General features: G+C 36.3%; 2 protein-coding genes across 2 annotated transcripts in view; both read left to right on the top strand.

Moving 5' to 3' along the window:
• LOC149797701 (adhesion G protein-coupled receptor L1-like) overlaps positions 1-2,523 on the top strand; it is a 56,608-nt gene extending 54,085 nt beyond the window's left edge. The window contains exons 26-27 of the mRNA XM_089962624.1: positions 801-932; positions 1,544-2,523. Coding sequence (XP_089818750.1) covers positions 801-932; positions 1,544-1,945 — 534 coding nt within the window. The 3' untranslated portion in view covers positions 1,946-2,523. The remainder of the gene's footprint in view (positions 1-800; positions 933-1,543) is intronic.
• A 17,633-nt stretch (positions 2,524-20,156) lies between these two features.
• Positions 20,157-52,709, top strand: LOC149797700 (heat shock 70 kDa protein 12A-like). Its single transcript, XM_089960466.1, has 6 exons — positions 20,157-20,270; positions 34,835-35,024; positions 41,199-41,504; positions 48,045-48,269; positions 49,008-49,164; positions 51,459-52,709. The coding sequence occupies exons 2-6, from the start codon at positions 34,956-34,958 to the stop codon at positions 52,529-52,531; spliced, it is 1,830 nt and encodes a 609-aa protein (XP_089816592.1). The 5' UTR covers positions 20,157-20,270; positions 34,835-34,955; the 3' UTR covers positions 52,532-52,709.
• The last annotated feature ends 19,380 nt before the right edge of the window (positions 52,710-72,089 follow it).

Genomic DNA, 72,089 nt, shown 5'->3' with positions numbered 1-72,089 from the left:
GATCACAAATTGCCTTCAGCCAGAATATGTTCCTATTTTTATTATTATTTTAAAGCAGAAGTATTTGGATTGTGTGTATCTACTTACAATATCACTTTTACACGGCCCAGGTAAATGCATTTTTACTTGTCCATTAAATTAATCTTTAAAGTGACGAAAACTGACAGATGTGTTGAACATATTTTGCCTTCAACCAGAATAGGTTCTTACTTTCTGTTATTTAAAAGAAGAAACATTTGGATGGTCTGTAGCTAACTCCGTTTTTTGATCATTATTCACTCACAATATCAATCTTGCTAGATTAATGTAAAATTCCCTGTTAAATATCCATCTCATTAATCTTTCAAAGATATTGTAATTCCAATACAGTTTGTCTGTAATGGATTGTCATTGGATGTGAGAAACAACTCCTTTAAAAACAGGTGTTCATTTACGTAGTAAACTTTCAGAAGCAGAATAGCTTTTTTTTACCTGTCCCAAAAGTGACTGTAAATACTAGCTCTCTAGAATATTTGTGTTTTCATCTGTCCCAAAAGTGACTGTAAAGAATAGCTGTCTAGAATATTTGTGTTTTGAATCGTCACAAAATTGACTGTAAGAGACTAGCTCTCTAGAATATTTGTGTTTTGATCTGTCCCAAAAGTGATTGCAAAGACTAGCTCTCTAGAACAGTTGTGTTTTGATCTGTCCTAAAAGTGACGTTCAAAACCTGTGCAGGTATCGTTTAAAGGAGGTGTACGTTTAGTTTTATTGAATGCAAACGTGTTGTAATATGAAATCCTTACCCATTATAAACTCAGGTTAAGAATGCGTACGATCGTCGAAGAAAACATTTGCGACACATAAAGCCAACACAATCTACCCTCAGCAAGAGCAACGAGAAAATAAGCTCGGATTTTGAATCATCTGGTTATTCCACAAGCAAGGAATCGGTAGGAACCATTTCTTTGAATAGTCTGTATGTTGCAACAGAGCAAGAGATTGGGTGGAAATTTCTCTTCCAGTAGAAAAACGTGTCCTTAAATATGCAGAGGGTTTATCTGGAAATACCGAATTGTATGGATGTGATGGGGGCTTTCCGATACAACTTCTAATTTGTCAGATTTATCTTAATGTAATACAATAAAAATTAATATGAGACAAATATGTTTTTCTTAAATTAAACATGAGTATTTTTGTTACTGCATAGAGCAAAACTAGAAACACTGCTACGAAAATTGATCGAATATGATTTATTTTGTTACTTCAGTGATTGATTGGAATAAAACAATGACACGGTTTGAAAAGACTTGTAAATACAAAGCAATTACATGCACAGGTACATATTACATTTCCACCAGTGTAATATCCGCTTTTGATATATAATTATTTTCTTGATTTAAAACAAAATAGTATTTTTCTGCCATTTCATTCAAATATATTATTGTGAAAATAAGTATATGTTTTACTAGAATATTTCAGAGGCAACTTAAAGAATTATATGGTGACTAACTAATTTAGACTTCTGATCACTATATATAAGATGACACATTATATTTTCTAGTTTGATTCTGTATCGACGGATACTCCGAATTTGGACAGAAAACGCTCCCTTGGAAAACGACACGAGCAAATCCCAGTTACTGGACAGGGATATAATATCAGTTGGATATCCGTTAATGGCCGCCCTGAAGTCACTCGTAAACCAACGGCTTGTCTCAGCAAGAACCTATTTCTCAAGAATTCCCGATTACGCCGTATAAGGAACAGTTCAGACATAATCCGAACACCAGTTGATGCATATGAAACGAAATCTAGGCTAGATGGTCACGTGATCAGTTATAACACCACACCTTTGAGCAAGAGAAGTGACAGAAGAAGCTTTCATGCACCTTCGTTTCGTGCGGCTAACATTGGTCATGGAGCAAAGGATGCTGTGTATGGCTCAGATCGATATTTTAATTAGGATGTCATATCCGCCCAAACCCGGAATTAAAAATAGCAATATTAAATTAATCTTGATCATGGATTGTGCTTCATAGGTATTATAAATGTTATGAAATACATATAAATAATTTATATACCGTTTTTGGTCTGTCATAATTAAAATCTATTCGTAAAATTATTACATTCAAGTAATGATCGGTTTATTGACATATACAATCACAGTCAAGTTTAATTTTAAAAAAAATATTTCACCACCTATCGATTACTACCTGGATGTACATGTTTCACAAAGGTTAGCTCTCTTGGCAATAATAATGACGGATAAAAACAGTAAATTTGCCTTTGAACTAAGAAATGATTCGTGCTCATATTTTTAAAAAGCATTTAGTTAAACGAACCAGCATTAAGATGATACTATTCAGATGGCACATTGTAAAATATCCTCAAAATTGTGCCCTTGTGAAATAAAGGTCAACAGTTAAATGCTTGAATGAACCCAAAAGAAAGGGAAATAAACTTTTATAAATTTTCCCCCAAACCACAACTATTATAGTTGGTCGGTCATCGATTATATTTGGAAAGATAATTCTCATCCTGTGTCTGATTTATTTATTTATTTATTTATTTATTTATTTATTTATTTATTTATTTATTGTTGCGCTGACGTTAGTAAAAGAACGAGATATAACGGTCACTTTTATAACGGTAGTTGGAGAGGTCCCCATGGCACACCTTTGTAATCAGTTTTGTAAAGATCTCGGTGTATTTTTTTATGTTTGTTTCATGTGAGCGTGGGCTTCACATGCAGCAACAAAGATATATTTGCTCAGACTATTTGAAACAGCAACATAAATAATATATTCATTTATACCCTTTTTTAAAGAAATATATTCTTTAAATCATTTATTAGTAAACAACTATTGCTAATAATTCTAATGTTTACTTCAGTTAATGAACTCTAACGTCCATGTAGCTATCTGTTCTACATAACATGTATGTATGTATGTATGTATGTATGTATGTATGTATGTATGTATGTATGACAGACATTAAAGTTGACTCAGCGATATGCATTGAGCTGTATTTTTTCTGCTAACATTATTGTAAGAAGCAAAGACATGATTTTGTATAAAAAAGAATAAATTTTCATTATTATTATTATTATTATTATTGCAAAGGCCAATACATGATTCGTTCTACATGTACGATAATATTGAGACAATTACTGTCTGATATTGTTGCAGCCCTTCCCATGAGAGTTCGGCATATAAATTCCAAAAGAGTTACTTCAGATCTAAGGACGAGAGGGATCAGTTAAAAATTAGAATCCGTCATCACAAACGAAATTACTCGAACCTCATTTGCATATTAAAAGTAGTTACAATGTTTCATAGGCCTAATGCACATACGTAATGAGTATATATATATATATATATATATATATATATATATATATATATATATATATATATATATATATATATCTTCTTTGATGCATTATATATGCAGCTTTAAAAATCACTTTTTGCTTCAACACAATTCATCACAGCGTCATAAATGTATGTACCTTTTGATCAGAAATTATAAAGGTGTAGCTCATTTGTGGCCTCACTAAATATTCAGAAGCCTTAAATATAGCATCTGCTTTTGTTTCATAAATGCCGTTTCATGATAATAGGGGTATCTGTCCGTCTGTTTGTTAATGTATTAATGAAAATGTTGATATAAATACCCGGATATAAATGAAGAAATGAATATATGTGTGTAAATATCTGAAAATCAATATTTGAAAAACAGTTCATATTAGTTTAATGTTTTCCGCTTCATATCACATTGCCCTGTTAACCCAGTTTTAGAGTGATTGCATTTATTAACAGGTAAAATTAAGTCTCACTCTTTCTTAAGTTGATCGAGTGCAAAAATACGTATATCGTATGGTTTTGTGTATTGTGGCATCATTTTTTTAGTTCTATAACTTTTATTCACTGTAGTAGTTTTAACATTTGGTTTCTGTTTATTGACGTTTGATATATGACAGGACTGTTGTTTTTCACTTATTTTAGTTTGACATCTCACTCCAACGAAAATGTAATTTACTGATCTGATAAAACAAATGTATAAAATAGTGACAACTTTAATCACTTTGTGGTGTGACAGAAGTCGTTAGTGCGTCAGATCGTCTTATTACATTTTAGGATTCAAATCTCAGCAGTTAACGGATTTCACGTTTTAATATTATTTTAGTTTAATCTCAAAACCTATATGATAATATTCTTTCTCCATATATAATTTCACTTTCTTTAGTATGTAGGTATGGCCCTTGCCGCTCTGTCTGGAGTATATTTGTAACTATCTATATTTACTTATATATGCCTTGATTTCTGTCAGATGAATCCGGTGTGACTAATATTTAAACGAACATAAGTTATTGGGTCCCTACGCCAGTAGTTTAGCTCATATCTGTTATACTTCCTATGGGTTGTATTCTTAGTCGAGAGGGCATGTGGGTGGCTGCGTGCAGGCATTGCGATTGGTGATATAACTCACTAACGATTATGGGTAGGTGTGTGTGTGTGCGTGTGTGTGTGTGTGTGTGTGTGTGTGTGATTTGGATTTTGACGTATTTTTTATTTTAAAAAATCAGTCAAATCGCTACGATGTCTGCAGTGTGGCAATTTATAGTTATTTCTAGCACTGGGGTATCATGCCATAGACATGTAGCATCATGTCCCACCTAGTCACATTTTCCTGACACCAGACGGACCAGTCCTAACACTAACTTCTTAATGCTGAGCGCCAAGCGAGACGGCTGATAGTACCATTTGTATACGTCTTTGGTGACACTCGACCGGGGTTCAAACCCGCGACCTCCTGCATCGTAGGCGGACAGCTCTAACCACTTGGGCTACCGGCGCGGTATTCTAATTAGGGGACTAATTGCAAATTCTCTAACTTGTAGCATCATAATATTATATATGTATGTCTGTCTCTGCCTGTCTGATAGGGGATATGCGCTTAGTCGGGAGGTTAATGGAGCTATTGCATGCAAGCAAAACAATGGGTACCGTACCCTGTCGACCCGGTTCGATTCTCAATGGGTGACAAATTAAAAATTAAAAATTCGCTATTTTTTTGCATGATAATATTCTGTCTATATATACAGACGGACAGATACCCCTATATATATATATATATATATATATATATATATATATATATATATATATATATATATATATATATATATATATATATATATATATATAATGATATGCCAGTCTCAGTATATCTATAGTATCACCTTTAAATTGTTTAATCATTAGTGTTTACAATATTTGTGCATGTACCTTTTTTCGATGCATTAAACTGTCCTGAGACGAAATCGTAGATCGGCATTCAGTTCATCGATTGTGATGATTTTTGTACCGTGTCACTACGTAGAGGTGATTAAATACTACATAGAATTTATCACAGAGGGACGATATTTTATCTTGCCTTGTTTTTTTTTTTTCATAAGTATGTTCTTCGCCTATCACTATCGCTGCCTCCCAGAACGTGCCTCATTTTGTTTTGTAACGAAACCATTGTTACCAGCACACTTTGTTACTGAATGCGACGCGGTAGCGTCCCCTCCCCTCCCCTGCCACCTATGTGTATTATACCCGAATGAAAGAACCTTGGTGTCTCCATTAAATATGCTTGTATAGACATCTGAGGTTCTTTTAGGGAGCAAAGAGTATAAATTATGCCCAGTCAATCCAGATTTCAGACGGACAGTTGTTGTTGCATCAGTCGTCTGTTCCTCTTAAATACAAATTTCGACCGTGAATCAAAATTCGGAACTGTAAAACAAATTGATCGTTATTTTTTAAATTTGACAGCTGTGACGATTTTTTTTTTTTTTTGCCTTTTGAAATTTAACAACTATGAGAAATTTTGATCCGATAAGATCCATTCTTGAAAATGCTGTTTCATAGCTGAAATAATAAATCATAATTCCAGACTTTGAGTTTCTCCAAATTTGTATTTGTCATACTTGTACAAATAATAATAACAAATAATAGTGACAAATATAATTATTGAATAAATGTCTGCTCTATTTCTTTAGCACCACTGATACATCTGGTTTGACACGATATCAGTATGTATTAGTCTGCCAAATTTTAGATTCCCATATTTTAATTGTTCAGATTTTCAAAGCTCTAAAAACCTAGGGTTTGGAGTTTTTATATAAGTAAACAGTATACGTGTCTTCATAAGTAATCAGAGTCGAGTTGATTGAACTCTGATAATACGAACATTAATATTCATTTACCAAATTTAATTTAGAAAATATGAATTTAATACAGATTTTGCTAACCTATTTTTAATTCCCTCATTATACGTTTAATTAGAAAATCTGTTTTAATGAATTTATGGTGTACTGCGAAAGCCTTCCTGTATGAGATTTGTATTGTTGTAATGAATGAAATTAATAGCATTTTATGTAGATGAAATTGTGAATATATAAAAAGGGGAAAAAGAAGAAAGAACATACTAAAAAGCAAAACATAATTAATTCTTTATTTATCTATAACATCATAAATAACATAAATTTCTTCTTTCTTCTATGATATCTTCTGGCTTTATATACAGTGCTGTCGGGCATATCTGCACACCTAAGGTTTTCGCCACAAATATTGAAGCAAAACGCATACTGAATTCAACCGATTGACGAAATAAAATACTGCAATGCTTACCCTTTGAAAAGAGTCAATTTTCACCAGCATATTCTGTTAATATTAATTTTGGACACACCGGATACCACCCCTGTGTTTCCGTGACATAGCTTTGAAAAGATATAAAGTTTGTTAATTGGGCGATGGAAATGAAATACATTATTTTGGACTGTTTCTGTGAACAATTACGGTCGAGCAATTAGGTCAGGTTCATAGCTGGTTTTACAAAATTCAACTTTAGCAATGCCACCAAATGGCAAGCGATAGTAAGCAAACTAAACTGATCGTGTAAAAAGAATCAGCAAAGTTCAACTTTTTATATAAAAAAGTAATCTATTATGCTGAAGAGAACCCAACAATGAATAGGATGTAATGTGTTTACAACGTATCGTTTATGGGAATAAAAATTACTGAAGAATTTATAAACAGACTATACGCCGGGGAATTTCTAGACAATACCGTTCTGGCGTCAAATGCGCATTGTGGATAGCAGACGATTTTGTACGTGTGCCACAACTTCTTGTAAAATTGGAAACTTGGATTAAAATGTAGTATTGTTTTAAGGTATACATTTCCATCATTTATATAATGTATTTATTTGTATGTTTCTAAAAGATGCATATTAAATAGGATTTTGTGGGTTACAAGTTCAAGGTCATGGAGTGGGTCTTCATGTTGACATTTAAAAATCACATTTTTATATACAATTAGAGTAGAAATGTAGGATATTTTTGTACACTTTGTGAATATCACTTCCTTAATAAAAGAACAATCGTTCATTCTTGACACAAACTGGATATTCGACCAAAAACAACACATGATTCAATGTTTACAGAAATGTCGTATCGCTGCGCAGAATTACCCGACACGCAGAATTGGCAGACATGGTATTTAATTCACATCACTTACATCTAGTACTCCATTCAGTTTTTGTAACAAAGTGACTGGTACTATATGCATGACATTTGACCAGACTAGGTGTTTAGTTTCTGTATAAGGAACAAGATGATCGTTCGTATCCCGACATTGATTTGAAACTGAATGTTCTCTATTCAGGCCTTAAGCACTAATGATTTTTAGTTTTATAACACAAATAAAGATGAACACATTTGAAATGAACTTGCTTGTAAAATAAATCGGGATAGAACATCGTAAACTACCTCTCGATTATGGTGACCCCTTTATCCGAATAATAATATATTAGTGTGCACAGCAAACACTGGTGCGAAAATCATAGAAAATTCAAATTTTCAGTTCACATAATGAAGCTATTTATAAAGCGCATTTGCTTCCAAAGTTATCGCGGAAATACAAGAAACAATGCAGACCATAAATTATATTATTATATGTGGATGCTAGCAGTTAAGTAAAGGCTGTACAAAGTGATTAGAGTCAGTTTTCAAATTCTTCTCTAGATATTACTGTCAGTTTTATACTCTAACTCAGTTTCTGCAAAATAGCAGCATACACAGTCCCTTGAACCAAGATAAATACCTTCAATTTGGTGTATTGAATTTATTTATGCGTCACTAGCATTGACCTAGTACTTGCCAAGCTCAAACTGAGGATGATATTGGTTTACTAGGATTATGTCAGCCATTGGATTAAGCTTGGGTTCCATTGGTAAGACATTTTGTGTTCCATTAAGTTTCAAATGCACAAAATGCAAAGTAAGGTATTTATTCCGCTGAAGACATTACATAGTTCATACAATCTTGGCAAATCGTTGAATTTGAGGAGCAGCTTTTTAAAGCCATTGCAGTATTAAAACAAGTTGTTATACCATCCAAAATTCCTTGAATCTCTATATAAGGACATAAAACGGGTTTGAACTGAACAGATCTATTTAAATTTTCAGCTCCCAAGGTTTGTGAATTACATATTTTTCAGATATAAAGATTAAATAAAATGGTATAAAGATGGGTGGAAAAAATACATATAAACACCGTTAGTTACCAGATTGAATAGCTTCCATTTTTTTCATAGCTCAGTTACTTATTTTTCTTCTACTTATTCTAGGATTAGCAATAATTTTTATATCTTTTTATTTTGATGACAGCTGATACTAATATATACATGCTGAAGTAAGCAAGAAACTCCGAATGAACACGTGAATGTAAATGTACCAAGATCAATTTACAAGCACCAGCAGAAACATCGGTCGGTTACTATCGATATACCTATGACAATAATTCCGATTGGTACACCTTCGATGGTTGTATATGTCATGGTTGCAACTCCAGTCACACCAAGACCAACATTTGATGCCATAGCAAGACCACAAATAGCAGCTACGATCAAACACACGCGCGTTTGCATTTAACGATAAACGCGGTTCTCTTGGTGATATCAGCTCGCAGCTGTTGGTCCTTTTCGATTATTTTTGACGTCGGTAAGATTGATGGTCCAGCATCTAGTTATTCTATTAATAATACAATCGCTTAGTAAAACTGCAGTTCCAGATTGCATAAGCGATAGTATACTTATTATATTAATAATACAACTGCTTAGTTAAACTGTGGTTCCAGATTGCATAAGTGATAATATAGTTATTATATTAACAATACAACTGCTTAGTTAAACTGCGCCTCCAGATTGCATGTACTCATACAAATACAACCATTTTCTCGTTAACATGTCAATGTTTGAGACGCTAACATCTTGGAGACCGTATCGACGACTGATTACAAAGTTCTCACCAACTTGTCCAGGGACGAATTCAGAAATTGTAATAAATCAAATGAACTGCAGTCGACGAAACAGCACGTATTTTCCAATGTTTTGGGGATCACGCTTATCAGAGAGTTTGATGCCGTGGCTACTGCTTGCATTATTAACTAACCATAGTAAGGACTGGTGTCTCAATTTTGTCATCACACCTAATTACTGTACGACAGAAACCGCATAGGATTTGTTCAGCGACTTGCATTGTGTGACTGACATTGGAAATATTCGCGTCCTTAAATGCGAATTTGGACGTATTTGTGTCTGCCACTGAAACGCTAATACTTTGTTTCACTAATACCACGGCAGTAAACAAAATGGACAGAATGCTCAATAAGTTTTATAGCAAGCTCACTGTTGTTAGATTTTCCATGTCGATATTTTCCTGTATCATAAATAACTTCCCCGGTTATCACTGTGATAATAAGTGACGTTTTCAGTGACAATTCTAGCGCAGTAGAGTCTTGAATTTTAGCACCCCTTTCTTCTAACAGTGCTTTTTCACTTGGATATCTTCGCACGTTGTTGATTTGTCAAACCAAACCTCGTCGTGAATTTGTGAATTGATCGCTCACACGCACTGCCACACAGTTAATTTCATCTGGTGTAATCGGGGCCGGTAAATTATTTTTTTTTTATCAGATTAACTCCAAAAATCAAAGTTGGACCCGGATATTCAGTATTCATCCTTAGTATAAAATTTGGCAACTTCATGATCACTGTGTATCTTACCAGACGCTGCATTACTATAACTGAGTTGTGAATCTGAACGTGGAAATGGAACTTTTATTCCAGTAAGCTCAAGGGGCCCCAAGTGACCAAGTGGTTTAAAGCGCTCTCCGTCACGGATCACTGCCATCTCACCTGTCTGCGTCGGTTCGAGTCTTGGATTCGGCCAATGTGGGCATGTGAGAAAGCTTGCCAGTAGCATCTCGAGGGTCGGTGGTTCTTTCCGGTGATTTCTCAGGTTCTTCCTCCACCATTAATATTGACCGCCATGTATAGCCTATCGTGTGCTGCAAAATGGCGTTAAACCCTACAACAACAACAACAACAAGTAAGCTCAAAATACTTGTTATGTGCCCAATGAGCCCTGAAATTACGACTTGATATTGTCATGATGTACATACATAGACGTTGATGTCTCGTTGATATAAGGTAGTTATCTAGGTTTCAAATTTGAATAACTTGAATTCTATACATTTATAACAGGACACACTAGTATTATACGATCTATATCTTTTAGAATATAGAGATGAAACAATGCAAGTATTTAGATTTATGATGTTTGACGTTACATATTTAATCGAAAGCTATTACCAATACAACTATAAAATACTGGTTTTAGCTTTCTTATTACCTATGTAGTGCAATATGTTGTTATGTACTAGTATCACACATGCGATAAACGTCTTTCATGTGACATGCACAATACTAGTATCACACACATGTAATAAATGTCTTTCATACGACATGCACAATACTAGTATCACACATGTCTTTGATCTGACATGTACAACACTAGTATCGTACACACAATAAATGTGTTTCATACAACATGTACAACTCTAGTATCACACACATGATAAATGTCGACACAATATGTACATTACTAGTATCACACATGCGATAAACGTCTTTCATATGACATGCACAATACTAGTATCATATATGCAATAAATGACTTTGATCTGACATGTACAACACTAGTATCATACATACAATAAATGTCTTTCATACAAGATGTACAATTATATGCTCATTTTTCCCCCGGTAACTTTACATTGTCAGAATCGTTCAATATTACCCGATACTAAGCTCACGCGACAATACACATATAGCATTCACGTGCATAAAGGAACTACATTCTATTGTAAACAACCAATGGACGCAGACGCCAGTACAAATCATGTACACTCGCGTAGGAGGCTCTTTACGTTGTGCTTGTTTAAATTTGTTTCTGAATGAACTAAAACATGTTTCGTGGACTGCAAAAAACCCAAGTTGTTTTGGCACATTCCGCGTTGATACCATGTTACGGATTTAGGCTAACAACATTATATAACAGACGGAAGATAAGGTCCTTACAAATAACATACAAGTGACAAGGCATATACTCTCTTCTTTAGCTGGTGATATGAATGGCAAAATAAAATATACTTACACTTTCACATCCTGACTTTCCTCAAAATGTATTTTCTTAATTCTGCAAGTCCGAATTACATGAGCCATGTCACAGGTTTTCAAACTGGATTACACATTTCGAAATTCTGCTGTAATTTCGATAAGTGCAACTGCATCCTCCTTACTGCACTCAAAATAAAATAAGCATTAAATTCCATAGCGGCTTTTTGATAATTGCATTTGAAAGACTTCATATTTTTCCCACATTATGATTTGAAACATTCAATGACAGAAACAGAAACACATTTGCAGATATAAACACGCTTTTCCCGCGCCACTTCAATCCGATGTATTTCATGTATAATTTGCACAGATAAATCCAGTCCAAAATCACAAACTTTCGTCGAATCGAAACAAAATACCAAAATATATTCATTCCAGATCAAATGGAAAAGTTGTTGCAATGCGCATTCATTCACAGTATGACTGCAAATTTCAATTTTAACTAGACACGCTATTTTCTTTCGAAAGTTATGTCGAGCGCGCGACTAAGTTCAAATTTATCTGGGCGGAGTTATGTGCGCATTAATAATGATGTCATTGTGTAATGACAAATCTGCGCTTGTGTATTTAGTTTGGAATACGGCATTCATTCATTTACGTTGTTTCTTGTAGTGTATTTTGTTTATATATTTAAACCTTAGGTAGAATAAAAAATGAGCATATAAAAAAGGTTACTGCATTTGTATGGGAAAATATGAACTCGTTTTGTCGGAAGGATATACTGCACTCCCAAGGTCGTGCAGTATTCCATCCCAAAACTCGTTCATATTTTCCCATACAAATGCAGTAACCTATAAATATCTCTAAAAGTAACGTAGTTGTTTTATATGTGTTTTCATAATAGTTTGTGAAATAAATTAATTGGTGGAAGGTAGCCATAAAAATCCAATAAATATGTTCTGCTTCATTCTAAGTAGTATCATTGTGGGCGTTTCGGACAGGCTCTATGATATAGCCAAAGCCATGGATAATCACATGCAAGTGTACAATTAAAGAAAGTGTGCCTGAACCCGTTGAGAGCACTCTAGTATGCGAACAAGAGAATGAACTCCGTACTCAGATCAATGCACTGTCAAATATGCCTAATACTGTAATTATTGATCGTAACTGTACTGCATAAAATATATTTTATAGAGTGTGAGTATATTTCAGGGTTAATGTTTTATTTGAAGAATGTATAGTATATTCAACGATGGAATCGGTTTCCTGAACAGTGGAGCATGTGTAACTTTATAGAAACGATTAAATCACTGTTTCACTTAAATATATCATAATTTATAAAGAATTCCTATTGTGCTTTACAACATGCACAACCTGTGTGAGTACTTCGCCTATTTTATTCCGAAAGCAGTAGAAACTGCGTCAAATAAATCACCAAGGTAGTCTCAAACATGTCGGTAAATTCAAGTTTTAGCTCAGCCACATGCAATTCATGGATTCATTATAGTTTCTGAGTTCCCCTTTCGACAAACAGGTGAGCAACCTCTCAGCAGGTGGTAATACTTGTTTTACATTCAGTCGTCATTACGGCGGTGCTGTTGATGATGGAACGTTTACCTTGCTCACTCGTAAAGGTATACATCAGAGTATGGAACAAGTTTACCTAAACACAATTGCCACCGATCGAGACATTGCGTTCGTTGTTGTCTCGTGAAGGACGTTTCATCAATGACTTGGATTTATTCACAATATGTTTGTTGAAGAAGGGTTTTCAATGGCAAGCCACCCAAAACACAACAATCCGCTTGTGGATGGATACGATCCAGTGTCCCTCCCCCAAAATTACAACATGTACTTGCTTACCCAAAACTTCTACATTTGGGCGATGGTACATCTCGTACTTCTTGGAGGATTTCAGTGGATTGATCTCAAATCTGTGGATATACAAAAACAGATATGGGTGCGATCATAACAGTGAAATTGTGTACGTTTATGAAGCTAACCTGCAGTATCAACATGAACTTCACCACACCCGTAACTACTATTCATTATCACGAGAAGAAATGGCTGTACCCAAGTTGAAGGTTTTTTTGTATCAATGCCAAATCATTGGTGAATTGGGTCGCTCCTATGCAGAATGCACCAAGCTTGTTCGGAACCTGTGAATTAACAACAACTACGTAGTACTTTTGTAGTGATATCTGTGATTTGATGTTTGCGTATAACGAACAAATCGGGTGTTCAGGTTCTGCCAGAGTAAATGTATAGCGCCCTACATACAAATGAATACAAACCCGAGTACCGCGTAACTCAGCAAGTTAATGAACAATGCCTTGTTAAATGAGACGATGGAGAGTTTGCAAAAGTGATAGTAAACTCAACAAACTTCGAAGATTTGATGTTGACTCGGTATTCGAGTTGCGTATTAATGCGGACCCATGGCCATTCATAATAAGAAAGGTAATGGCGCTTCTGTGCTGAACTTGTCCATGCGTTTTAGTTATGTGATTTACTTGTTCGGACCACCAAGTCCTAAGAACATTGAAAAGCAAAAGATTTCTCGAGGTTGTTGTCGCGAAGGTTCTCAGAAATAATATATATGTGGAACATGAGCGACGAGAATTCGCATGGACAGCAAATCTGATCCAGTCAAAGAAATATCGCTTGGTGTTCTCCACTTGATACCATGCGATGGATATTTCCTGGCGGATTCACCATTTACTCGTACGAACACCACGCGATTGTGAATAAACTAATGACTATCATTTCTCACTGTCGCACAGACTAGAACCCAGAACGTACTCTTCAGGAATAGTTTACATGTTAAACAAGTACCGAACATGGCCTATGCATACCAAGCGATGTGTTCGCGGCGTTTCAAACTGAAGTTCCGACTGCTGACGAAATCCGTAGTACAATTATATTTGACTAGTCATGGGTTTCTCTGTGGCTAAAGTCTACAAGAACACACACAAGAAATTTTGCTTAGCTTCACAGACAATCACGTCACACATATAAATCACGTGCTGAAGTAGTACATGCACTGCATAAAGAAAATTGACACAGGCCTGTATATTTACCAGTACGATATTAGTACGGTGTACACGATTTACTAATTTTCGTTGGAACACCTGGAATTTTTTAGGCAGTCTGTGGTCGGCATGTACTTTCAACTGGCATTGATCTGGTTGGTACTACTGCTGTCGCCAATTACAGATGGATTGGTATTATTCTCTCCGATAAGTTCTTGATGTTGCGGGTACAGGTAGCCGATTGATGGTAATGACACGCTAATGTAAATATCATGGAGTCGTAACGTAGTAATTACATTTTCAAATAATAATAATACTATCCTATCACAAAGTTAATGTTGGCCTTAGCCCAAATCAGCTTGCAAAAATAAAGAGTACAATAGGAAACGATTGCGGAGTCACAACGAGGCTTTCTCTGAAACAGTTAACTGGTATTGTCCCCATGTGGCTGACCAAACTACTGTTTAAACAGAAAACAAAAGAATACCTCGTTGACATTAAGTCAATATCAGATGTGACACAAATGAAAAAAAATAAACATTTCCGTTACACTCAATTATTTCAGCATTTGCAAAAGCGGCTGCGATAGGGTCAGTAGAACAATTTGGAACAGGCGATCAGTGGAAACAATCCACAAAGTTTCTCGAAAAAGGAAAAGATCCTTGACTACCTGGAACTACTCGCAAAATGTCATCTGGCAGAGGTCTTCAACTACCCTGGACGACTCGCACAAGGTCTCACTATTAACCAATTTCCTAGATGTTTTTATGTGGGATGAACATGGAGCCTGATTCTCTCCGACAATGATCCTAATGACAAGTGAAAACTGGAATTGTTAACCTGGATTTGAGAACACGACCTTGTGCTCACACAGCTGCTGTTGATTTTGCTTAATCACGTATAAAGTACATTAAATAAGTACCCAAATTATTACGGACACTACTCAACCCGAAGTTGCTCTTATGTGGATTAGAGCAGGTTTGCCACCAAGCGGACATGACCGTGTTTTCCAGCCGTGTTGTTGCTGAGGTTGCGCCGGGCGAGTTTGTGATTTTCCAATATTAAACTGGAAAGCTTAAAACACCCAACGTATACAGTCATGATGATTCTACAACTGCTATGCGCCATCCCGAAAACCCTGCCCAAAGCCATCAAAATTTGAGGAAATCAGTGATTCTGATGTGTTGAATGCCTTTAGCAATGTCTATGTTGACGATGCTGATACTACATCAAACAATATGTAGATGAACAGATCGCAGAGGTTCCTTGCCCGCCTTGTGTAGTTAATTCATCGGACACATTTGGGGGAATATTAACCAACGAGGGAGAATAAAATAAATCTGAATAGCAAATGGCCGATTTGTTTTCACTGCTGTTGGGAATGGCTTTGATATACCTAAACCACATATCGTACTTGTTTATTATAAACGGATCTACAGGAAGATATTGGAGCGGAATGATAATATTGATAAATAAACAGCATAATTATATATCAGCTGCGATACGTTACCATCAGGTAGCAGTGCTAAAGAAAATTTCATACATACGGTATCAATAACACTAGTCGCCATAGATTAAATTCACTTAGATGGATTTAACATCTTTCTTAAAGAGCAATTAACAAGTTTTGGTTTTTGATTTGAAGATCACATTTACCATTACATATAAGGGATCGATTCGAATGTGATGACGAGGTTGATGGGTTTTGCAGAAAGAGTGTTGGACCAGTTAACCAGTCATGCCAATATCGCTGGTGAACTTGTTCCACTTGTTGACGAATATTTGCTTCAGAGTGGTGCTAACAAACCTATCAACTGAATTATAATATTGCTAAAGGCCAAAAAGAAATAAACACAATACATATTCGAAGCCAGATTGGCGTTATAGCATTACCAAGTGAATACACCCAGTCACTGATTGAACAGCCATGCATGAAATCACTCATTGATTTATTCCATAACGATGAACTGGAGGTTACCGACAAATTCAATCCAGTTGTTTTCCAGTTGATTATGTTGCATCAAAGTTGACTTAAGGAACCAGAGAAAAATCTCGACTGTTATTTAACACTGAGGCTCGTTTCCGTACAATAGGTTTTGGGCAAAGACGAGAACAATCGTTTTAGGATTTAGTCAATGACGAAATTAGCATGATTTTATATGAACGTAATAACAGGCAATAAGAACGCACAATCGCTGAAGTTTTAAACAGCCGTCCACTCACCGCCAAAAGATAGTTTCTATGAATATATGACAGCTGTACCAGTAATAAAAACAGCATAAAAAAATAACTGGTTAGAAGTGTATGTGCGTGTTGCACCTGAACTAGGTCAGCATGTCGTGCAATTATCCTTCGCGATCACATTATAAATAGAAGAATTACGATTGGCCCACAATGTTATCAACACGAGAAAAAACAATCGAAACGGAACAAAATATGTGACATGAAATCACAAAGACAACTGCCCTACTCGTAAAATACAATCGTATGTGTGTCACTGTATATGCTACTTGCAGAATCGCCACTGCAGCCAACGTTGATATGGGTCTTGAAGGAATTGCAATTCGTCATTCTTTATAGGCACACCACTCGGAATTGAAGCTGAAGCCATATCAATAGTAATTATTGCTGCAGTCGATGCTGGCAAATTTGTTTCGATCCGATTGCATTCACGAATACATATCCATTGTGAACTTCTCACGGCAGCGCAAAGCAGTCTCAATACGATTAGCAAACTCAACCTGATGGCTGTCGACGATAAAAGCGATTAACATAGATGAGTTCGACACCGTGTTGGAGGAAACGGAAAATCACCTGCGACTTCGAGCACAGATATGCAACCGGATCGCTAGAAACAAAAAGCAGGTAAATAAATTACAGGCAGAAAAAAAACCTGCTTGCCAGTGTATATCGATCATTACGCCAGCACGTTTGCCAGTGCAATGGCCTTACTGTAAAGTAACGTCACTTGTTAACACAAAAGGGAAGGCTCACTACTGGGTCGTATGCACTTGCTTAAATCATACACTCGCGTGTGATTTTAGGGTAAAGCCATGGAAGTAAGAAGACTTTGACTACTATCGGTAAGCCTGATCCAGAGTTCCCATAATGATATTATGTCCAAGCTTAATTTTATACACGAGTGTACTTATTAAAAAGTGACGTGCGGTATCTTTCCCATTTCGTGGGTTCGAAACAATACATTTTAATCCTTTCTGACTTGTTCCCTAATACGGTTGTATCATCAGAGCTGGTGGTACAAAAACTATCTCTGTTTTTATTTACTCAAGCTTATCGATTATAATCTTGTTAGTATCTGTATTGAAGATTGACTTCGTGGGCTTGAAAGTGGTACATCTTAGTAAATGGCCTTGACCTCAGCGCTGGTGTTTTAATGTTTATCTTGCTTTAAATTTAATGTTTGACCTGACCTAGAACATATTAGGCCCAGCGTATTTCTTATCGGGTAGCTATTAGATTTTGTTTGTTTGTTCTTTTATATATATATATATATATATATATATATATATATATATATATATATATATATATAGAGAGAGAGAGAGAGAGAGAGAGAGAGAGAGAGAGAGAGAGAGAGAGAGATTGTACCGGTTTGTGGCTGTTTTTAAATTATATTTAACGTGTGTGTGTGTGCGTGCGTGCGTGCGTACGTGTGGGGGGGTGGGGGGTGTTGGTTTTTCAAAAAAAAGTAAAGTAAGGGATTGTGGGTCTGGGTCTGGCCTATCGTATGTAATAATACTATTAGCCATCAGACGTTTCTAAGACGCGTCCGCGCGACTTGGGTCGGTTGTAAGCATCTCTGAGGGAGTTTCAATCAGCATCCACTTCCACTTTAAAATTGCGTGTCTAAGGATTAGAAAAGGTTTGGTGCATATAAATAATTATATTTATAGAGTTAAAAATAGAAAGAAAAAATAAACGATACTGCTAGTGATGTGTGCTTGTCTTTTATTTCCCAGTAGCCTTGCAAACTCAAGACTGTGACTGTGCTACGCTCTCTGATCTGACAGGTGTGTTTTAAGTGGATGTACTTAAACGAACAAGTTGTTTTCCAGGTCTTTTTCTGATATGTAAGGTGGTGGACAGGGAATAGTACTTAACAGTATGAGCTCTAAAGGACTTATTTATTGACTTGGATTATTAGATAAGGGATAACACTTGGCGTCTGAATACAAATATGAGAAAAATAAAAAAGTGAAGAACAAGTTATTCTATTTAAGATACATGTTCGTCTCCCTAGAGCCATTACCATATTAGAACCCGTAACTGCAACCAACAACTCTGCCATCTATTTGTATTCATTGTTTCTTTTGTCATTCTTTACAGTATACCTCAAACTTTGAATATTGTAGAGTGAAATATTAGTTTAGGTTCCGCATTGAGCCGTTTCTACCTATCCTCATCCTCATCTTTTTCTCCATCTAATTGTATAGGTTAGCCGTTTGCCCATCTGTCTGTCTGTGTCTGTCTTTCTCTCTCTCTCTCTCTCTCTCTCTCTCTCTCTATATATATATATATATATACATATATACATATATATATATATATATATATATATATATATATATATATATATATATATATATATATATATCGAGTTCCTTTCAGCTCTCTTGCTCCTCTGTCATTTGGCTCTGGATATGAACACATATTTGCACAGTTAATAAGAAAAAAATCCGGGAAAATGTACTGAACGCAGAAGGAAACGTTGCTATGTTGCTTATAAAATTCCGATTGATCCGTCCACAGAAAGCGTAGCACAGTCACGTAAGTATATACTGTGAAACACTTCCAATAATATTCGGTTCACTATCGTATCAATTTTGCATCAATACTATCTCACTGACTACTATTTGCACTACCGTATCACCGTTCCGCAAAGTGCTACCATACTGGCCAATGCTTCAGGGAACACTACCATATTACCATTGCGCAAAGTACCAGTACAGTAGTCAGTGTTACAGGGTACCGTGTTATCGTTGCGCACAGTACTAGCACATTGGCTACTATTTCCTGACAAAATGGTCCGTGTCAATTGATACTTCAAATTTTGTGCATTCAATATTTTTTCTTTCACTTTTCACCTATATAATTAGTATGATCTTTGAGAGTTATGGGCAATAGGGTATTTTTATAAATGGTCTATTAATACCTGGACAGAGAGAATCATACCTGACAAAGTACGCTCGAAAGGTAACAGGAGTGTGTGTGTGTGTGTGTGTGTGTTTAATTTAGTAACAATACTCCTAACAATACCTTCCACGTTCACCTCACTTACCATACCAAACAGTCTCTAGTAATACACTGTAGATGCTAAGATGAGGAAACCGTAACTTATGCGTGAGTGTGATCTAGAATTCAGACGAATAGTTCTTCAGTTAAAACATATAATATCTGTTTTTAAGTACTGGACCCGTTTGTCACTTTTCTTATCTTTGCAATTATGTGCTACAAGTGAAAATGTAGTGTCACTGTTCCTCGTGAAATACAGCGATATCTAATAGAGGAGATAATTGCATCGGAGGTTATAAATGATAACATGGTAAGGACTTTACTCATTGCGGTGTACATATTGCCTATTAGGGCCTATTTAGATTAAATATATACATACCGTCGCCGTACCTTTGAATCCTTACTCACCTAACTTCCTCATCTACTAATAACCATCCTAGAATGACTTCGAAACCGCACACATCTAGCGACGACTGATTGACTGAAAATGGTAAGTAAAGTACGATGAAAACATTACATTTAAAGTAACATGAAAAATTGGTAGGTTCTGTGAAGATTAATTGTTTACGAATCTATATGGAAAGACCGTTAAACTACTACCGTAGCTTCTGTGTCCAGTTGACAGGTTAAAACGTTTCCGACGATAAAAATGAACTATAAATGACAATCTAATTTAGAGGTATTCGACAAATCTGCAGATGGTACAGTTTGGTGCTAGAGTGTTAATTTTTAGCGTTTGTAAGATGCATTGTACACTTTTTGTGGCAGATTTAAGGCATAGTAAAATAATAATAATAATAATAATAATAATAATAATAATAATGTTGACTGCTCATTATGTTTACAATGCCGAGTCGGTGGAAAAATATGTTTGCTTCTCTGCCCATATCCTTGTGGTTGCCTTATTACACGGGTTATGTTCAGACTGATACAGTCAAATAGATTAGCAGTGACCAGACAGCCTCGTTCTGAAAAACACATTGAGCCAATTATTATTACTATTATTATTATTATTATTATTTATAGGGAATGCTGTACATATTTGGCAATACAAAAAGTTGTAAATAACTTATAAGTCATGAAGAATTTTGAGGTTAGGTAGAGGGGATGAAGATAAATTATGTGATTCAGTACTTCATGAAGAGAGAGAGAGAGAGAGAGAGAGAGATTTGCGAAAAAAATTAAGTAATATAGTAAAGGAGAGTATAAGCTCATCCGATTCTTCCAATATAAGCTAAGAGAGTAGCAGAAAATGACGGCACCGCCATCACCTCACATCAGAGGGAACGAAATTTGTCTGAAAACTTTTGTTACCAGAAAACAAATCAGAGGGACCATGGAAGAACGTATGATGTAATACTCTCCTTTTGCTATACTACTTGATTAAAGTTGCCTATAGCATTGTTTTCACAAGCATGGTGGCAGATAATGGCGGTTGGTGGTGATTATATAACGATTTTAACCAAACCAATGATAGATGAGGTAGTCATGAATTCAATTTATCGCTCAGATGTTACGGAGGAAATATGCAGGATATAAATACTTGCGTTGTCAACGGCAACAAAAACAGTCACTGAAATATTATTCAGTCGTTCAAATTTTGGAATGTTTTTCATTCTTTGTTACAGGGTATAACGCCTACAGCACGGCCCATATGAAACATTTGTCATTATTCTGCCCGTTAATCGTTAATACAACTTTGCAGTTGACTTTGGTAGGTAATTCCAAAAAAGATCGACCACGCAGTGGATTGTATTTTGACATGTTTACAACACTTGTTGATGCATTGGCTAAACTTTTCTGAGACCAGGTGTTTCCTTGCCAAACGCTCTCACTCGCTTAGAAATAAAATGCACGTCAGTTTTAGTATCATCTATTTTTGTAAACACCACTCTGATGCCAACAGAACGTTTTATACCACGATACAAATGCAGCTAATCAGACAAAAAATTTCTTATAGCTGACTCGGCTGTCGTACCAAAAATGTAATTTGGAGGCAGCTTGCGCGTCGCATAACAAATTTCTTGTCATAGCCGGCGAATGCCTGCTGACTCAGAACGAAGCTCATGTCTGTGCTCATGGTATATGAAAAGCAGATTGTTTCTCTCTGATAATTCCTTTGAGCCGCTAGCAAATAATTTATCTTGATACAGGACGCGATGTGATGCATCAACAAATTGTGGTCATATCAGTCAAAGACCTAACCGTATGAATCGCAGACTTTCTGAAATCAAAATGTTTGTGGGATATCTCATGTGCTGTACCATTAGATTTTGAGACAGCTCTATTTCAAGATTTTCTGCTGGTGGCACCGCGGTAACATAGAGATGAATTTTCATACCATGACCTCTATGTCGTTTCGCGATAGTATTAAGCAGTATGTCTGGCTATTCCAAGTAGAAACAAACAAAAGTATCTGACATAATATATAACTTCGTTTTATAAACAATGTAAGACATACACGAGAGAGAGAAGCTGCGATTGTTCGTGACCACGACGAATAGACTTATGTTGAGAACGCTTATCTGCATTATAATTAATGCCAGACGCAACGATAAACCACAAAGTATCATATCAGAAATAGATTGCCATATGAGGAAATGGCAAATTTAAAGAAATATTTGCTAAATTCCTCAAGTTTGTCAATACCTCTGACGTCTGCCAATTTGTTTAATTATGCTAAGTATGCAAGACAAGAGGACGAGCAAGCCTAAAGCCAGAAAAATGTGTTGGAAGAATTATTTCTCAGTACCTCCCTGCAGATAACAATACGTCAAAAATATATAATTTTGTTTGCAGAGTGAGTGCAGGCCTCATTATTACTTGCATGTATATCAAAGAGATGTTGCGGATAATTCTTGCTTATTAAATGGTTCGTTACTAAGGCCTGTTATCATTCATATCGGAGATAGGTTCGTCACTAAGGCCTGCTATCTTGCATCTCATGTTAATCGTATTTAGTATGTCTGACACAGCAACTATTTCGTTGGTTCATTCTAACGCATGCCCTTTCGCGAATGCTTTTTTAATACTGCTAATTATAACTCGGTCCCTTACAATATACTTCCCATGAAGAATAATTCGTATGCTACGTCGTAATGAATTTTTTTCATACTACCTTAAGCTTTCGTCATCCCAATACTCGTATATTCCGTATTATATTATTTGTCCACTAACGACTGCAATGGACTCGGATATTTTTTTGTTTCTTTTATTATTTATGAAATGCATTCAACATAACATTCTTTAATGTCATAATAAATCTTCATCGACAACTGTTTTACCTTTATTAAATGTATGATACTAATAGAATCCGTTTCCTCAAGCCAAGTCGCAAAAGTATCATTATATATTGGCCTTTTGATCTACCCAGAACTTTGCCAGTCTATGTGAGAAATATTCCAACACATCTCTGATTGCAGCGCTTGTTTTATTTTTAGTGGCAAACTCCACGAATACCAACTGAAGACATAAGTAAAATTTAGCAAGTAGCTGACTCCTTTGTTGTTTTTAGAATGTTCTTTCATGTCGATTAAATCTGAAGACCAAATATCATCAACACCATTCTTATGTTTCGCGTTTAGGTTGTAAAAAACAGGAAAACAAGAAAGAGTGAAAACAACAAGCTTTGAAAAATATAACCATTTATTTCCCTTGAAGAATGCTATAAAAATGAAAAAATATGAACTTACGATTTTATAGAATCCAATCCAAAAAATAATCCAAGAATAATCCAGAAATAAAATTTTAGAAGTCCTATTAATAAAATGTTATAATGATGTCAAGTTGGAGTCCCGACGAAGAATCCAAGATGGAAGACGATGATGTATTCTGTAACCTGTTGTGTTGAAGTCTACATTTTCTTGTAGAAACAAGAAGTATCACTCCGGCTTTTGGAAATCTGACAACATTTTTATAAAAGCTATCTTTGTTCAAGAATTTCATATGAGCACGTGTTTTCCAGGAAAAAATAATTAATCCTTTTGAATCGAAGTAATTTGAAATAACTCCAAACGACACAACACCTTCCAGTGTAAAGAAAAAGCCCAACAGTGTTTACTTCTCTAATACGATGGTTCAAAACAAAATAGATTTTACGTCCCGGATAGGGATCACGTGTAAATGGTTACATATTTTTTTTTTTAAAAAATCACGTAGCCCCTGTATGTCCTTGATAACACCTAATCATTTTACTCTAAGAAATAAAATTTTAAAAAAGTGTTTACATCTTAAATCAGCAGTCACATCATACCCCCAAGAACAACCAATCATTTTAAAATAAAAATAGAACTTATTTACGTGGTTGATACTAATTTTTAATCAAGGTCAGGATCTATTTCAACACCTGCAGTTTACTATAACAAACAGTCAAGGTCAAACTATTTTCTAAAGAGAAGTGTAAGTTCCTAAAAAAACATAACCACATTATTTTGACATATAATGAAAAATAAAAAGATTTTAAAACTTACAAACAATTAAATCAGATATCATTAAATCAAATATACATAACACCATCAACATTAACTCTATGCCAAGGAAAACATCTTCCTGCTGGTTGTTGTAATTCGTTTGGTAGCACGTCGCCTAATGACAGGCCACCGTTTAGACGACGTTCTCTTTTGTTAGCGTTTGGTTTTATGGCTTCGACTATTTCTAAATCAAGCTTATAGCGCCTCTGAGAAAAGCTCTCTTTCTCTTTCTCTGTCACTGTCTGTCTGTCTGTCTCTTCTGTTGGCTTTAATGCTGCTAGCTCATCTAACATAATTTTACTGCATTGTATATTTGGTTTTCTTTTTTACGGTCTCTGAAGTAAATGCCATTAGCGTCTACTTGGTTGAATGGTTCGTGGCTGATTATTTGCATCAAGTTGTTTGTTCAAAGGATTATATGGGCCGAATTATTTATGCCACGACAGAATCCAATCACATGTACGCTTAGAAGGTTTATGGATGAGAGCATGAAGAGCAAAGGCGTCGCTTGCACCTAGTACAGTGGCCAGCTGTCTAATTACCTTGAACAGATTTATCATCCAAGTAGGGCAACAGAAAACTCAAAACAAATAAAACGTTTGCTAACATTATGTATCAAGGACGACTGTATCATGTTAAGACAATCGACGACAAAGATGGTTCTGACAAAATGGGATTTTTCCCACACTGAGCACATATTAATTTCACCATGAGACGATTGTTCTTAGTTTGAGATAGTTTCTTTGAAGCTCTCGGTAATCTCGTCGCATGCTATCCTTATATTCTGAAGTTTAGACAAAACTTATTGACCTATGATGGAGGACCAATCATTATTACATGACAGACTGCTTACTAAGCTTGTTCAAAACTAACGTGACGTTGTCTAAAGTTGCCATTGCTTTAAATTTGAGTAACATGTCCAAGGCAGATTTTTCTTGACATGTGATCTAATAAAGTAAATACAGAAGGGGCAAATTATTGAACTATACGCATGCTTGATTTGTGATTATAAACACCACTTGTCCCCTGAGAAATACTTTTTGATGGCCTAGGATGGAGGTAGACCACACTAGTCCAAATAGTCGATTCAATTTGGTTTGTTACCTATGGCGGATAAATGTGTTAAAGAACCATCAAAATAATTTTCTATGTTGATAACGCAATTCTCATCGCGCTTAATTTGTTTTATTTCCTTGCTCTGTTTCTTGTCAGTGTGATAATTACTTAGCTGCGTTGTGTTCCAGGATAATGCAAACATCGCGTTTGTTTTTCATTTTCTACGCCGCGCCTTAACACTTTATTATGAAATGTGGCAACAGCGCACCTATACCAACAAGTTCCTTTAAAGAAAGAAGTCGTAAGACTCCGCCTTGATTCTTAAACTTCGCTTGCGTATAATTATTTTTATCGATGAGCGGATGAAGATGTATAAAAAATATTCGAGTTCACACTAGGGATATTGTCCACTGATGCTCAAACCTAAGTTGTCTAATACCTGTCTATTTTGCAGTTGGTATGCGTCATCTCGGTATGCTGTCTGAAACGGTATAAAACTATGCTGGATAGCTGTTCTCCGCGTTATTGAAAATTGCACTGCCACATACGTGACGCTTCTATTGACGCACATCTGCAGTTGTTTGTTGAATGAGAACATAAGGTCATCTAATTCCAGCTCATGATAAATATAAGGCATGATAGCGGGCATCCAAAGTGATAACTTATTAAGAAAATGTTGACCGTCAGCAACACCGGCTGCATGATGCTTATAATATACAGGGTCAAATAAATATGCGTGTGCTTGACGCCTGTAAATAATGTGCCATTGTCGCGGCAAAACCCAAAATTTAACTCAATGGCATCATAGTATCTTGCAAACTTCATGGTGGCCGTCGGACAGATAGCGCCTGATTGCAAAACCAGAACTGAACAAAACAGGTCTTCGTGCAGCAACATTGCTTCTAACAATGTATTCTGCATTATTAGTATGATTAGCAGTAGATGCCGCTGAAATTAAGCATGCGGCGGTGGGGATGCCATTTCTCCAATCCTTGTAACAAAAACATATTTGTTGCCGAATTTCTGCTGTGGTCATTAGTCACAGAATTTAAATTCACGATTGTGCTGACAGCAGGCAGATAGTTGTTGATGTCCTCGAAGGTCTGATTATTAAGTTGATACCGCGCCATCTTAAATATACTCCAGCCATTCTTTATCTGCTGTCAGATGTTCTCTTCAAGACAAAAAGCTCTATGATTCGGTAAGTAAACGTCCTTATCGATCTATCTCTACTAGTTCCAGATTGATTCATTGTTACGACTTTATGATCACAAACTACGTAATCAAAAAGGAATGAGAAGAGACAAGTTTTGTAAAATTGAAAATATAATTTAATTTTCTAAAATATAAAGTGAAACTTAAAAATAAATTTCAGTATGGTGAATAAAATTGTAAAATTGTTATATCAAGTCCAAAATTATCAAGTAATGCAAATGAGTTCCAGTGGTATTTCAAATGGTGTCATCTAATGTACTTATAAATCAGTTCGATATAATCCAAATATAGCCTAAAATGAATTAACAATAATTCCAAGTAGCTATGATTCAAAATGTCCTTAAATGAATTCACAGTAATTTCAATATAACTTGATGTGAAAGTAATCTGAACATTTTATAATTCCAAATAATGATATAATGAAATAAATGAATCCCTCAAGCAACACAACTATATATCCTTCCAAGACTGATATAAATACTAGGAATGATTAACTCTCTGTAATTCAACTCTTATATACAAAGGTAAGACGTAATTCAAAGAGAGTCGCAATGATTTCTAGAATAATCGCAGCTCGTAAATGCGATCAGCTATTTTGCACTAACTAATCAGAGATTAGGTCAGCTTGGCGTTTCAGAACTCATGTCCTGAAAATAAAATTAATCTAAATGTTCCTTTTTTGGAGAGTGTCTTTAGCAAACCTGTAAGAAATAGTATACAACTTGAAGTCCTGTACCAGCCAGCTGACATGTTTTGGTTTATAGCCTATTATTGGAACTTTATGTTGGCATTACATACGTTCTAAGGCGGCCATGATTCTGATTGAGTCAAAATTGTACTTATAATGTACTTATAAATCAGGGCGATATAATCAAAATGTAGCCTAAAATGAATTTACAGTAATTCCAAGTAGCTATGATTCCAAATGTCCTTAAATGAATTCACATTATTACCAATACAACTTGATGTGAAAGTATTGTGAGCATTTTGTTTTTTTTCTCTGATTCAAATACAATCTGTCCAAATTTGATATGGCATATCTGGTTGCTTCATAATTGTCTGGCACGCGCGCACTATCACTATGAAAGCTCTTAGATATTTTATATGGTAACACGGTGTCTCTCTTTCCCTCAGGATACATTCTAGTGATATCATCTGATGCGGAAACCATACAGCCTGGTTGGTTTTGGACGCTCATGATAACACAGCCATATTCTTTATGAAGATAGTTTGTTTTAGAAACAATGATAATTTTACTTCATCGTAGTCAACAAAGAAGCCTATGAGACGTATCGCGATAGGATCGTTCTCACATCGGTCGAAGTCTACGTATCGCGATAGGATCTTTCTCACATCGGTCGAAGTCTACGTATCGCGATAGGATCTTTCTCACATTGGTCGAAGTCTACGTTATGAAATGTTTTGCCATACTCGGTAGAAAATCTGAATTTATCCAGCGAGCACTTGCGAAAATTCGTGTCTACACGTAGGCCATGGAATGCTATAACTGATGCTTCCAAGGCGGACAATATTTGCGGCAAATAATAATCAGACAGCTTGCAGATGTCTCTCATAAAGGGACATTTGAATTTCTGAAGCATAATCGTATTATTGTATAATATGGTGCCATGTAAGTGTTATCTGAAACTGTCGATATTTCTGATGAGGATATCGCGGCCGATAACGTTTCTGCATGTATTATTCTCTCATTCTAATGTCCAATGACAAGCTCAATAATGTCCATATAATATACTTTTGTTGGCATAATCAAGTACCATTATGCTGATTTACGTTTCAGCTTACGTTTCAGGAGGGTTTTAAGTAAATTATTATTCATAATTTCGTCAGTTAGACAGACACGGCGGCTCTTTTGTGTAAAATCATTATATAAGCATCATGATCCTCCGGATAAGCAAACATTTCTATGCAAAATCAACATATTACCACCATCTATCTTAATTCTTGTGTAAAATCATTATATAATTTACTACTATCTGGAACCATTTTTGTGTCAGCAAGAATATAGGCAACTGTAGTTGGTAGTATGGTAAAATAAGAGTACTGGGCTCACATTCTGCATTTTCTCAATGGTTTCAATCAGTTTTTTCTGATTAAAATAAATTTGCAGATAAAATTCGTTTCCTCTGATGTGAGCTGATGGTGGTGTCATAATTTCCTAAGGGAAGGGATCGACGTCTTCTCTTTCATAATATTGGAAAACGAGAGGAGAGACCTTGACGAAACGTACAGCGAGCTCATACTCTCCTTTTACTACATTAATATTGCTATCGTTAGTGATCTATTATTCTCTGATAGAATACTGTAGATGTACGTTACGGTAGAAGGAGTAAATGTATAATGTTAAAATGGTATGCTTAAAATAAATAAATAAATAAATAAATGACCCGAGATACAATCAAGTCTGACACGTGATACAAAAGAAAATATATTTTTAAAAAATGTAATATTCCTTAATGTTGTTTCTCCGTTGTAAAGGGAGAGTTGAACAAGCGATCTTTGTTGATTGTTAATGTTTGAATGGTCATGAAGCCATTGCTAATTGTAATCTTTAATATTTATGTAATCTTCAGTATTTTCAGTAATCGTCAGTGTTTTTCATGCTGTCAGTTTTGAAATTTGTCCTATTGGCTAACCTGCTGTATTGGTCTCTTTAATTTAGCAGCCAACTGTGCATAGACCGAGTTCCATTTATAGATCAATGATAACATGAATACCTGTATATTAAGGTCACGTGGTCATAAAGGTTGGTTGTTGTTGTTGTTGTGGGGTTTAACGCCATTTTTCAGCACACGATAGGCTATACATGGCGGCCAGTATTAATGGTGGAGGAAGAACCCCATAAAGGTTGGTATCTGTGCCGAATGTGTAAGTCGGGTCCAAATGCAAACTGCGTTGATCTAAATATGCTGTTGCTTAATGCGCCGGCAGATCTGGTTACCCTGACCATTATACATCTGCAGATCACTGGCTATGTTGTTTTTTTCTAAGTACATAATACACGACCGATTCTCTCTACCGATTCTATATTATTAAATGAGAGTAGAGAAATGAAGTACGACCGCCTCTATCTACCGATTATAACGTTTTAAATGAGATAATAGAGATGAAGTACATATTATATGACCTCTGTCCACCGATTATATATTTATAAATGAGAGAAGAGATCAAGAACGGCCGGCTCTGTCTATCGATTATATAATATTAAATGAGAGAACAAAAATGAGAGATTAAGTACATATTACACGACCTATTTTCTCTACCGATTATATGCTATTAAATGAGAGAATAGAAATGAAGTACATGTTATTCTCTCTACCGATTATATGCTATTAAATGAGAGAATAGAAATGAAGTACATGTTATTCTCTCTACCGATTATATGCTATTAAATGAGAGAATAGAAATGAAGTACATGTTATTCTCTCTACCGATTATATGCTATTAAATGAGATAATAGAAATGAAGTACATGTTATATGACCTACTCTGTCTACCGAATAAGCGATCTGAAATTATTAGAGATTGATCTGTTTGAAATTAAATATGTTAAAGGTATGAAATGTATTTTTTAATATGTCTTAATAAACTAGACGTAAGAAAATATGAAAATGACGTCTGACGTGAACAATATTCCTTTTTATTCGCTATGTTTGGCTGAGACCTTGAGTGCCATAATGCTGCATTGAATCAATAGCTGCTATCACATTTTCATGTGCAAATCTACTTAACAGTGTTGATTGCCACTCTTAAATATGCACCATAAATGTTCAAATGCATAAATTTCAATTAACCTTGTACATTGTACAATTTCAAAACGTACATAGTTCCATTCCTCACATGCAGATATCTTAATTCTTACTTAAACTTCAAAGGTTCAGAATTATGCCTACCTGGACAATTGGTCTCGAATATAAGGATCCAGTTGTATGTATATATGACCAACAGGTACCAGTTAGGCTGTATGTATATATGACCAACAGGTACCAGTTAGGCTGTATGTATATATGACCAACAGGTACCAGTTAGGCTGTATGTATATATGACCAACAGGTACCAGTTAGGTTGTATGCACTTTGAACATGCATACAAGTTATTTCCATATGTAATTACCTATAAATGTATTATATTGCCACCCAAACTTCCTCTGTAGTGATATGAAATAAATGTTGTCCAGATAATTAACCTCCTCCCCCTCCTCATCAACAGAACCATTTACAATAGCATAGATAGCTAGTGTTCCTCATTAGTTGCTGGATCCATAAATAGTCCCCATACTTTAAGCTGCATACTTCCATAAAGCTTATGTATTCTGAGGATGCATAGTCACCTTAATGTCTGTTCACTGTTACACAATTATAAGTGTCACTTTAATGTATGTTCACTGTTTTTACATTTCTGAGTGGCACTATAGTCACTTTAATGCATGTTCACTGTTACACATTTGTATCACTCTAGTTGCATTCACTCCTACACATTTCTGAGTGTCTTTATAGTCACTTGAAAGCCTGTTCACTGTTACACGTTTCTGAGTGTCACTATCGTCACTTTAATGCATGTTCACTGTTTTTACATTTGTAAGTGTCACTATAGTCAATTTGATGCACGCTCACTGTTACACATTTCTGAGTATCAATATAGTCACTTTAATGTATGTTCACTGTTTTTACATTTCTCATTGTCACTATAGTCACTTTAATGAATGTTCACTATTTTTACATTTGTGAGTGTCACTATAGTCACTTTAATGAATGTTCACTTCTACACTTTTCTGAGTGTCACTATAGTCACTCTAATGCATGTTCACTTCTACACATTTCTGAGTGTCACTACAGACACTTTAATGAATGTTCACTGCTACACGTTCATGAGTGTCGCTATAGTCGCTTTAATGCATGTTCACTGCTACACATTTCTGAAATTCAATATAGCCACTTTAATGCCTGTTCACCGTTACACATTTCTAAGTGTCACTATAGTCACTTTAATCCATGTTCGCTCCTACACATTTGTGAGTGTCATTCTAGTCACTTTAATGCATGTTCAGCTCCTTCATATTTGTGAGTGTCACTCTGGTCACTTTAATGCATGCTCACTCCTACACATTTCTGAGTGTCATTATAGTCACTTGAAAGCCTGTTCATTGTTACACGTTTCTGAGTGTCGTTATAGTCGCTTTAATGCATGTTCACTTCTACACATTTCTAAGTGTCAATATAGTCACTTTAATGCATGTTCACTCCTACACATTTCTGAGCGTCACTATAGCCATTTTAATGCATGTTCACTCCTACACATTCATGAGTGTCAATATAGTCACTTTAATGCATGTTCACTCCTACACATTTCTGAGTTTTACTATAGTCATTTGAATGCATGTTCACTCCTACACGTTTCTGAGTGTCACTAAATTCATTTTAGTGCATCTTTACTGCTACACATTTCTGAGGTTACTAAAGTCACTTAAATTCGTGTTCACTCCTACACATTTCTGAGTGTCACTATATTCACTTTAACGCGTGTTCACTCCTACAGATTTCTGAGTGTCACTTTAGGCAATTTAATGCATGTCCACTGCTACGCGTTTCTGAGTGTCACTATAGTTACTTTAATGCATCTTGCCTCTTACATATTTCTGAGAGTCACTATAGTCACTTTAATGCATGTTCACTGTTACACATTTCTCAGTGTCACTATAGTCACTTTAATGCATGTTCACTGCTACGCGTTTCTGAGTGTCACTATAGTCATCTTAATGCATCTTGCCTCTTACATATTTCTGAGTGTCACTATAGTCACTTTAATGCATGTTCACTCCTATTCATTTGCGAGTGTCACCATAGTCACTTTAATGCATGTTCACTCTTACATATTTGTGAGTGTCACGATAGTTACTTTAATGCACGCTCACTGTTACACATTTCTGAGTGTCACTATGGTAAATTGAATGCATGTTCATTGTTACCCATTTGTGAGTGTCACTGTAGTCACTTTAATGCATGTTCACTCCAACACGTTTCTGAGTGTCACTGTAGTCACTTTAATATATGTTCACTCCTACACATGTGTCAGTGTCACCATAGTCACTTTAATGCATGTTCACTCCTATACGTTTCTGATTGTCACTAGAGTTCCTTTAATGCATGTTCACTGCTACACGTTTGTGAGTGTCACTATATAGTCACTTTAATGCATTCTCGCTGTTTCATATTTCTGAGTGTCACTAAAGTCACTTTAATGCATACTTACTGTTACACATTTGTGAGTGTCATAAAATTCATTTTAATGCATCTTTACTGCTACACATGTATGAGTGTGACCATAGTCTTTTTAATGCATGTTCACCCATACACATTTCTGAGTATCTTTATTGTCGCTGTAATGCCTGTTGACTGTTACACATTTTGAGTGTCAATATAGTCACTTTAATACATGTTCACTCCTACACGTATCTGAGTGCCACTATAGTCACGTTAATGCATGTTCACTGCTACACATGTGTCAGTGTCACGATAGTCACTTTAATGCATGTTCACTCCTTCACATTTGTGAATGTCACTATAGTCACTTTAATGCAAGTTCGCTCCTACACAATTGTGAATGTCACTATAATCACTTTAATGCATGTTCACTCCTATACGTTTCTGAGTGGCACTATATTCACTTTAATGCATGTTTGCTGCTGTACATTTCTGAGTTTTATTATACTCACTTTAATTCTTGTTCACTGCTACACATTTATGATTGTCACTATAGTCACTTTAACGCGTGTTCACTTTTTCACATTTCTGAGTGTCATTATAGTCTCTTTAATTCATGTTCGGGGCCCCGAGTGGCCGAGTAGTCTAAAGCGCTGTCCGTTACGGATCACTGCCATCTCACCTCTGTCTGCATGGGTTCAAGTTTCGCACTGAGCCAATGTGGGTATGTGAGAAAGCTTGCCAGTAGCTTCTCGTGGGTCGGTGGTTCTTTCCGGGTTTTTCCCGGGTTCTTCCTCCACCGTTAATACTGGCCGCCATGTATAGCCTATCGTGTGCTGAAAAATGGCGTTAAACCCTACAAAACAACAACAACAACAACAACAACAATTCATGTTCACTTCTACATATTTCTGAGTGCCACTTTAGTCACTTTAATGCATGTTCACTCCTACACGTTTCCGAGTGTCACTACAGTTACTTTAATGCATGTTCACCCCTACACATTTGTGAGTGTCACTATATTAATTTTAATGCATGTTCACTCCTGCAGATTTGTATCACTGTAGTCACTTTAATGCATGTTCACTAGAACACATTTCCGAGTGTCACTATAGTTATTTATTGCTTGGTCACTGTTACACATTTATGATTGTCATTATAGTCACTCTGATGCATGTTGTCTCGTACCCATTTCTGAGTGTCATTATAGTCAATTTGATGCATATTCACTGTTGTTACATTCCTGAGTTTCACTATAGTCACTTTAATGCATGTTCACTCTTTCACATTTGTGAGTGTCACTATAGTCACTATAATGCATGTTCACTGTTACACATTTCTCAGTGTCACCATAGTCACTTTAATGCATGTTCACTGTTACACATTTCTGAGTGTCATTATAGTGACTTTAATGCATGTTCACTCCTACACATTTCTGAGTGTCACAATATTCGGTTTAATGCATGTTCACTGTTACACATTTCTGAGTGTCACTATAGTCACTTTAATGAATTCTCGCTGTTGCAAATTTCTGAGTGTCACTTTAGTCACTTTAAAGCATGTTCACTGTTACACATGTGTGTCACTATAGTCACTTTAATGCATGTTCACTATTACACATTTGTTAGTGTCACTAGTCACTTTAATGCGTGTTCACTGTTACACATTTGTGAGTGTCACAATAGTCACTTTAATGCGTGTTCACTGTTACACATTTGTGAGTGTCACTATAGTCACTATAATGCATGTTCACTGTTACGCATTTCTGAGTGTCACCATAGTCACTTTAATGCATGTTCACTCTTACACATTTGTGAGTGTCACTATTGTCACTTTAATGCATGTTCACTCTTACACATTTGTTTGTGTCGCTGTAGTCACTTTAATACATGTTCACTGTTACACTATTGTGAGTGTCATTATAGTCACTTTAGTACATGTTCACTCCTTCACATTTGTGAGTGTCATTCAAAGATAAATGTTTTATCATTTGCTTGCATTTCATTTTGAAATTAACATGTCTAGAAAAGTAACACTTCTTTCAGTTGCAGCTTAGTGAGAAATGGGCTTAAAGTAACTTAGATTATCTATTTTCAGGTTATACCTGATATTTTAAACAAGGCAGACGTGTTGGATAACCTCAAATGACTATCAGTAGCAGCCAGGATATGTCCAAGTTAACCAGCAAAAGAAAACAAAACTAAATCAAACTGACACAATGGGACACAGCAACTCAAAGAAATCACATATCTTGCAAGTAGAGAAAACAACACCAACGTTGGTAGAGGTAGATACAGCGTATGATGTTGGTTACTTAAGGCGATTCGAGTATGCTACTATATTCCTTCTTAACAACTTTTATCAAATGCATTGCACTGTGCCTCGAATATCTCCGTGAGTTATCGTGTTTTACGAATCTCTGGGTCAAAAACTAAAAGTTTCACAGCCCAAAGTTTTTTATTGTGTTAAATTCCTTGGCAAATGCTGTCAAGTCTTGCTGCATGTGATGGTTTATAATGGCATTGCTACCCTTGGAATCTAGTGTGATTAGTACGTAGCTTTGAGTTCATCTTGGTTGTTGTTGTGGGGTTTAACGCCATTTTTCAGCACACGATAGGCTATACATGGCGGCCAGTATTAATGGTGGAGGAAGAACCCGGGAAAACCCCGGAAAGAACCACCGACCCACGAGAAGCTACTGGCAAGCTTTCTTACATACACACATTGGCCGAACCCGAGACTGGAACCCATGCAGACAGGTGAAATGGCAGTGATCCGTAACGGTGAGCGCTTTAGACCACTCGGAGCCCCTGTGTTCATAATGTGTGTATGTATGTATGTATGTATGTATGTATGTATGTATGTATGTATGATATAGAAAAATTAGTGGTATCCTAACCCCTGCTATATTTTAAAGAGACTTAGCAGCCTAATGTACATAATGAGATGTAACGGAATGACGCAATATCTTGTGTATGTATATGTATATATATATATATATATATATATATATATATATATATATATATATATATATATATATATATAGTATGCACTATGAAAATTAACAACCGTTACAACGGCTATAAAAAAAATCTGGAGACGAATGATGGAGGTAGAATTCTTAGAATGATAAAACTGTCTTGTATGTAGAGACTAGAGTTTTTTTTATCCTTTTTGTTACACGTAAAACATTATTCATTAATGCGGTCTGATTTTAACTGAATATGCCTTTGCAATTTTTTATTATTCATACGAAGGGTATTTAAATTCTAAACATTACTGTGCTGTACACAAAATTGTCTTTAGTAGTGAACAGAAATGTCATTGTATTCCCCTCAAGGTACTTCCTGTGCATCTCTGTACACTCTATCGGTCTGATCATTTAATTATTATGCGCCATTTTGGAGAAAGCTTGCCAGTAGCTTCTCGTGGGTCGGTGGTTCTTTCCGGGGTTTTCCCGGGTTCTTCCTCCACCATTAATACTGGCCGCCATGTATAGCCTATCGTGTGCTGAAATATGGCGTTAAACCCTACAATAACAACAACAACAACAATGCGCCATTTTGTATTCACTTTATGGTATGGTGTTCACACATTCTTAAAACTGCACACCCAACCGCATGGCGGTTTCATCTCGTATGTCGCTATGAGAATTGTTGATGACTGGATTGAGCCAAAAGTTCACATGGTGCTAAATCAGATGTGGCAAAGCCTGGATGCTGACCTCATTCAAGGTGTCTTTCACTATGGTAAATTTATGCAAAGGGCATTGTCATGGATATCTTAGGAACCGGTATGCGGTCTGGTGGATTCATATGAGCCGTCGTAGCGGACAAAAGCTGCTCCCATTAGAATATCACGTGTTGGATCAAATTGCATGTCTTTAAAGTACCATTTTCTAGATCGAGACTTTATATTTTATATGTTGAATTATACAGTGGTGGTTTAAAGTTCTATTTCCTATGTTGACGTTTTACAATGTATATCATATGTCGAGAATCCCTAACTGACACGTTGTATGTAACTCTTTCTGATGAAAGTTCCATTTCACATGGCGAGTATTCAGATTTCATATGTTGAATTTCAGAGCAACGAGAAGCAGCCTCCTTGTTTAAAAATAACGCGTTCGGTTCACTAGAGCGACCTCTAGCAAAGAAATGTATAGTAATTCTCGATCTGTGAATGTTAACTTTCAAACTGTAAATGCACGAAACTTATTGGCGCCTCATAATTGTATACACGAATGATATATCTTAATACTCTATATTATTCAGAATTGTTCAAGTGGAAATTGTGTAATGTTACTTTTAACACCAACACATCATTTCACCATATAAATATAACAATTCTGACAAGCACAATAAAATGTCCAACCACCGCTGTGTAATTCAACTGATACATTCTAAAAACGCAACATACGAAATGGAACTTTCAGCACAATCAATGTGATTCAACATATTAAAATGAAACTCTCGACATATGACATTAAAATTTCAAAACAACCGCCGTGTAATTCAGAAGATACAATCTAACAATTAGACATTGGACATAGAATTTTGAACCAGCGCTGTGTAATTCAACAGATGAAATCTAAATATAAAATGGAACTTTCAACATACAAACTTTGAACCAACACGTAAATTAGGAATTTTCGACGTATGACATCGAAATTTCAACCACAGTCGTGTAATTCAAACGACACAATCTAAATCCTCGACATAGATGATATAATTTTCAATCACTATTGTTTAATTCAACAGATACAATTTAAAATCTCGACCTAGACAATGGAACTTTAAGGACAAGCACTTTTGATACAACACGTGAAATTGGAATTCTAAACATATGACATTAAAACTTCAACGGCAACGTTCTGACTGGACCAGCTTTTGTCGGCTACGGTGCATCATAGTTTCGCACATTTTGGCAGCATTTTTAACGTCCAGTGACACTAGCAGAATCAGGCACAAGTATATATACGAAGGGGCCTTCTGCGTGCACAACCTCCTCTGACAGTCCGACTATGTCGAGCGATCTGTGGTGTCTGATCGTTTTCTCCGATCCAAACTTTATTATTTTGTCTGAATACTGTAAATCCTTGTTTAAACACCTGTGACATATCACATTCAAACATCTCGGGTCACTCTTTTCATATTTGGCGAGTACTTCGTTAGCGATTCCATCCCAAGTTTGATTTCGATTATCCGACAACAAATGCGAGACACATCTTACATAAACCTTTCTGAGCATCAAATGAATGTTTCGTATATTTGAAACAGCTGAACAATCAATGTCCATGATAATAGAAATATTTTTCACTGTGTATCTATCATCTTCAACCATTTCTTCCTTCACGTCAAGCATTTTTCAGCTCACAAATCTCAGACAACGGTCTTCCAGAACGTTAGTCATCTTCCATGGATTCGCTATTATGTTTGAAACGATAAAACAACATCAGAATTGTAGGATATGACAGAAAATTTAATCCGTAAACTTTATTCAACTCAGCCTTGATATCAAGCGGGGGGAACTGTAATAGATCCAGACATCACAGTGTGCTCTTTGCTCAGTAGCAGAATTACTTTTATCTTCTTCGACATCTTTAGGTCACTATCATTTACATATGTTACATATGTTACCTCACATGCATATATCTGCATGTGTGCTGTACATGCATATATCCGTATGTGTGCTGTACATGCATATATCTGCATGTGTGTTGTACATGCATATATCCGTATGTGTGCTGTACATGCATATATCCGTATGTGTGCTGTACATGCATATATCCGCATGTGTGCTGTACATGCATATATCCGTATGTGTGCTGTACATGCATATATCTGCATGTGTGTTGTACATGCATATATCTGCATGTGTGTTGTATATGCATATATCTGCATGTGTGCTGTACATGCATATATCTGCATGTATGCTGTACATGCATATATCCGTATGTGTGCTGTACATGCATATATCCGTATGTGTGCTGTACATGCATATATCTGCATGTATGCTGTACATGCATATATCCGTATGTGTGCTGTACATGCATATATCCGTATGTGTGCTGTACATGCATATAACTGCATGTGTGCTGTACATGCAGCAACAGATCATTTCGTCTATCGACTGGCATGAAATACATGTATGTTGACTAGTTTAAATTAATCAAAAATATTTTAAACAAATTTTTCAGAACGTCTCAAATAACTCTCCAATTTTGAAGGCATTTACCATGTCAGCATTTAACTTAAAAATTACGTTATTCTTCTTCTTCTTCTTATTATTATTATTATTATAGAAGACAGAAATAACTTTCAACATATGCATGTAAAATTAAAAATATATTTCAAATTTTCAGATGCCTTTGTAAAATGTGAAATAAAAATCAATGATGAATACTATTTAAAATAGAAATAATGTTTGAAAATAATGTATGATATTCTTTTAAACATAATATAAAATTATGAGATTGATTTCAATTGTTTTTTTAAATTTGCGTCATATATTAGCAAGTGTTTTGTCCTATTACAATACTAATAATAATAATAATAATAATAATAATAATAATAATAATAATGTCTAAATTAGATATTTATAATGCTTGTCAAATTGCTGTCATTTTAAATACCATGCAAATATAAACCAAGCAATTTGTTTTGGAGTGAAATCACTTGTATTCAAACGGCATTAATTTTGAATGTTTGACATGTAAAAAGTGATGAGGGAGGGAAATTAACGCTAGCTCAGGTCATGATGAACATAAGGCTGTTCCGTCACCGGCGGTTCCGCTCTTAGGTTTTTGGGGGCACCTTTGAAGCTGAAAAGTTATTTGCGCTACATCTGGTACAATATAGAGAAAGTAATACACACGTATATCTCATTCACTTACATGGGGTTGACATTAAGTTTTGACACCTATTAGGAAAAAAATTGTGCTGCATGAAGCAGATGGCTGACAAAAATGACTGCTTCTGTATGCTGGGGAAATATACTTGAAATTGCGCAAAGAATGCTAATTGTGCCTATCCTTGATATACATAAATTAATTTTCACAGTGTATGGATTGATAGTTGGATATGTACTTGTAAAAGTTTAAAATATATTTAAAACAAATAGTAGTAAAGAAGCTATGGGCTTCTTTTTTTATTAACCCCACCCCCAATAAAATAATAACTTACCTCAAAATGTCAGGAAATGAAAATAGACCTGCAAAGCGAGCATTCTTCTGCCTCATCATACGCAAGGCTTAGACGTCTACTCTCATACCCAAACTAACCCTCATCGTGCATATATCAAAATATAGACAACTGTACGTTGTTACCCAGCCCACAACCGGCCAAGGATATATACGTATCAGCTTTCTATGCAAGAATTGCCAGAGGGTAAAATCAGGGGGAAAAATTGCCGTAACATGGTGAACATTGGACACGAAAGAATTGTTAAATGACGGAGCTAAACCTGAAGGCAAATTTAAACATTCGTTCAATTCCTCTCTTCTCTTTCATATAATCATATATGATTGTTTGAATGTAATTGGGCATTGATATTGTTGTTGTTAGCTCTTTATATAGTATGTATTGCAGCAATATTGTGTTTGAAATATACCTACTTATGGGAAACTTAAAGGTCTTCGGATTATGGCATTGTTAATAATAAGGCAATTTCAGGTTATATGCCTTCGACCGTAGTAGTAGTTGTAGGGTAGTAGTAGTGATAATGAAATAGTTAATGCATGTTAAATTCTTAGAAATTAAGTGATATTAAAAATGATTTCCTTCAATCCTAAATAAATTCGTTTTGTTTTGTATCCCGGATAAGAACCGACGTCTATGATGGTCATATAAGATGATACAGTTGAAGATATATAACCTGAGAGTGCTTGATTATTAACTATGCCATAATTCTCATCTAAATAATCATTGTCTCAAACAAACGCACAATAACAGCGAATTCAGTGCATATAAGTGTGTCGACTTTTTGTCACGAAATTCTGCAAATCAGTAAAAATATCTTACATTTACAACGTTCATTAGCGGAGCACTTGTCCGTGTTTTAGTACTACCCATATAAAACTGACTATATACAGGAATGATATTGCTAACATCTGATCTGGATGAAAATAATTCATTACTTTGGATATACTGCACATAAAACCTCTCAGTATTTGGAACCGTTCAGTGGCACTGACTTATGTGAGTGTACTACTAAAAAAACTAGGAGTCCTCCGATTCCATCCAAGCTCTTGGATTGGATAATAGCTGTTCCGTCAAATAGAAAGATAAACGTTGACAAGCTGCATTACCTAATAAAGTTAATGTATTCATTTCAAGTGTACAACTGCACCTTTATCGCCGTCACCATGGTTAAAAGTTCTGGAGTTAGGACATAGTTTACCATCGTATCACATCTAGAATTGAACACACTTTTTAACATGTATAATTTTTTATTTTAGTCTTCCGGGAAACCCAATAATCTTATGGTGGCAGCAATCGACTTTGGAACAACATTTTCAAGTTGGGCGTGCTCCTTCACACATAATTACCAGAAGGATCCAACAAAAATACTTGTTAAAGAATGGAACAGCGGAGTAGGCATATCTTCCAAAGCACCCACTACAGCTCTCATAAGACCAGATGGCGAAACTTTGGATGCCTTTGGTTATGATGCTGAAGACAAGTATGCAAGGTTGGCAGAGAATGACGAACACAAAGACTGGTACTATTTTAGAAGATTCAAGATGTCGCTATTCAAAGACATGGTAAGTTGACGTTCAGTAATAGAATCTTCTAGTGTTTTGTTATAATTATGTAAATTTTTGTTACCTTTAAATATGTTAAATAAGGTCATTTATTTAAAAAAATAATATAATAATAAGGAAATGCATGTACATATATCATACTTTAGGGACATTTATGATATTATTTTTCTTCTAAACGAGTCAATCAATATGAGACAATAGACATGTAACTGTTTTACTGTGGTTGGTATAACAATTTGCTTATAATACATGTTTTGACGCTTTGGTGGTTATAATACTCTGCCAGTAATATATGTTTTGAAGCTGTGGTGGGTATAACACTTTACTAATAATGTGTTTTGACGCTGTTGTGGGTTGACCCTTTTGCCAGTGATATATGGTTTAATTTGGATCAGATGAGCCTGGATGTGGGAACGTAATATTTTGTAAGAAACTGATTAAAAATAAAGCATTTGCCATATAAATAAGAAACAGAATATTTCACAATAAAACTTAAAACGTCAAAGCGAACTGCCACGTGTCTTTAAATACAAGATGTTGCAGAAACATTAATTACCATTTTCTTTGGAGATAAGTCCTTAGCTGATTTACCAAATTACGTCTGAGCGAACCGGCACGTTATATAACCGGTAAAAATGAACTATTTGAGTGAACCAACACCTTATAAATACGGTAAGAAAGAATCATTTGAGTGAACCAACACGTTATAATACGATGAAAAAGAATCATCTGAGTAAGCCAAGATGTTATACATACGGTAAAACGAAAACCATCTGAGTAAACCAAGATAACTATACATAAGGTAAAACAAAAACCATTTGGATAAACAAATGCATGTCATACATACCTTATACAATTAAACACTTTAGTAAACCAACAGCACATGTACAACCAGAGACATCTGAGTAAAACACACACTCACACAAAACACACACACACACACAGATATATATATATATATATATATATATATATATATATATATATATATATATATATATATGTCTGTGTGTGTGTGTGTGTACAAAAACAGATTAACATTTGAGTAAACCATCAAATATTATATACAATATATAAACAGACACATTGGAGATAATCTACAAATGTTGTACATACGGAGCAACGAAAAACTTCTGAGTAAACCGACACATGTTACACATATAGTAAAACGAGAAACATTTCAGTAAACTGATACATGCTACACATACGGTTCAACGAGAAACATTTCAGTAAACCAGTATTATGTCATTATAACCGGAAACATTGGAGTAAACCGAACACATGCCATAAATACAGCTGAACCAGAAACATTTACGGTAGTAGAATTTTCCCTTTATTGCTGTCTGAACTCGAGATAAAAAAAATAAAAACTCAGTATAGCGATAAGAATATACATTCTTATAATTTAAGCAAGCTAGCAGCAATCATTAGAAACAAAATGTTAAGCAAAACAGTTTCTAGTTTTAAAAACTCCTCAAATTAAGTTAGCCAAATATTACTAGTTTAAATTTAAGCGGAAGATGCTAAATTGTCATGTTTTATTAATGTTGTATGAGACGTCTATTCCTAAAGATGCAGCATAACACGACATGAATGCATGCAAATCGGCCAGTTAACTATGTATTAGCATAACGCCACATTAAGGCATGCAAAGCGGTCAGTTAACAATGTATCAGCATAGCGCCACATTAAGGCATCCTGACGCCAAAGTAAGGCAGAAAAATCAGTTAACTATGTATCAGCATAACACCATATGAAGGAATGCTGACACCACGTGAAGGCATACAACTCAGTTAACCATATATCCGCAAAACACCACATGAAGGCATGCTGACGCCAAAGGAAGGCAGACAACTCAGTTAACCATGTATATCAAAACACCACATGAAGACATATAACTCAGTCAGTTAACCATGTATCCGAAAAGACCACATGAAGGCATATAACTCAGTTAACCATGCATCAGCAAAACACCACATGAAGGCATATACCACAGTTAACCATGCATCAGCCAAACACCACATGAAGGCATATAACTCAGTTAACCATGTATCAGCCAAACACCACATGAAGGCATATAACTCAGTTAACCATGTATCAGCCAAACACCACATGAAGGCATGTAACTCAGTTAACCATGTATCAGCAAAACACCACATGAAGGCATATAACTCAGTTAACCATGTATCAGCAAAACACCACATGAAGGAATATAACTCAGTTAACCATGCATCAGCCAAACACCACATGAAGGCATATAACTCAGTTAACCATGTATCAGCAAAACACCACATGAAGGAATATAACTCAGTTAACCATGCATCAGCAAAACACCACATGAAGGCATATAACTCAGTTAACCATGTATCAGCAAAACACCACATGAAGGCATATAACTCAGTTAACCATGTATCAGCAAAACACCACATGAAGGCATATAACTCAGTTAACCATGCATCAGCAAAACACCACACGAAGGCATATAACTCAGTTAACCATGCATCAGCCAAACACCACATGAAGGCATATAACTCAGTTAACCATGTATCAGCCAAACACCACATGAAGGCATATAACTCAGTTAACCATGTATCAGCCAAACACCACATGAAGGCATGTAACTCAGTTAACCATGTATCAGCCAAACACCACATGAAGGCATATAACTCAGTTAACCATGTATCAGCAAAACACCACATGAAGGAATATAACTCAGTTAACCATGCATCAGCAAAACACCACATGAAGGCATATAACTCAGTTAACCATGCATCAGTCAAACACCACATGTAGGCATACAATTCAGATAACCATGTATCAGCAAAACACCACATGAAGGAATATAACTCAGTTAACCATGCATCAGATAAAACACCACATGAAGGCATATAACTCAGTTAACCATGTATCAGCAAAACACCACATGAAGGCATATAACTCAGTTAACCATGTATCAGCCAAACACCACATGAAGGCATATAACTCAGTTAACCATGCATCAGCAAAACACCACATGAAGGCATATAGCTCAGTTAACCATGTATCAGCCAAACACCACATGAAGGCATATAACTCAGTTAACCATGTATCAGCCAAACACCACATGAAGGCATGTAACTCAGTTAACCATGTATCAGCCAAACACCACATGAAGGCATATAACTCAGTTAACCATGTATCAGCAAAACACCACATGAAGGAATATAACTCAGTTAACCATGCATCAGCAAAACACCACATGAAGGCATATAACTCAGTTAACCATGCATCAATCAAACACCACATGTAGGCATACAATTCAGTTAACCATGCATCAGCCAAACACCACATGAAGGCATATAACTCAGCTAACCATGCATCAGTCAAACACCACATGAAGGCATATAACGCAGTTAACCATGTATCAGCCAAACACCACATGAAGGCATATAACTCAGTTAACAATGCGTCAGCAAAACACCACATGAAGGCATATAACTCACTTAACCATGCATCAGCAAAACACCACATGAAGGCATGTAACTCAGTTAACTATGTATCAGCAAAACACCACATGAAGGCATATAACTCAGTTAACCATGTATCAGCAAAACACCACATGAAGGCATATAACTCAGTTAACCATGTATCAGCAAAACACCACATGAAGGAATATAACTCAGTTAACCATGCATCAGATAAAACACCACATGAAGGCATATAACTCAGTTAACCATGTATCAGCAAAACACCACATGAAGGCATATAACTCAGTTAACCATGTATCAGCCAAACACCACATGAAGGCATATAACTCAGTTAACCATGCATCAGCAAAACACCACATGAAGGCATATAGCTCAGTTAACCATGTATCAGCCAAACACCACATGAAGGCATATAACTCAGTTAACCATGTATCAGCCAAACACCACATGAAGGCATGTAACTCAGTTAACCATGTATCAGCCAAACACCACATGAAGGCATATAACTCAGTTAACCATGTATCAGCAAAACACCACATGAAGGAATATAACTCAGTTAACCATGCATCAGCAAAACACCACATGAAGGCATATAACTCAGTTAACCATGCATCAATCAAACACCACATGTAGGCATACAATTCAGTTAACCATGCATCAGCCAAACACCACATGAAGGCATATAACTCAGCTAACCATGCATCAGTCAAACACCACATGAAGGCATATAACGCAGTTAACCATGTATCAGCCAAACACCACATGAAGGCATATAACTCAGTTAACAATGCGTCAGCAAAACACCACATGAAGGCATATAACTCACTTAACCATGCATCAGCAAAACACCACATGAAGGCATGTAACTCAGTTAACTATGTATCAGCAAAACACCACATGAAGGCATATAACTCAGTTAACCATGTATCAGCAAAACACCACATGAAGGCATATAACTCAGTTAACCATGTATCAGCCAAACACCACATGAAGGCATATAACTCAGTTAACCATGTATCAGCCAAACACCACATGAAGGAATATAACTCAGTTAACCATGTATCAGCCAAACACCACATGAAGGCATATAACTCAGTTAACCATGCATCAGCAAAACACCACATGAAGGCATATAACTCAGTTAACCATGCATCAGCCAAACACCACATGAAGACATATAACTCAGTCAGTTAACCATGTATCCGAAAAGACCACATGAAGGCATATAACTCAGTTAACCATGCATCAGCAAAACACCACATGAAGGCATATAACTCAGTTAACCATGCATCAGCAAAACACCACATGAAGGCATATAACTCAGTTAACCATGTATCAGCAAAACACGACATGAAGGCATGTAACTCAGTTAACCATGTATCAGCCAAACACCACATGAAGGCATATAACTCAGTTAACCATGTATCAGCAAAACACCACATGAAGGAATATAACTCAGTTAACCATGCATCAGCAAAACACCACATGAAGGCATATAACTCAGTTAACCATGCATCAGCCAAACACCACATGTAGGCATACAATTCAGTTAACCATGTATCAGCCAAACACCACATGAAGGCATATAACTCAGTTAACCATGTATCAGCAAAACACCACATGAAGGAATATAACTCACTTAACCATGCATCAGCAAAACACCACATGAAGGCATGTAACTCATTTAACCATGTATCAGCAAAACACCACATGAAGGCATATAACTCAGTTAACCATGTATCAGCCAAACACCACATGAAGGCATATAACTCAGCTAACCATGTATCAGCCAAACACCACATGAAGGCATATAACTCAGTTAACCATGTATCAGCCAAACACCACATGTAGGCATACAATTCAGTTAACCATGCATCAGCAAAACACCACATGAAGGCATATAACTCAGTTAAACATGTCAGCAAAACACCACATGAAGGAATATAACTCAGTTAACCATGTATCAGCCAAACACCACATGAAGGAATATAGCTCAGTTAACCATATATCAGCAAACCACCACATGAAGGAATATAACTCAGTTAACCATGCATCAGCAAAACACCACATGAAGGCATAAACTCAGTTAACCATGTATCAGCCAAACACCACATGAAGGCATATAACTCAGCTAACCATGTATCAGCCAAACACCACATGTAGGCATACAATTCAGTTAACCATGCATCAGCAAAACACCACATGAAGGCATATAACTCAGTTAAACATGTCAGCAAAACACCACATGAAGGAATATAACTCAGTTAACCATGTATCAGCCAAACACCACATGAAGGAATATAGCTCAGTTAACCATATATCAGCAAAACACCACATGAAGGCATATAACTCAGTTAACCATGTATCAGCCAAACACCACATGAAGGCATATAACTCAGCTAACCATGTATCAGCCAAACACCACATGTAGGCATACAATTCAGTTAACCATGCATCAGTAAAACACCACATGAAGGCATATAACTCAGTTAAACATGTCAGCAAAACACCACATGAAGGAATATAACTCAGTTAACCATGTATCAGCCAAACACCACGTGAAGGAATATAGCTCAGTTAACCATATATCAGCAAAACACCACATGAAGGAATATAACTCAGTTAACCATGCATCAGCAAAACACCACATGAAGGCATAAACTCAGTTAACCATGTATCAGCCAAACACCACATGAAGGAATATAACTCAGTTAACCATGTATCAGCAAAACACCACATGAAGGCATATAACTCAGTTAACCATGTATCAGCAAAACACCACATGAAGGAATATAACTCAGTTAACCATGCATCAGCAAAACACCACATGAAGGCATATAACTCAGTTAACCATGCATCAGCAAAACACCACATGAAGAAATATAACTCAGTTAACCATGTATCAGCAAAACACCACATGAAGGCATATAACTCAGTTAACCATGCATCAGCAAAACACCACATGAAGAAATATAACTCAGTTAACCATGTATCAGCAAAACACCACATGAAGGCATATAACTCAGTTAACCATGTATCAGCAAAACAAGTTTTACTTTTGTTGTCTTTTAAGAATCTAACACGCGAGACAACAATAAAAGACGAATCTGGGAAAAAGTTACCAGCAATGAAGGTGGTACGTCTTGTTATTCGATATCTGAAGGATGATCTCCAAAAAGAATATGCATCTAAAACTGGCGGTGAACGTTCTTATCAAGATATGATCCAATGGGTTCTGACAGTGCCGGCTATATGGAACGATAAGGCCAGACGCTTTATGCGTGAGGCAGCTATACAGGTAAACTAAACTAGTTTTAATGTATCTCGTGTATATACTAGGTCATTACAATATATACATCCATGCTGATCATTAAAAAATACTTTTGTGATCATATATGGTATGTTGAATGTTTTCTTTGTACTTCTAGAATTAGATTTTCCTTCTACATCACGTACTGAATGTGCTGCAAACGCCAACAAGTCATGTATCACAGTGAATTTGTAACAGGTTCGTCTATGCCGTGAAGGAAACATCAATCTGTTTTAATTAATCGTACGATTTAAAATAATGTAAAGTAATTTAACAATAAAATAAAAAATATCAGTGATATTTGCAAAATTAAGTGGATAGTTAATTTTCCTAATGGGACAACGAATTCTTGCACATGTCTTCATTAAAAAGAGGAAGGATTACTATGCATACATCGACAATAATCCGTCCATTCTAACATTTTCAAGTAAACAAAATGTAGGCCATATTCAGCTAGATCTAAGTACTTTTAAAAGATACCAAAATCGTCATAAGAAAATGTATATCAAAACATGATGTATACCACTAACAATTCTACTAGAAGGACTGCCTTGATCGCCTCATCATCACAAGCATAATAATAATAATAATAATAATAATAATAATAATAATAATAAAGCAATAATTATAATCATCATCGTAATAGCAACAGAACAACAACATCAAATATGGACTTCTATAATGGGTAAAAGAATACATGAAAATTATATTTCTACTTGTCCACAGGCTGGCATCAGCAATGATCAGTTGCTCATTGCACTGGAACCAGAAGCGGCATCTTTATATTGTAGATATATTCCTCTTGAGATAAAGTCATCAGATGGTGGAACAACGATTGTCCATTTTTCTCCTAGAACCCGTTACATCGTTGTTGATGCAGGAGGCAAGCACACACACACACACACACACACACATGCATACATGTACGTTACAGGCAAAATACAGTTAGGCATTTTGTAAATTGCCTGATAAATTTGGGCATTTCAATAACATCTGATATTTTGGAGAATTTGGAAATGATTAAATTTCGCAGGCGTCGTACATCATGCTTGTTATTTTCCTCAATACATTTTACCAAGTGACTGATGCTAAAAGACTGAACAAAATGAATTATCCTTTAGATATTTCAAAAATAAAAATATATGAATAAAATCAAACAGATTATAGAAATATATACTGAACCTAGAATATAAAAATATAGACTGGCTCCAGAATACAGAAATAAATACTGACCTCAGAGTATAGAAATATACTCCGACCTCAGAACATAGAAATATATTGACCCCAGGAAGAAATTCCTAACTGTTTGACAATCTAAACGTGTAATTTATGTTTCATACGTTCTGAAGAAGGTAATATCATAAAAAATACATTGGAATTTGCAAGTCTTCCTATAAGATATGATGGGAAATTTGTCGAGCTCATGTTTTAGACTGGCGGGCTACCAGGTAAAGATCTTGAAAGCCCGCTTAATTTAAGTATCCCAAAGAAGGCACTTCAAAATAAAACAGATAGATTTATTTACGTCCTTTCTTCGTCGTCGTAAGTTTTTAATAATTAATTTTCTTTTGAACAACAACAAAATGAAGGACAAAATTATTTCATGGTATGTAGCCAAATTTACCACATAGTTGCTGAGATTGAGCGTGTTGTTAGTACCCGGATTCCAGGTACAACATTTATCTGACCCTGCTTATTTTTTCATTTTTTTTATTATTATTTTTTTAATTTTTTTTTTTATTTTTTTATTTTTTTGCATTGAACGGCACGTCGATAGGTGAGGAACGAGAGCCTTTACAAAGGACACACCGAGGCAGCCAACCCGGTCCTGCTAAGGGTAAACGGGTTATGGCAGCATATAAAATTGTTACAACACATCAACCTCGGATAGATTATACATTTTCCAGAAACGACGCGTTTATTTATTTTTATTGTTTTTTTAGGGGTGACCGCTCCGGTGGCCTAGTGGTTAGAGCGTCCGCCTCGGATGCGGGAGGTCGTGGGTTCGATCCCCGGCCGAGTCATACCAGAGACTTAAAAAATGGTACTAACAGCTGCCTCCCTTGGCGTTCAGCATTAAGAGGTTAGTGTTAGGACTGGTCGGCCTGGTGTCAGGATAATGTGACTGGGTGGGACATCATGCTACATGTCTGCGGCATGATGCCCCAGTGCTAGACATCACTATAAACTGCCACATTGTAGACATCGTAGCGATATGACTGAAAAATTGTTAAAGCTACGTTAAAAATAAAAATCACCTCACATCACATTTTTAGGGGTGAGAATAAAAAATATTGCATGAAAAGTACCTCATAGTCTATGGAATCTATTTCCCAAGTTTTGACCATGAGAAAGCTTTGTTTTAGCTCTTCGAACTAACTTTATTGTACACGAAATATTTTGAATAACAGATATTGTTACATAGTTGGCTACACGTTGTACACGTAAGAGTTGAGTACAGAGATTATTATACAGTTGGCTAGACTGTTTACACCACACTCTGAGAGTTCCAACAGGTTTTGAAATCATTACAACAACCAAATTTGCTAAATCTATTGCCATGACACACAAATATATCTGCGCGTGGCAGGAAAATATCATAATCCATATTTCCCCTCCAAAAAAGATGCAACTGCCATATACATGTTGTCAGCAGTTTCAATCTAATTTGTTTTATTCAGTCTGCACAAAAGCACGCTCACACACCTATTGGAATATTAATGTTCAATTTATTCTTGGGAAAGGTATTATTTTCTCTCTCTCTCTCTCTCTTTATATATATATATATATATATATATATATATATATATATATATATATATATATATATATATATATATATATAGTATTTGCTTTGTAAAAATTCCTTACTACCTCATCATTATATTAATAACAGTATACTTGCCGAAAGACAACAACCAACAGTTACAATGTATATAGAAAAAGAGACATTAGTTGTATGACTCCATTATTCATCCTCAAGTGTGACTTGCATATTTGAGTATAGTCACCTGGCCGAGAACAATACTTTTAGTTACTTATTACGTATACATTGCAGTTTATGGCATGTAAGTATCCGTAAAACGTTGTCTCATAAGCTCAAGTATTGATATATCGATCTTGCTCTTGGCCAGTGAATCTTCGATCAGTGACACTACGAACAAATTTGCATTCCAGGTGGCACCGTTGATATAACGATTCATGAAGTAATGGAGGACGGGAACTTAAAGGAAATTCATAAGGCAACAGGAGGCGCATGGGGAGGACGGGAAGTAGATAAAGCATTCAAACAGTTCTTGATCAACATATTCGGAAATGATGTTCTTAAAAAATTTAAAGTCGACGCAACAGAAGACTATATTGGGCTCTTTCGTGATTTCGAAGTGAAGAAAAGGAAGATATCTCCACATGCCACAGATTATCTCACGTTCACCATGCCACTAACATTAGTCAATATATTTCAGAGAGAAAGTGGGATAACCCTAACAGAGGCAATCAGTCGAAATCCGTTAGCGGCAAACATTACTCTCCGCACAGGGAACAAACTGAGATTGGATAGTTCTCTAGCGAGAAGTTTTTTTGACAGACCAGTGAAAAGCGTATTAGAACACTTGCAAGTCTTTCACGACAACCATGAAAAGTATGGGATATCAGTTGCCCTTTTAGTTGGAGGTTTTTCTGAATCTCCGATGCTAAGTTGTGCCATTCAAGAAAAATGCTCTTCTTGGAAAGTCTTGGTTCCAGACGATGCCGGTCTCGTAGTGCTGAAAGGGGCTGTGCTATACGGCCACGATCAATCATCCATTGTTTATAGAGTCGCTAGATACACATATGGGGTTAGTGTTGTACGCCGTTTTATTCACGGTAAACATCCAGTTGAAAAACTGATAGTGTATGAAGATGGAACAAGCATGTGCAGAGATATTTTCAAAAAATTTTTAGAGGAGGGTTCGGTAATTAAACATGGTCAAATTGTACATGAGGAAAAAGGATTTACTCCAGGGAGACCTCAAAATGACTTCGTGGTCATTCGTATTTATGCAAGTACTAAGAAAGATGCACAGTTCACAACAGATGAGTCCTGTTTCTATCTGGGAGAACTTCAAGTTGGGGGTCTTGACTTGAAATTACCACGTGAAGAACGTGCTGTAGACTATACTATTACACATGAAAGCACGGATCTGCATATACACGCTATAGATCCAAGGACGGGCAGAAAGCTAAAAGCTTCGGTAGACCTTTTAAATTAAGCCCCACTCAGAAGACTTGGGGAGTTACTTGTTTTTTATAATGAAGGGAGAACGAAAATGGGCTCTGTGTGTGTGTGTATGTGTGTGTGTGTAGGATGTACTTTCCTATATGGAATGTACTTTACCAAATTTGAAGCAACCACAAGAATGTACTCGAAACCTTTTTATCGAATCTACAGTTTGAAAGGGGATTTTAGGCTCAAGGACTGAGAACATATATTCATTTTAAGATTCTCTTTTAGAAATGGAAAGTAAATTTTAATTAAGTTTGGTTTATCTCCATAACTCCTTTCTCCCTCTTTTCAATTAATAGTATCAAATTATGCGTTCCAGTCATTTTCCCGAACACTTACTTTTCATACTTCATATCTATGATAATCATATTTGATAATGATTTACGTTTTAATACAACTAAAACGGTCAATAGCGAAGTACTTTGTGCCTTATCCATGGCGTACATAATAAATAAGATAATATGGATAATATGGAAGAATTAGTACCTTATCCATGGCGTACAGAATAAATAGGATAATATGGAAGAATTAGTACCTTATCCATGGCGTACAGAATAAATAGGATAATATGGAAGAATTAGTACCTTATCCATGGCGTACAGAATAAATAGGATAATATGGAAGAACTCAGTACCTTCTCCATGGCGTACAGAATAAATAGGATAATATGGAAGAACTCAGTACCTTATCCATGGCGTACAGAATAAATAGGATAATATGGAAGAACTCAGTACCTTCTCCATGGCGTACAGAATAAATAGGATAATATGGAAGAACTCAGTACCTTATCCATGGCGTACATAATAAATAGGATATGGAAGAATTAGTACCTTATCCATGGCGTACAGAACAAATAGGATAATATGGAAGAACTTAGTCCCTTATCCATGGCGTACATAATAAATAGGATAATATTGAAGAACTTAGTACCTTATCCATGGCCTACGGAATAAATAGGATAATATGGAAGAACTTAGTCCCTTATCCATGGCGTACATAATAAACAGGATAATATTGAAGAACTTAGTACCTTATACATAGCCTACCCGAATTAATAGGATAATATAGATAATATGGACGTACTTAATACTTATAGATGACCTACATAATAAATAGGATAATATGGAAGAACTCAGTACCTTATACATGGCGTACATAATAAATAGGATAATATTGAAGAACTTAGTACTTTATAAATAATAATAATAATAATAATAATGAGGACTTTGTATAGCGCCTAATCTTTAGAAGCTCTAAGAGCTTTACAACATTAGACAACAGCTATAAGATAAAAAAAAAACATATAATAATATTATTACAAAAACAAACAATGAAATTAGAAAAACATTAAAAAATAAAAAACATGCTGAGAATATTTCAGGAAGGAAACATTATTAGGTCTTTAAGTTTGTTCCTGCAGTCGAAATAAGTGAGTTTTGAGAGCCCTTTTGAATGAGATCACTGTATCTTTGTGTCTAAGTTCAGTGGGCAATCCATTCCACGTTGCTGGGCCCTGGTATGCAAAAGAACGCTGTCCATATGACTTTGTTTTCATAGTGGGAATAATGAGTATACGATTGTCAGAAGAGGAGCGTAAGTATCTTAATACTTATACATAGCCTACAGAATAAATAGGATAATATGGAAGAACTTAGTACCTTATCCATTGCGTACAGAATAAATAGGATACTATGGAAGAACTTAGTACCTTATCCATGGCGTACAGAATAAATAGGATAATATGGAAGAACTTAGTACCTCATCCATGGCTTCATAATAAATAGGATAATATCTATAATATGGAAGTGCTTAGTATCTTATACATGTCCTTCAGAATAAATAGGATAATATGGAAGTACTTAGTACTTTATACATGGCCTACATAATAAATAGGATAATATCGAAGAACGTAGTACCTTATCCATGGCCTGCATAATAAATAGGATAATATGGAAGAACTTAGTACCTTATCCATGGCCTACGGAATAAATAGGACAATAAGGAAGAACTTAGTACCTTATCCATTTCCTGCATAATAAATAGGATGATATGTAAGAACTTAGTACCTTATCCATGGCCTACGGAATAAATAGGATAATATGGAAGAACTTAGTACCTTATCCATGGCCTGCATAATAAATAGGATAATATGTAAGAACTTAGTACCTTATCCATGGCCTACGGAATAAATAGGATAATATGGAAGAACTTAGTACCTTATCCATGGCCTGCATAATAAATAGGATAATATGTAAGAACTTAGTACCTTATCCATGGGCTCCAGATTAAAAGAATCGCTTATACATAAGAATCATCAGTTTCGGTCTGGAATGTCTCATTGGCACACAAACCGAATGCGTCGCATCGCTATCAAAGGGCTTTGGTAAAATAAATCATAACTTATGATTCCATTCTCATTATTCTACTTAGATTATCGGGGGATTGTTAGAATTTAATATAGACATTAAGATTCTTTTTGTAAACTGTGCAAAACTGCGCACATGAATGACATTGAGAAATCGAACATGACCCAAATGGGTGAAGTAGGAGTACTGTGTACAGCGTCTGACGAATATTAACATACCAACGATAAAACATACATGTAATAAAATGGGGTCATATAACAATAACAATCGAATGTTAGAAATGTGTAGAAATTGTAATATTTATGTAGCCAACTCAAGAATCAGATATGACAGGAATAGGAAAATGTACAAATAAAGGTATATCTATAATAGATTGTCTAGTTCATACTGTAGAAGGCTTTAATTATTTGAAACAATTTTGTGTACATGAATTTTGTCAAATGCTCTCTACCAGTCATACTGTAATAACTTTATTGGTACACACTGAGGTGAATACGTGCGTACGTAAGGCAAAAACTATCAAAAAACGACTGTGGAGATCAGACAAGAAAACTATGTTCATAGCAAGGATTAATAGCGACTCAGTGGAAGCCTTAATTAACAAAATACATAATTTGGGTGAAGCTACAAATCTCGACAAACAAAAGGTAATTGAGATTTCTTATGAAATTGCAATATTTCTTTCAGACAGTGCTAATAAAACTTTTGCAAATAGAAATAAGAAATAAAAATATATCACACTAAAGTATATAATTAACCATTTTTAGTAGAGAATCTAAACTAGCTTGAGATAAATATCGACTACCAAAAACGGTATTCAAGACAAGAAATACCTGAACGTCTGAATGAAGTGTTTTCTAATAGTATAAATTACAAGACAACAATCAGACAATCTGCGAACGTGCATGACACGAAAACTCGAGATAAAGTAACTAACCTGCAAACAACCAATCCAAAATAATACTGTGATATTTAAAATCTTACAGGTCGCCTGTTGAAGATTGTATTTTGGATGATTATTTGAAATGTACGAGACATTCTACTTCCTGGTGTTGTATGCCTGTAAACCTGATTGTAAATAGTGGTGTTGTTCGAAAAACCTGGAATACAGGTTTGATTAAATCCATATATACAAATAAGAGAGATAAATCAGATCCTACCGGTTAAAGGCCTATTTTACTAAATGAGTTGATATAATAAGATCATTACAGCTTTTCTCTTAAAAATAACACTTCACTGTCACCTGAAGAAAGCAATTTACTATCTTAGGCACATGAAGGTTTTCCTGATGGATACTCCAAAAACCAATAATATTTTGGTCTTGTATTCCTTTGGAATTTTTAAATCGAAGACATAAAACGTTGCTTTGGAGCTTTTTGTGGATTCCTCTCAGATTCTCGACAGGATCAGAAGAGCTGGATTTTGACAAAACCTGATTGCATTATATGGGAAACTAATCAAGCTGATAATGAAAATGCATATAGATGTAAGGTCTCATGTCTTCCGCCATTGAAATAAATCAGTTTTATTTTTCTTGCCATCAAGGAATTAGACAAGGATAACATCTTTGTCCTGTATTATTTCCCATGTGTCTATATGACACCGACAATCACTTTTTTAGCTCGAATTGTAATAACATTATAGCTGATTTACTGGATGGAGATATAGTAAGATATGTCCAACTATTTTTTTTTACTTTATGGAGACGATGCAATTATATGTTAAGGTAATCCAAGAGATATGCAAAATAATTTTGACGTATTCTTTAATTACATCAATAAATATAAAATTGCCATTGGAACAAGCAAAACAAAATGTTTCATTTATATGCACTGTAAAAATAACGAACATTATTAGATCAAACTAGAAGATTCAGAACTTGAAATTGTCAGAAATTACATTCAGGACTGTTCTTAACGAAATATAGTATATATTTATTGGAAATTTAATCTAATTAGTCCAGCCAAGAAAGCTATGTACAGTCCTAAGAAAAGAATTCTTAATCTTAATTGCCTGTTGACTGCCAGATTTAACTACTTGATGTTCCAATTCTTAGAAAGACAGCCGAGATCTGGGGTTTTGAACATTATATATGACTGAGTGGGTTCACTGTGACTTTGTAAAACAAACGCTGAAAGTTAAAAATCCCGCCCACGCGTATATGGTTTATGATCAACTTGGTAGAACCCCTAAACATTTACAACAAAAAAGGAAAACTTTTCTCTACATCTTACCAAAAGTAAACAAATGGCTATGTTTGCGGGATTATAATAATGGTCTAGACAGAAGTAAATGAATGGAGAGCACTCGTGCATCTTATCGGAAACTAGTTTCAATTCGTTTGGTTTAATGAAAATATTCCAAATAAATCCGGGCTAGATACAGTGTTTCAGGAAAGACGTTATCATAACTGTATATAGATATGGGAATCATCCATTACTAACTCGACAAAAACTATATATATATATATATATATATATATATATATATATATATATATATATATATATATATATAATTCTAACGGACGTAAACTTAAAACATTATTTGTTACAAGTTTTATTAAACAATATAAGGCGAATGTAACAAAATTTATAACATGTAATCATTGTTTACCTGTCGAGGAAGGAAGACGGGTATAAACCAAGACATGAAAGATTGAGCAAATTTTTCACTGAAAACTTTGTGGTGATGTATTTCATGCACATTTGCAATGACTACCCAAATACGTCTATACCAGAACAAATATACCAAAGTTTAAAGAGTTATTGAGTTTTTAGTATGTTTGGTGCTAACAGAAAAACTTTCTAAAAAGATGACATTATTTTGAATCATCCTTGCTTCAATGTATATGTTGCTCGTTCAGACTTTTCAAGAAGAGAAAAGTACCATATGTTCATTTTTGTAATGTAACAAGTCGACTACAGATGAATTTGAGTTCATTTATCTTAATTTATATCATGTTTTACAACTTATTTCGATTACCATTTATTTAAATTTGAACGTGATTGCATTCGATTGGAATACTGACTGCGATCTTTCTGTCAGTCTGAAATTCATTCCAAAGACTGTGACAAATATTATATCGTCCACGACAGACATACACGCATTCAGCTTGAGATGCCAATACAACATGAGTGTAGTAAAGAGTGCAGTAATGATTCATGACTGATATATCATTAAAATGGCATAGTACAGTTTTGTCATATATATCTATATTTTTGTAACTCTTGATACATGGCTGTATTTATATTATGTTTAATTTTTGTCCATGACTGTAAAATGTAAAGATCATTGATAATTAAGATATTAGAGTTGTTTACAAATCAGAATTTATCTGCCCTTCATTCTTCCTTCTCTGAATAATCGCCCAGGCAATCAAAGGAACTTTTAATGGTTAGCCGTTGTTCTTAATCAATGTAGTGTCTCGCTGTGCACATGCAACTTGTTGTCGCTATTTATATATCGCCAAAGTACTGTTCGTAGATGTACCTAGTACTTGCAACAGAGCAGAGGGACACATATACGAGTATGATGACGAGAACTTACGTCATTAGATTTGTCAAAAGTTACACCAGAGCATTTTTACATCGAGCTAACAGAACTGCCAGGTCAAACGTGGTCGTTCTTTTCAACACCACTATCCCCAAACATGTATGATTTTGGCGGAGCTTACTGTTTCTGTGTACAAATAAATCTGCTTCAAAGGGAAGGACAACATCATCCCCAGAAAGAAGTTAAAGAAACCAGGAAATGGACAATCCACAACAGAAAAGGTGCGTTGGATATTGATGCTCAATTTTAGTGTTGACCCCACTTAATATACGTCATTGAATAATGTGTCATACGACGTAACTGGGTCCTTTCGCCCATTTGTGAATAGATTTGTGTTCATCTGCGGAAATCTCGTACATGATATAGTAGATTAAAAACGATATGTAGTTAAATGAAGCTATAAACACCATTCAGTGAATACAAGTATTGCTTTCATTAGTGATACTTCAAAAGACAGTGATCACGATTGTCTACTTAGTGGAAGAAACACAGACTACCTGAAACAGTAAATTCAAAGAACGAAATCAATCGAGAGCATGAAAAACGTGCACTTCTCATTCGTAGCACTCTACAGTTTCGTAAATTTCACAGAATATAATTTCGAAAGAAAATAAATTTGTCGGGGGTTCCTCAATAGTAAGTTTGAAAATGACTCTGTAGATATTAAGCATTGTAAAATACGTTTAATTTTCCTTTGATTTAATGCGTAATTGACGGGTGTCTTATGAGGTAGAGGGTGCACAATTTGACATTATTTCCGATGTGCACCTTTAAAAAGGATTATGTAGATTCGTTTGGTTATTTTCTCTCCCTTTATATCAAAGGTAAATTATTGAAAAAGGCGAACCGAAAACGTAATTAAGTTTTTGTTTATATATTTTGCAATTCATTCATTGCACTTTCAGAAGGTGGCATTGCGCTCTCGAGTAAGATTGGTTATCCCTATTTTAATGCCTGCTAAGGTTATCCTACTTGGAACCAGCTCAGACTGATTTGTCGAGCACATGGGAGCAGCCGTTATGGTAAGCAGTGTGCTGATATCATGTACAATGTCCAAAAGTACAATATGTTGCAAATGCAAATAATTTTACCTGAAAGGTTTCACTGTCAATGCTTTGATTATTCAAACGTTATTAATGTTAATTTCTCACGTGAATCAAATTCTTGAAACAAACTTGATTATACTTGTTATTCATTTTGAAATGAGTTTGTATAGTTTAGTGCCAGATCATCAGACTGTCTTATAGTGATAATATCGCTCCTCCACGTTCCAGCAAAAGTAGTAACAGAAGTCGTATATTTGTATCATCTGCTGGATGATGAAGATGACAGTAACATGGACGATAAGGAAAACAGTTGCAGCAGGCGAGAAGATCTCCATACTTATGATGGTTTGTTTGTTTTCCGTCAAATCAATATAGAAAAAGAGGTTTGAGGCCCATATTCAATTTCTGAGTTCCAAACGGTAGTATAGGTGTTAGAAGCAAAAGACTCACCTGACATCAAGGCACACAAAAATTATATCTTCGTTTGGAACGAAACGTTTGGAACTAAGCGTTTGGAACGAAACGTTTGGAACGAAGAAACTTTGTTTAAAACACCCACCAAGCTCCCAGGGAGAAAGTCTGTAACTGTAACTCTCCAGTACATGTACTTAAATTTTGTCTATTGCCTATCTATATGTCTCTGTGAAATAGTATAAAAATCACTTCTTGTAAATGGAGCGAGGTACCATTGTCGAGACACATGTGTAATTCTATCATGGAAAGTATTCCGATTGTTGGCTCAAGTAGAGGAGAAGCAGACGCGTACCTATGCACCTGCCTCTGTTCTCAAATTGATGGAGCAAAATGTTTAGCAAGGTAACATATAACTGTAAATACCGACAACCCCTAGCAGAGCGTAACTTTGACTAGGCAACAATTTGTTTAATTCTTACGTTTTGGAGCTTATAGCTTTAGTTTTGTTCCAACGAAGAAAAGTAATATGGCTTGATGAATAGAAAACTATATCAGGTGTAAAATGTGCCATAGACTATAGATGATTGCCGTCATGGACGAGAATAACAGCCAAAAATAGAGTATAATGCGTGGGATGCAGTGTTTCGAAGTTATAACCCTTGTCTCTTATTGTATGGTGGACAGGATCACGTGAGAGATGTGGTCATGACAGTAATCTGAAGAAGTTTTATTACTCTATATGAGTTTATTTTCATCAGGCTAATGTTTTATTTAAGGGTTGTTGTTTTTTTCTTCAACATTAAGCACGTGTCATCTACCTTTATTTTGCGCTTGATCATGTCGAAGTATATGTGATGTGACTGTTCAGAAGAAAATCCACGAGGTGTTCCGATTCATTATAGCTATTGTTTGGTTCCATCTTCACTTCTGGGAAAAGAAGAGTGTTGTTCTGTTTATCCGATTTGTCATCTTCTGTTTTCCTAAACTATTTTACCTCTTCCAAATATCCATAGGAAGAGAATAGCAGAAGACAAAATATTCATTGAATTAATAACATTCAAATAGAACTAGCAAATGTTCTGTTTATTCGGATGGAAGCTTTTTCTTTGATTTATAGTTTATAAAAATGTACAATCTACTTTTGCTAGTTCAACTTTGTTTGGGACTATATTTTAGCACAACAAACGAAAGCTGCACCGTCTGTCATAATGAACGAAATTATTCGTTCTTTATTCTATCTAAATAATTTCCACTGAAATAAAAACTGTGTAATAAAAAGAATCTTAAATGGGTAAAGGCTCGCAAAAGCTGGACATTATTCAACTCGTTTCATAAATTCAATATTAAATCGTTACCCATTTGAGAACATCTATTTATTACATAGTAGGTATAGTTTTCCTACAGTATGTGCAGTTTCATATTTTTGATATTACCACAGGTTAAAATATCACTTTATGTGATTCTGATTGGTCCAAAAAAGCCTATGAAATTATGTTGCAGTATCCTCTCTACTGATTGGCTGGGATCATGGGAAAATATTTTTAACCCCGCCTTCTTGAATGTTAGGTTTTTAATGAACATTTTTGGCGGCCATTTTTGAACTCGACTCACGAAAGGAAATTGAGGATAAATGATCTCGGCCGTCTGAATATGGATATGTTACCCCTACAGGAGTTTGTAATGTCATGTATAACAATTTCATGAGAAAAATGGCCTAAAACTACACGACAAGAACAACAATAAGAAGTAAAACTAAGGGTATTGCTTATTTGATGGCGAGGTGGGGTGAGGGAGCTGTATATCCGTAACATAGATATAGAATTCAAACTTTTATACAAGCGTGGTTTAAATGTTAACTTAGAGAAGTAAATAAACTCACCTCTGTTCACAGAAGAATTAGGACATAAATGGGTATCCTAACTGACAGAACTTCATCCAACCACAGCATCTTTACGCAGTATATATGGGATGCAAATCCGACTCAAAAAGAAATTTGTTTACGTCTTATGTACAGTATATTGTTCCAGTCACATACTGTAAATATCCGGTCACAAATGCATTGCAGTAAATATGGGAATTACTGCATCCAGTAATCCTATTTCACATAAAAATCGCAACAATGTAAAGTTTAGTTCTGCAAGTGACATTTTAAGGTAAACATGTGCCGTATCAACGTGGCATCACATAGCATTAATCATTCTGTTTTAAAAAATGATTTTGTCGTTATACAATGTTTATTCGGATAGAAGCTTTTCTTTGATTTATAGTTTGTAAAAATGTACAATCTACTTTTACTAGTTCAACTTTGTCTTGGACTATATTTTATGCACGACAAATGAAAGGTGTACCTTCTCTCAGAATGAACGAAATTATTCGTTCTTCCTTCTATCTAAATAATTTCCACTGAAATATAAACTGTGATAAAAAGAATCTCAAATGGGTAACGATTTAATATTAAATTTATGAAACTCGTTGAATAATGCCCAGGTTTTGTGAGCCACGATGAGAGATCCGAGTTTAGCCTGATGCTTAGGTGTGTAAAAGACGTTGCTTTTGATTGGCTATTTCGTGCGCGTATTGTAGAGCGTGAGAATTGCATTGTTTGCGGGCTAGACCCAGATTTTCATCTCCTGACCTCTTTTTACTCTTAATCTCCTACTGTTTGCAAAGGTTTATCTGTCCGTGAGCAGTTAGAACCTTTCTGATTTAGAGCTAAGGCCAAAAAGTATATGACCAGGACTCTAACCCTGATTCTGAAACCGAAAGTTTCTGGCCTAAAAAGTCAGGTGTCAAACATTGTTTTATTGTTCTGTATATTTACCGCGACCAGAAAGTCTACATTACTTGATATCATTGAAGAACTACGTCATTCTTCTTTTCTGTCACACCACTCGTTTGTGTATCATAAATGGTGTTGACGTTACAACCTCTATACGCGTAAACGTCGCACGCGGGTTTGATGAGTTAGAACATACCTCGTATTAACGGCAGTATAGAACACAATGTAACTTACTGATATATGCTCCTGGTGCCATTCACAAGTTTGCCTTCCTTCTTCATGTGCGGTTTCGAGGTATTTCCACCACTAACTTGAGAAGGATTTGTAATAACTTTTGTGTTATGCATGCCAATTTGTTGAAAGAGCATTGTTTTCACTCGGTTTTCACACGTGTTCCATCCCACGACCTCTGCCACGTGACCGGCAAGCATGTACATCATGGTATTGTAGACAAAAGTATCTCGAAAAGGTTGAATTTCTGGTAGAAACCTTAATTGTCTGAAATTGTGATAAATTATAAAACTGTAACTAAGTGTAATGATGATGTGAAAGAACTTTTCAAATATGAATATACAATACAGTATTTTTCATGCAAACATAGATTTTAATAATTTTCGCTTATTTGAAACCAACATGTCATACAAACATTACAATCGTATCCAAATATTGACCCCATTATCTGAATGTATGATATTCCAGCTATTTTCATTTCTGAGCGCCCTGCCGGTCATGTTTTGCTTTGTCAAACTTTCGTTATACAATAAAACTCTGTGTGTGTGTGTGTGTGTGTGTGTGTGTGTGTGTGTGTGTGCGTGTGATTTAAATTTTTAACGTAGCTTTAACAATTTTTCAGTCATATCGCCACGATATCAAGTAGTGTCGCAGTTTATAGTGATGTCTAGCACCGTGACATCATGTCGCATACATTTAGCTTGATGTCCCACCCAGTCACATTATTTTGACACCAGGACGACCAGTCCTAACACGAACCACTTAATGCTGAGCGACTAGAGAGGCAGCTGTTAGTAGCATTTTTATGTCTCTAGTATGACTCGACCGGAGTTCGAACCTATGACCTGCTGCATTCGAGGTGGACGAACTAACCACTAGGTGACCGGAGCTGTCATTAAAACTTAGACTGTTCTGACCCCGATTATCCGTATCATTTGCTAATTTGGATTACTACCATATCCCTTAAAGTTTTTCCTATTACAATGCAATTTTTTCTGATGTAAAATTAATTTTCAGATGATGATATCAGCATAGACAAGAATAACATAAACAGAACCAAACACAATCGAATATAATCTTGTACAGCTAAAATTAAGGTGATAATATATGAAAAACAAAATTATGTTTTCAAAGTAGTACAAGTGTGATTAAGAGAGTGTGTGTGTGTGTGTGTGTGTATTCGTAGCTTGAACAAATTTTCAGTCATATCGTTACGATGTCTACAGTGTGGCAGTTGATAATGATAGCCAGCACTGGGCCAACATGCCACATGATGTCCCACCCAGTCATTTTGTCTTGACACCAGGCCGACCAGTCCTAAAACTGACCTCTAATTGCTGAGCGCCTAGCGAGGCAGCTATTAATAACATTTTTATAAGTCTTCGGTCTCGCTCGGCCGGGGTTCGAACCCGAGACCTCCCTAATCCAAAGCGGAGGCTATAACCACTGGGTCACCGGAGTCCTATACGATATAGTTCGGTTATTTATTACATACATCAAACCTACAGTTGAACCATCAGTTTAAAATAAATTAGGATGAACTCAGCCATAGTGTTTTGGTGTGTGTGTGTGTGCGTGTGAGTGTGTGAGAGAGAGAGAGAGAGAGAGAGAATTAGAAGATGACACGGTTATTGTTGCAAGTACGTATAAGTGAGGTCGCTGCATTTTCAGTTGCACAAATCAGATTTGTAGTTTAATAAAATAACAACAAAAGGGGTGTAAATATTTATATGACCAATTGCTAATTAAATAGAGAGATAGTGATGCAAGCGTGAATGTTTTTGTCAATAGGTACAAAAGTTTGAAAGCCACTTGTGTTTCGAATAGTCTACATTTATGGATTTTTGTTTTATCAGTGCAGTTGATTAGTAGTTTTGCAGTTAATCTAAGTAATTGATAAAATTAAATATTCAAGGCACAAACATTGTATCCATATACATTCTTTGTCGGGTTTAAAATGTGGAGATGTACCAAAGATCAAGTTGAAATACTGACTGTGTCCTATCTTTTCTTGTAAACCCGCTCGGATATCTACACAATGATCCAAAAGTGTTTACTAAACCGGTCTTGTGAGAAAGAATGTCCCTAAGAGTCGTCTGCGAGGTCCTTATAGGGTCAATAAACTATAAATCGTCCGCCAATATATCAGGTAATTTGCTCGTCCAAGAAATGCTGAACGTACATATATTTAAGCATATGGGAAGGTTTAGATATTTATGTCTACCCAGAAATGTTGGCAGAGTGTATATCTTAGCCTATTTTCATATTAACAAGTTTCCCATGGACCACATTGGACGAAATCTTCAACAAAACATCGATTTCTACAGGAAATCTAATTCAAATGTCTTTATATTTTAACTTGTCATTGTGTATAAAAGATCAAAAAAGTTGAAGAAAATATGTACATTTTAAATATTTGACCAACTTATGTATAATTTTATGAACTTTTTCCAAAGGTTCAAATGTTCGTGTAATACCCTTTCTTATTTTTACTCAGAAGAACAGATAGTACTGCAGACGTGAATGCCTTTGTCAATGAACCAATAGCAAACAATGTTTCCTCATTGACCCGTCTGTCTGTATCCAAGTCCGCCACTCCGTTTCCTTGGATCCATGTCTCGTTGCCTTTAACAACGGCAAGAGTCATGCCAGGGACAGTGTTACACTTCATTTTGCTGATTATATATTTCTCCAGTTCACTGGCATTTTTAAATAATCTGGCTGCACACGACCAATAAAATACTATCAGGAAAATACAACTGTAGACACGACGCATCATCTTCTACGCATTTTCCTGTACAGGATTTAATACTGCCAGGACATAACTAGAAGTAGTGAAGGGGGATACCCTAGCGTCAATGGAAATTAGCATTACAGACCCCCTTGGGACAATCTAGCGTCAATGGAAAATTAACATGGAGAAAAATCGTGGGACAATCTAGCGTCAAGGGGAATTTAACATGGGAATAAATCGTGGGACAATCTAGCGTCAAGGGGAATTTAACATGGGAATAAATCGTGGGACTGTCTATCGTCAAGGGGAATTGAATATGGGATTTTTTTTTTTTTTTTTTTTAAATTTTTTAAATTTAAATTTAAATTTAAATTTAAAAAAAGGGGTAGGCAATGGAAAGGCTATCTCTTTTCGAGAAATATGGCTGGCCCTGAAAAGGGCCTTTGGGTTTATGTTAATGTATTCATTAGCATAAAGGGCACCGCATTGGTCTTCTTCTTGTCCTTGGGCTGCGTCTCACTGTTGGCCCGTAAATTAGCACTCTTTTCAGGCATCCTTGTCTTTCAACGTAGATCCTACGTATCCACAGGCTGGTGTTTGTCCTGTGGACAACGGTCCACTTGGATCGGACATACATGAGCAAATCTGTCCTAAACATCATGGAAGACACAAGGGTGGATGACTCAACTGTGGTCCACATCTTGAAGCGACGAGAACAGGTGAATCAATGCACTGAACTGCGCTTATTTATAGGCAGAGGTAGGATTGAAACGGATTGAGTTCATTCACCAATCCGAACATGCGTTACAAAATTCAGTCAGCCCGCATCCAATCCGAAGAGAGCAGTCTGTGACGTCACGTAGTCTATATAGATTCGCTAGCGCTTGTGTGCAGTCAATCTATGCGACAGTGATTCAACATGACGGAAACTCAGAAAACGATCCAATGGAGTGCACCAACAGGGGAGACCGCCCAAGGGAACCCGGACTTACTTTCAGAAGAGGTGAATTGGGATTTTGTGGATTTTCTCTCCTCGCAAGAATTTGTTCCGGAACCTTCGTTACCTTCTTCATTACCGCAAGTGGAGAATTTTAGACAGAGACAGAAAGAAGAATTGGAGAAATTTATACAACGACAAAAGGAAGCGGAACAAGCTTTTCTCCTACAGCAAGAAGAAGAAGAGGTAAGAAAAAAACAACAGCAACAACAGCAAGAAGAAGAAGTAGCAGCAAAGAAACAAGAGGGTGAAAATCAAACGGTCACGGTACTGTTGGACATTTTAGCGGAGTTAAGAAGTCTGAAACAAATGTATCAGACTTCTTTATTACGACCGAAGAGAATACGACCTTCCCGAGCTAAACACGTCAACCCTGTGACTAAGCCTACCGTACCACCCTTAGTGATTTCAACCCAATCATCATCAACATTACGCAGTTCAGAAGTAGGCCTTGGCCGTGGCAAAGGCATAAGGCAGTTAAAGTTGATTGCTTAAACTCACCCCTACACCATAAAGAGAAAAAGGCCCTTTTCAGGGCCACCCACATTTCTCGAAAAGAAATGCAATTTCAATTTGCCAATAACTAAAAAAAAAAACCACCCATTTTACCCTTATAGTACGTGTCTGTGTATGAGTGCGTGAGTGTACGTTCTTATTTTAAAATCAAAACTAAAAGACACTTACCTTATATCATTAATTTATTCTTTTATCCATTTTTTTACAATCCAATTCACAATTCACAACACAACACTTTAATAAAAAGTTCATTGACTTCTTCTTTCTCCTTGTTTAGTCTCTCTGTTTTTTGAATTTCTTCACCGTCTTTTCCTCATTTTCTTCCCTTCTTCTTTTCTTCTTCTCCTGTTTCTTTGCCTCTTGTAAATAGAATTGTCTTTTTTCTTCCTCTTCTTCCTCTGAAGAATCCCTCTCTTCTTCCGAAGAATCCCTCTCTTCTTCTGAAGAATCCCTCTTTTCTTCTGACTCCTCTTGTTTCTTTTTTGGGCAATCTGGAGACCAATGTCCTTTTTCTTTACAATAATAACAGGTATCTTGACTTTTGTCTTTTTTAGTCCCTGTTTTTGTTCTTTTTGACGGTCTGGACACTCTGAAGACCAATGCCCTTTCTTCTGACAGATATAGCAAATATCTTGACTTTTATCTCGAAAGGAAGGAGAGTAGTCCGTGGGCTGGTCTGAAGAGAATTTTCTAATGACCCCTCGCAAAGCTCTGACGAAACGTTCCATCTGGTTAGTCTCTTCCATCGTTGTGCTCGGCTTGAGAGTGAAATGAATAGTGAAAGGACAAGACACACACCCTTTTATATACGCTGGTCTGCCATGACTATAAAGTAGCTCATGGTGTTTGAACTTGAGTCATTTGACTTTTTGCTTTCAAGATGAAACGATCTAATTCATTCGAGAAGAAAGAAGAAGAAAGTAAGAGGCAGAAACGTGATCTATCGCCTCGTACCAGGGCTGAAATCTTGGCACAAATTCATGCCAGTGATTTTGAAGAGGACATGAGTGAACCAGAATCAGAACCCTCTAAACCAAGTTCACCACCCTTAGTCAACCCTGAAAAATACTATTCCATTCGAGAGACGGAAAAGCGCTCCTCTAGAAAATTTAGAACTACGGCTTACAAATACACAGTGAAGTTTAAAGATTTCAAGGCTGAAGTGCCGTTAGAGAAAGCAGAAGGGTTCATCACTGGGGTGTGGGATTCTTTGCTCACTGCACTCAAGCGACAATGTCAACCCAAAGAAGACGATCGCTTGAGACTTTCCATACAACACGACGGTTTGAAATCCCCTGTTTGGATCGAGTTTAGCACCCCTGCAGAATTGACTGCTTCCAAAGTCATGGACAAGATTCAACACGTACAACAATCTAATGATCAGTTTGACATCACCGATGGTAAAGCCACATTGGACATGACCCACGTCTCTCCTCCTCAAGGGACAGGACGCAAAAAGATGTTATTGGTGGACGACCTTCGCAACACCAAAACAAGTCTCGTCCGAATTAACAACCCTCATGACCAGATGTGTTTAGCCCGTGCCATCGTGGTGGGACGAACCTATGCCAACAAGAACGACACGGTAGAATGGAAAAGAAACTGGAAAACTATTCAACAATCCGACCGAGCCAAACAACGAAACGAAGCAGAACTCCTGTTACAACAAGCTGGCCTGTCCAAAGACACACCCTGTGGCATTCCTGAGATGCAAAAATTGCAAGATGCCCTAGCTCCACGCTACACCTTGAAAGTGCACCCTCAAGAAATGCGCGGGCCTCTGTTGTTTCGAGGCCAAGATTTTAAGGACGGAAAATACATTCACCTTTATCATCACGATGACCATTTCGATACCATTACCAGTATCACCGGATTCCTGGGATACGGTTATTACTGTGAGAAATGTGACCATGGTTATAACAATCGAGAGCAACACAAGCATTGTGGATCGAAATGCACAGGATGTTTGGCCTCTTCACCCTGCCTGAGCGAAGAACCAGTGCCTTGTTCAACTTGTCTGCGCACGTTTCTCAGCCCTACCTGTTACCAACAACATTTGAAGACGCAAGGTTCACAGAAAAAATGCGCTTGTCAACTCCTGAGATTGTTCTCTACGTGTGAACAAGTCATACGTACCAATAATACCAAGGCACACGTATGTTCAGGAAAGAAAAAATGTCACATTTGTCACCACATTGTGGACTTGGAACACCAATGTTACGTGCAAAAATACCAACCCCCAACAGAGAAAGAGGACGGTCACAAGAAGAAAGGCAATTTCATCTTTTTCGATTTCGAATGCATGCAAGAGACTGGCATTCACATTCCTAATTTCTGCGTGGCTCATCGAGCGTGCGAGAAGTGCATTCAAGAACCTATCTTCAGTCATTGCCCTCACTGCAGCAAGATTCCCGGAGGGCGTGAAAAAATCTTTCGGGGACCAAACACGTTAGACGATTTTGCCCAATGGGTCTTAGACCCCGTCGACAAGACGTGGAGCCAAGAGGACATCGAACGTTACGGAGATTGTCATCGTCATGCCACAGTGATGGCTCACAATTTTTCCGGATACGATGGACAGTTTCTTCTCAGATACTATACGGAACAAGGCACCGAGCGTCCTAAAGTGACTTTGAACGGAGCCAAAATCATTTTCATGCAAGTGGGACAAGTACAGTTTAAAGATTCGATGAGCTATTTGGCCATGCCTTTGAGTCGAATGCCTAAAACGTTTGGAATGACAGAAATGGCTAAAGGGTACTTTCCACACTTTTTCAATACGGAAGCCAATCAACACGCCGTTCTACCCCATTTGCCTGAGGCTCACTATTACGACCCCGACAACATGCGTACCGAACAACGAGAAGCTTTCTACGCTTGGTACCAGATTCACGCCTCGGACCCTTTCGACTTTCAGGAAGAAATGCTAAAGTATTGTCGTTCCGACGTGGACATTTTACGGCGTTGCTGTGGAAAATTTCGAGAACTGTTCATGGAACACGGAGGGGTCGATCCTTTGAAAGAAGCTTGCACCATTGCCAAAGCGTGTTCCCTAGTGTATCGACAACGATTCATGCCTGAAAACACCGTGGCTGTCATCAGCCCTCAAACGACCCACTTTGTCAAACGTCAATACTCGGTCAAAGCCCTACGCTGGTTACAATACTTGTGCGACAAGGAAGACAAGTGGATTCAGCATGCCCGCAACGGAGGGGGCGAAAAGACCATCGGAACGTATTTGGTAGATGGCTGGGACTTAGAAAACCCCAAGATCGTGTACGAGTTTAACGGTTGCTTATTTCACGGATGTCCTGTTTGTTACCCTGACCGTGGCACTAAAAATCAGTTTTTGCAACGAACCATGGAAGACTTGTACCAGGACACTTGTCAGCGACGCCTAAAGTTAGAACAGCAAGGATACCAAGTGGTGGAAATGTGGGAACACGAGTACGATCACCGTATGAAAACCGATCCCGAGTTTAAATGCCTCGTGGAAAGTTACCAGTTCATGGACCCGCTGAACCCGAGGGATAGTTTGTACGGAGGAAGGACCAATGCCACCTGTTTGCTGTACCAAGCCGACGAAGAGAAAGGAGAAGAAATCAAATACTTGGACGTGTGTTCGCTGTATCCCTACGTGTGCAAATATTGTCGCTTTCCTGTAGGGCACCCACAATTGCTGACGGAACACATCGACCTGAAAAACATTCGACAATACGAAGGCTTGATCAAGTGTAAAGTTTTGCCTCCCACGAACCTCTACCATCCCGTCTTACCTCACCATTGTCAAGGCAAACTGATGTTTCCCTTGTGCCGTACTTGTGCCGAAACGTGCAACCAAGACCAGCCTTGTCATCACAGCCAGGAAGAACGGGCCTTGACGGGAACCTGGGTCAGCGTAGAATTGTTCAAAGCTTTGGACATGGGATACCAACTGTTAGAAGTGTACGAAATTTGTCACTTTCCCAAGACACAACAATACCACAAGGGTGATCCCAGTCAGAAAGGCATTTTCGCCGACTACGTGGATGCCTTTTTTGAAACTGAAGCAAGAAGCCAGCTGCTATCCTTCCTGGTGTCACACTCCCGAAGACCAAATAAAATTCAAAGAGAAATACTACGAACAAGAAGGCATCACATTAGACCAAATCGAGAAAAACGAAGGCAGGCGATCGTTTGCCAAAGTGATGTTAAATTGCTTGTGGGGTAAAATGGCACAACGACCGTGTTTACCCAAGACGGAATATTTGACAGAACCTTCCCGCTACTTCCAGATGATTCACGACAAAACCAAATACATGAAACACGTGGACGTCGTTCGAGAGAATTTGATCTTGGTCAATTACGAAGAAGATCTGGACTTTGTACAAGACGACCCTTTTGGAAATGTCATCATTGCGGCTTACGTGACAGCTCATGGTCGCTTAAAATTGTACGAAGCTTTAGAACTGTTAGGGGAACGCGTCCTGTACTTTGACACGGACAGTTGCATTTACATCCATCACCCGATTCAACATCACCCTGACATCGAAGGAGACCGTTTAGGAGCCTGGACAGACGAGCATCCCGACGACAAGATTCTAAGTTTCGTCAGTGGCGGTCCCAAAAATTACGGCTACGAATACCGTGACAAACAAGGAGAAGTGCACACGACGTGCAAAGTGAAAGGACTGACTCTGAATTATCGTACCAGTCGAGTGGTCAACTTTGGGGTATTGAAAGAAGCCTTGCAATCGGGAGAGGATGGAAACTTTAAAGTGACCACCTACCAACCGAACAAAATTGTACGTTTACCCACTCACCACATCGTCAGTCGACCCTTGGAAAAAGTCTATCAAATTGTATACCAGAAGCGAGTTCGACTTCCCAATCATTTCACCTTACCGTACGGTCACGTCGGTATTGG

This window comes from Sinohyriopsis cumingii, chromosome 6 (genome assembly GCF_028554795.1).
Source record: "Sinohyriopsis cumingii isolate HCF-2022 chromosome 6, ASM2855479v2, whole genome shotgun sequence".
In the NCBI taxonomy this organism is placed as follows: domain Eukaryota; kingdom Metazoa; phylum Mollusca; class Bivalvia; order Unionida; family Unionidae; genus Sinohyriopsis; species Sinohyriopsis cumingii.
Note: the sequence above shows the minus strand (reverse complement) of the source record. Positions and strands in the feature narration are given on the sequence as shown.

Coding starts and splice junctions, on each gene's coding strand:
- LOC149797700 (XM_089960466.1), top strand. CDS start 34,956: ATGGGACACAGCAACTCAAAGAAATCACATATCTTGCAAGTAGAGAAA. Junction 35,025..41,198: donor CAACACCAACGTTGGTAGAG/GTAGATACAGCG, acceptor TTTTTATTTTAG/TCTTCCGGGAAACCCAATAA. Junction 49,165..51,458: donor CATCGTTGTTGATGCAGGAG/GCAAGCACACAC, acceptor TTTGCATTCCAG/GTGGCACCGTTGATATAACG.